The sequence below is a fragment of the Zingiber officinale genome, chromosome 7B (genome assembly GCF_018446385.1).
Source record: "Zingiber officinale cultivar Zhangliang chromosome 7B, Zo_v1.1, whole genome shotgun sequence".
Taxonomy (NCBI): domain Eukaryota; kingdom Viridiplantae; phylum Streptophyta; class Magnoliopsida; order Zingiberales; family Zingiberaceae; genus Zingiber; species Zingiber officinale.
The window spans coordinates 71,813,061-71,885,149 of NC_055999.1; the positions used below are offsets into that span (position 1 = coordinate 71,813,061).

The 72,089-nt window shown below is 39.3% G+C and overlaps 2 protein-coding genes across 2 annotated transcripts in view; both read left to right on the forward strand.

Moving 5' to 3' along the window:
• Positions 1-14,285: 14,285 nt before the first annotated feature.
• On the forward strand, positions 14,286-47,215 carry LOC122004428 (myosin-17-like). Its single transcript, XM_042559318.1, has 38 exons — positions 14,286-14,378; positions 14,470-14,615; positions 14,694-14,850; positions 14,978-15,036; positions 15,131-15,290; positions 15,405-15,554; positions 15,703-15,839; positions 15,929-16,075; positions 16,209-16,310; positions 16,402-16,459; positions 16,532-16,633; positions 17,855-17,892; positions 18,071-18,197; positions 18,279-18,449; positions 18,565-18,696; positions 18,799-18,908; positions 19,016-19,076; positions 20,911-21,088; positions 23,442-23,647; positions 23,813-23,932; positions 23,997-24,095; positions 38,717-38,938; positions 39,248-39,387; positions 39,823-39,940; positions 40,024-40,048; positions 40,905-40,933; positions 40,983-41,033; positions 41,155-41,325; positions 45,156-45,317; positions 45,431-45,637; positions 45,742-45,882; positions 45,966-46,036; positions 46,131-46,230; positions 46,290-46,346; positions 46,464-46,520; positions 46,606-46,686; positions 46,852-46,931; positions 47,031-47,215. Exons 1-38 carry the CDS (start codon positions 14,301-14,303, stop codon positions 47,152-47,154), a joined length of 4,374 nt encoding a protein of 1,457 aa, XP_042415252.1. The 5' UTR covers positions 14,286-14,300; the 3' UTR covers positions 47,155-47,215.
• Positions 47,216-67,700: 20,485 nt separating this feature from the next.
• LOC122005990 (eukaryotic translation initiation factor 5B-like) overlaps positions 67,701-72,089 on the forward strand; it is an 11,246-nt gene continuing 6,857 nt past the window's right edge. Inside the window, exons 1-6 of the mRNA XM_042561281.1 lie at positions 67,701-70,150; positions 70,264-70,371; positions 70,466-70,566; positions 70,677-70,767; positions 70,981-71,091; positions 71,179-71,244. Of these exons, the coding sequence (XP_042417215.1) occupies positions 67,826-70,150; positions 70,264-70,371; positions 70,466-70,566; positions 70,677-70,767; positions 70,981-71,091; positions 71,179-71,244 (2,802 nt within the window). The 5' untranslated portion in view covers positions 67,701-67,825. The remainder of the gene's footprint in view (positions 70,151-70,263; positions 70,372-70,465; positions 70,567-70,676; positions 70,768-70,980; positions 71,092-71,178; positions 71,245-72,089) is intronic.

A 72,089-nucleotide genomic window follows, 5' to 3' on the forward strand; every position in this document is an offset into this window, starting at 1 on the left:
AGTTTAATGATCATTTAATCACTACTGTATTATAATATTTTATAATTGTTTAATGATTATAATTTTTATAGATTTTTTAATATAAAAATAGTCTATATATAATATTTTTTCCAATTAAATTAGTTTATTTTAATATTAATTATTCCGAAGCTACTATAATAATTTTAGAATACTTTTTTTTTAAAACAAAAATTATGGAAAAAATGTAACTTTGACAAACCTTTCAAAATGTATCCCTAACTCTCAATTCCTAAGAATTAATCTTTGACTATTACATTAAAAATATTATACGTCCTCGGTCTACGCTAGGCCATGAACACCAAATTTTGCCCTCTGATAATTGTATGATACATGGTTCTATTCTATTTAAATGTGTAGATATATACAGTGGCCGAAGCAGAGGTTCAGAAAAAAGGGGTAAAATGATTTAGTCAAACTAAAAGGAGATTTTGAGAAAATAGCCAAGGAGGAAAAATAAATTGTCTAGATTATTTAGGACCTCGGTGAAGATCTCTGGAATGCCTCTGAAGTTTGCGTTTATAAATTGCTCGAGCATTTGATCTTGTTCTCTGGTTTTGCTTTCGCGGACGCCACGATCGAAGCCCGTCGCCTCCGTATCTGCGGCTTCTGTTCTTCCTGGTCCTATCCTTCGTCATCGACTTCTCCTCCTCGATCTGACGCATTCGCATCTCGCCTCGATTTACCCTCTTCTGGCTCGGCCACGGGTGCCGGCGATCCCGGGCGGATGATCCATGGTACCTCATTGTCGACCTTTTCCTACCCGCCTTACATTTCTGCATGTCCTTTTCTCGATTGTGGATAGCTCTGTTTTACTTGTTGCTTATTCCGATGTAGTTAGGGAAATTTATTCCCATTTTTTCTTCTCGTTTGTTTATCCTTTTTCTGCGATTCATCGTTCGTAAGAGGTAAAGAACAATGGCTTTTTCTTTTTTTTCCTTTACCGATGGTGATGGTAATGGTCCACGTTAGGGGATTTCATGTAAGTGAATGAGTCTATGGAAAATGATAAACGACAAAAGTGGACTTTTATGAGATATTTGAAGGTATGCTTTTACTCCACCGCTGGATAGTGACTGCAAATTGGAAGCATTTGCTGAAAACAATGCACTGAGCATTCTTTTTGCTCATTGGACATTCCAAACTCTTCTCTGCTGCCCGCTCATATGTATGCCCTTTTACTTGTTGGTGGTCAATGGATGAGATTACTTCAAGAATGCATGCAGTTATTTTTTGTATCCCCGGTCGCTTATCGTTTCCATTGGCTTATTGCCTGGTTGAAATTGCCAACTTCTTGATGGACCATGCAAAGCAATAGTTATCAAACCCATAATCCACATTGTTGTCTGTCAAGATTGATTATAACCTAACAGTAGTTGGAAAGGAGATTTCTACTGGAGTTTGTATAACTAGTGCTGGTAGCAATTTCTGCATTTGAGGTAATTGTCCTGAATGAACAGCAGGCGAGGATATTTCATTTTGTTTTTACAACAGTAAATGGGCAGTTAATTTCTCTTTAGTTTTACCAAGATAGCACTTTTTTAATGGAAGAAAGCATTATAGTTTTCATTGGAAATCAATTTGATAAGGGTCCCTAGTCTAGGCTATAAAAGGGGCATGGCTATCCTCAACATCATGACATGAAGTTTCATTTGGCAATAGACTAGCAGACACTTGCATAAATTGAGGCCGAGTTGTTGAGTGTCTTGTGAGTTCGCAACCTGCTTTTGGACAACTACAGTTGGAGGTGTGATTTAGGAGTCATTGTGAGTTCAAAACCATGCATGTGTTACTCTATTCTTGTAGGAGTCATTGTTTGTATAATGATCTCCAGGATTTCATCATTGGATAAAATTTAGATTTCCATATTTATATCTTAGAGTAATTCATTTAAATAAATAGCATTGGAGCTTGTATCTGCATGAGCTACCTTATTTTACGACCTGCAGTGGTACACGCCTATGCTCATGAATTACAGAAGGCCTTTTTGACCTTCATTCATAAACAGGAATGTGTATTATGCATGGTGACATTTGTGCCACAAAAGGACTTTGTATGTTGATTGTTGTGCTTCACATTTCCATTTCATTCAAACTAATCCTCATTTAAGTTATACCAGCATCAGGTTCTATTGAGCAACATGCTGATGTATGAATTCCTTTTATTTTCAACTCATAATCTTGATATTGGTTCACAGGAAAGTCCAGGTACCATTATTGTTGGTTCACATGTGTGGGTTGAAGATCCTTTTGTGTCATGGATTGATGGAGAGGTTTCACAAATCAGTGGCTATCAGGTCCACGTGCACACAACTAATGGGAAAGTGGTATCTTCACAAATAATTGACATATTATTACAATGTCGTCGATAGTATACTTTGTTTGCATCATTTATTTTAGGACTTGGCATATAGCAACTAGCAGATTGTGTGTATGTTTGAAACTTTGCATTCCATTACTGCTTGGAATTCTAGATTGTTCAATCTGTACAACCAAGTTGGTTCCTCCTTATTTGCTTTTCTGCACTCATGGTTGAATTTAACATAGTAGAAATATGACATTATTACTTATAAATTGGTTTATTTAACTGATCTTTTTTTTGATCTCAAATGAATGTAATGCATCTCATTAAATAACACCTTTGTGAATTGTGATAATCAGACAGTTATGCATATTCCATCTTGGTGTTTCATAATTATTACAATCACTTTATGTTCCTACTATTGTCACCTCCAATCATTGACCTGCTAATATCTCCACTATGTCATTGGGAGATCCTACAGTTCATTTTCTCTTCAATTCTTCAAAGGTTATTTGCAAGTGATATTCATGAACCTTGAAGGTGTAGGATCGAGACATGCTAGAGGGGGATGAATAATACTCATGGTTTTTTCACACTTTTCGGAAAACAGAGAATAACGCAACAAAAATGAAAGAAAGGAAAAAGCAAACAAATGTTGATACTTTTGGTTTACTTGGTTTGGAGCTTTTGACGACTCCTACTCCAAGGCTCGCGATCATCAATCGCATTTGTTGGGTAATCCACTATCAGTTCGAATATTACAAGTATATTGAATTACAACTTTGCATTAAGTAAAATATATCGACAACCTAAGGATCCAAAAAGTCGCGCTTTCGGTCGTCGGAGTCGCGTCGCAGAGTCATAAGATTGTCCTTGAAGCAGTGCACAAGTGAAGGATTGCGAAAATGAGTTGTTTTGAAGCTCTTGCCCGAAGCCTTCTTTTATGGGCTGTTGAAAGCGCCTTCAACACCCTTGAAGGCGCCTCTAACTCGGATCCTTATCCTCGAATCCGTGGAGACGATAACTCCCGCATTCTGCAAATTTTATCCCTTCGAAGGCGTCTTCAAGCTCATAGAAGGCGCCTTCCATCTGGTATCCAAGGCACCTTTAGGCGCTTTGAAGGCACCTCCGCGCCTCTTCCGTGCGGGCCTTCGACCAAGCCACCCGAGGCGCCTCCAACAGCCTCAGAGGTGCCTTGAATACTGTTTTTCCGAGCCTTTTGTGTGCTTTTCACTCCTTGCAAGATACATTAGTTCAAAATACCAAACATACCCTCAAAACAAAGTTAGCACAATAAAATATGAATAATAAATTATTTGACAATCTCTGGACTATCCGATTCTAATTTTCGGATTTCCCAGAAACCTTAAGTCAAACCGATGCCTACTGTCCCTCAACAGGGAATGCGTCCTCACCTACTCCTCTCAGGAGAGTTTACCTTTTGCCATGCCGGTCCTCCAGACCGTCTGGACTTTTACTCAGTGTTCGAGACGTCAGGATTTCATACTGAACATCTGATCCCTGATCCGTCCCGTTTTCCACCTGGTGTCTACGACCCTAGGATTTTCACCTAGAGTCCTCGACTCTAGGATTTCGCCCAACGTCCTCAACCTGCCAAGACTTCGCCCAGTCCCCCGGACTAGGACTTCGTTGCTTAATCGCAGCTAGGACTTTCCTTAACTTAGGGTTACCACCCCTAAGACCTAGGGTTACCTTCCCCTAGGGTTTTCCACATGCCTATAATCCACTAGGACTTTTGCCTAAGAACACTTAGGACTTTCCTGCAAGCTCAATCACACTTATTAGAACACAAGACATCTTAACTTTTGAACCCTTTGTCATAATCAAAACTCAGGTTCGATCATCTGGTGCTCCCTGCACCAACAATCTCCCCCTTTTTTATTATGACAAGTTGATTCAAAAGTTAAGTAAAACATATAGCAAAAAAATGCAACATATAGCAAAAGTTAAGAGATTCATTTATAACGAAAAGAATTAACTTGTTAGCTCTCCCTTAATCCCTTAACTTTCTCTCCCCCTTAACTTTTGAATATTCTCTCTCCTTTTGACATATATCAAAAACAATTTAGGGAGGAAAAAACACTTAATTTTCAAATCTAATATTTTAGCTTTTCAAGTACTTTAAAAAAATACTTTGTCTTTAAAAAATACTTTGGAACAAAACCCTTCTTTTGAGATAGTAGAATTTTTGTTTTGAAAAACTTTGAAAAGGAGAGTGAAAGAAAGAAAAAAAAATCAAATAGGAAGTTTAACATAGCTAAAAACTTGTGAAAAAGCTTTTGAACAATATTTAAGTTTTTAGAAGGAACTTGGCTAAAAAGATAGTTTTTGAAACTTAGGGTACGTTTGGTTTGTGTGTTTTTCATTTTCATTTTCTGAAAAACGCGCGTTTATGAAAAATGATGTTTGGTTTGCATTTTTCATGTCTATTTTCTAAAAAAATAGCTAGCATTTTCTAGAAAAATAGAGAATGACAAAAAGTCGTTTCTGTTTTCTAGAAAACGCACGTTTTCTAGAAAATGAAAATGAAAAACGTGCAAACCAAACGCACCCTTAGTTTTTTAAAAATTTACTGCTTTTAATTTAACAAAAACTTAGCCTTTTTTAAAGCCTTGAAAGAAAATTTTTAAAGGATACCTAAAGGTTTTGAGAAAAGAACTTAGCTTTTTCTTTAATAAAAAAACTTGGCTAAATTCTTAGATTTAAAAAACTTTGTCGAGTACTTAGCTTTTGAGAATTTTCATAAAAACTTAATTAAAAATACTTTTCAAAAACTTATTTTTCCAGATATAAAAATATTTAAACTGCTTTTTCAAAAATATTTAAGGTTATTATTTTTTAAAAATAGTTAAACTTTCAAAAATAGTTAAACCAAAAAAAACTTAACTTCCTTTTGAAAAATATTTTGACATTTGAAACTAACTTAATTCCCTTTTTCTCCCTCTTGATTAATGCCCAAAGAAAAATTACGTAACTCATTTAAGTTTGGGAATTCTAGGGTCTAACCATAAAAAATTAAGAACATATTAAAAATAATTATTTATTTTCCTGATTTTCCATCTCACCTTTCTAAGTTGTCAAACATGTTAAGCTTATGAGTTTGTGTGAGATGGAGTTAGGTTAATTTTAAAGTTGATTTTGAATTTTGAAAATTATTAAGTCTAAATTTTCAAAATATTTAAGTTTGAATTTGTATAAAGTATTTTAAGTTTGAGTTTGAAAATAATTAAGTTTGAATTTTTCAGAATATTTATGTTTGAATAATTAAATTTTAAAATTTGAAACTATTAATTAATATTTAAAAATAATTAATTTTGAAATTAATTGAAATTAATTAAAATTTTGAAATTAATTAAGGTTTTGAAATTAATTAACATTTGAAAGTCAATATGAACTTGAAATTAATTAACATTTGAAAGTCAATATGATCTTGAAATTTATTAACATTTCGAAATTAATTAAGATTTTAAAATTAATTTTGAATTTGAATTAGGTTAGACTAATTCTCAATTTAAACCTAAATCCATCTCACCCTTTTCTAAATTATCAATCAGAGAACTTGTTAGTACCCCAAGGTAGTTTTGATGTGATCAACAAAGTCAGGTTAGGTCCTGTTGGTTTTTAATCCCTATGTCTAAGTGTGCAGGAACTTAGGAGAACAGGAAGTCAAGCGAAGGACGTAGCTAGCAAGAAGGACGGCACGGGAGAGAACCGACGGGCTCGGTGCATCGGAGGGATGAGATGCTGCGGAAGAGTACGCTGGCTGATAAGAAGGAGGCGCGCGACATTTTTCGAGGAACGAGAAGTCGGAGCGGAAGACTGCTCGAAGGCCGGAAAATGGGTTCGGGTGAGCCTTATTCCAGATAGTCGAAATCACCCAAGCAAGCGGAGCCTGAGCGAAAGACCCGGACCCAAGCGAGCGAAGCCGAAGCAAGAACCCGGACCAAACAAGTTAACATAAGGTTAACTTTGGTCGGGGTGCTCGGACCTGGTCTGGGCGGCCGGACCATGAAAATTATCCAGATCGCGTCAAACGCGATCTGTCGCGACGGGAATAAAATTTTATCCCCCTCCAGGCACCTGGAACCCTTCCAGGCGCCCTGACCAGGGCTATAAATACAGCCCTAGTTCCAGAAGCTTAGACAAAACACTTATAAACAATTTCCTTTGTCTAGCTTTGCATTTTGAGTGCTTTAACTGCTGTAAGGCTTCTTCGCCTAAAAGAGACTTGATAGTAAGCTTTAACTTTCTTGGATTAACAACCTCCCCGGTTGTAACCAAGTAAACCTCGTTGTGCCTCTTCTCTCTAGTTTCTTATTTAATTTATGCAAGTGTTAGTTTAATTAAGCTATAACATTAGAGGAAGGTTCGTGTTATTTTTGCAGAGTTATTTACTCCCTTTAGCCGGCCGCCAAGGGTCCTACAATTGGTATCAAAGCGAGGTTCGCTTCAGGAGGACTAACTATCGGACGAAACACACGAGATGGCGGGACCGAGCATCAATCCACCGAAGTTTGAGGGGGAATTCGCGAGCTGGAAGAAAAAAATGGAGGTATTTTTTAAAATAGATTTTGAATTATTAATAATTATGAAATATGGTTTTGTAGTCGCGAAAGACAAAGAAGAATACCAGTGGACAAAGAAGGAGCAAGCCGACTTCGTGACAAACGACAGAGCAGAGTTTCATCTGCTTAGCATTTTACCACCTTAAGAAGTCAACTGTATCGAAGCCTATAAGTCAGCCAAGGAACTCTGAGAGAAATTCTTGGAACTACATGAAGGGACCTCGGAGGCAAAACTAGCAAGACGAGACTTGCTCCAGAACCTCATCAGCAACCCCCGATTAGAAGAAGGCGAAGCCATCGCACACCTCCACTCAAGAATCAAGGAACTCATCACCGGATTCACGAATCTCGGAGAAAAGGTAAGCAACTGAGATTCTTGAAATGAGCTATTAAGGTACGCGCTTAACGCATTTCCTAGAACTACTGAATGAGCATCATTAGTAGATGCTTATTATATATCTAAGGATCTAGAATCAAGTACTTACAAGAAATGTTTTCAACTTTTGAAGTCCATGAAACGAGATGTGCAGATTTGAAAAAGGAGCCAAAGCACAATATTGCCTTAAAGGCAAAGATGGACGAATGAGATTCTGAATCTTCTCTCGAGGACGATGAAATGACATTCATGGTAAGTAGATTTAAAAAATTATTTAAATCTTAAAGATTTAATCAAGTGCAGGGTACAAAAAGGAAAAGAAAGGTAAAGTGCTACCACTGCAATGAAGAAGGGCACGTGAAAGATAACAGCCCAAAATTGAATAACAAGGACAAGAACAAGGAAAAGAATAAGAAGGCAGCCAGAACGAGCATAAAACTCTAAAGGCGACATGGGACGAAATGTCGTCCAAATCAGAGATCGAAGTAATCATCGGACTTGCACTAGTGGCAAGTCACCAAGAAGACGAAGACGAAGACGAAGCAACCTCGTCTGAATGAGCATCGATGAAGGGGGAGTGACATCGGAAGAAAGCAACACTTCAGGGGGAGCTTCAGAATGTGGGATCGACAAGGTAAGTCAGGTATGGTCTCTTACTCTTGACAAGTTATTTCAGTTTATAAAACTATTATCGAAAAATTGTTGTAAATTAGAAAAAGAAAATAAAGAGTTAAAATCCAATCAACCTTAGCTATATCTTGTCGATTAGAAGATCTCGACAAGATTAAAACTGAAAATAAAAAATTGAAAATTGAGAATACAAATTTAAAGGATCAAATAGAAAACTTAAAAAATCTGCATGTATAAATTTGTCTGCTTCATTTTTTAAGAACTATAAAGGATTAAATTGGCAATTTAGATATTACAAAGGGAAAATTAGAAAATTATCTAGAAAATATATTCCTCGGAAATTTTTAATTAACTCAGTAGGAAAGAACCTATATTGGGTTCCAAAAACATGTTTAAGTTAATTATTTTTTTTTTGGGCTTTCAGAGATATAGTTAAATATTTAATTTCTTTAAAAGGCTTTGTCTAGAAAGTGGTTGTTGTTCCAATATCCAAGAAAACCTAATGTCTCACCACAGCTTGGAAGCCAATTACTGAAATAAAATATTTAATTGACTAACTGTGAAACATTTAATCAATTTAACTTATGCTTTAAATAGTTTGTCAAAATTTTTGTTAGAAAAATTCTGATCGTTAAAATTTATTTAACAAAAATCATATTTGTTAGAGTTATTTTAGCAAATTTATTTTTTTAGACTTTATCTAAACAATCCGTTAGAAAATTTTCTATGAATTAGTTATCCAAATACAAAACTTTTAAAAATTTGTTTAAAATTCAACTTTTTGTGAATTTTTTTTTGATTTTTTCCTTAGACTTTAAGATTAGATCTTCCAAAATCATTTTAAAAGTACCTTATTTAATGTGATCAAAGGGAGAAAAGGAAAGATTAAGTCTAAGGGAGGGTAAATTTAATTTTTTTCACATTATTGAGTTGAAAATTTATTACCTTGTTATTATTTCTTTATATTTCTTTACTCTAACTTAACTTGGGTTGTTCACATCAAAAAAGGGGAGATTGTTAGTACCCCAAGGTAGTTTTGATGTCTCAACCAAGTCAGGTTAGGTTCTATTGGTTTTTAACCCCTGTGTCTAAGTGTGTAGAAACTTAGGAGTATAGGAAGTCGAGCGAAAGACGCAGCTAGTGAGAAGGATGGCACGAGAGAGAGAGTTGACAGGCTCGGTGCATCCGAGGGACGAGATGCTGCGGAAGAGTATGCTGGCGGACGAGAAGGAGACGCATTGCGTTTTCCAAGGAAATAGAAGCCGGAGCGAAAGATTGCTCAAAGGCCAGAAAATGAGTTCGGGTGAGCCTTATTCCGAATGATCGAAATCACCCAAGCAAATGAGCCAGAGCCGGAGCGGAAGACTCGGACCAAAGCGAGCGCAGCCGGAGCAAGAACCTAGACTAAACAAGTTAACATAAGGTTAACTTTGGTCCGGGCGCTCGGACCATGAAAACTATCCAGATCGCGTCAAACACGATCCGTTGCGAAAGGAATAAAATTTTACCCCCCTCTAGGCACCTGAAACCCTTCCAGGTGACCCGACCAGGGCTATAAATATAGCCTTCGTCCCAGAAGTTTAGATAGAACACTTGTAAACAATTTCCTTTGTTTAGATTTGCATTTTGAGTGCTTTAACTGCTTCTCCACCTAAAAGAGACTTTGATAGTGAGCTTCAACTTCCTTAGATTAACAACCTCCCCGGTTTTTATAAAGTAAACCTCGTTATGCCTCTTCTTTCTAGTTTTTTATTTAATTTATGCAAGTGTTAGTTTAATTAGGTTATAATGTTCAAGGAAGGTTCGTGTTATTTTTGCAGGGCTATTCACCCCCTTTAGTCGGCCGCCAAGGGTTCTACAGAACCTTATGGGTTTTGTAAGATGGTTTAATTTTATCTTCAATTTTAATTAAAATCTAAGGATTGATTTACATTTGAGTTAGACTGTGGTTTAACAGTTAGTCAATTAAACATTCATTTCAATAATTGGCTTCCAGGCTATGGCGAGGCACTAAGCCTTCTTGGATATTGGAACAACAACCACTTCTAGACAAAGTCTTTTAAAGAAATTAAATATTTAATTTTCTTTTTGAAAATCCTTGGTCTAACTAAATAAGTGTCGATCAAGCCTAAGTCCTTATCTATTCTAATCTAAGCATGTATAAGAAAAAAAGTAGTAAATCAAGCATCGATCAAGTTTATTAATAAAGATGGTCTTTCTATTGGCTCCCTCGGATCATAACCTTGATAAGGTCTATCGAGGTAGTGGATTTAATCCTTGGGAATCCAATATTGACCAAGTCCAACTTGATTTGTCTGGTTAGACTTGGGGACCCATGCTTGGACTAGGTTCTTAGTTGATTGATTCACTAACGATAGGTATGATCTGAATTTTTTTTGGCCTTATATCTGAGTCTGGATTGATTGTATATTGCCCTTTGTTTTCCAAGAATTAGATCAAGGTTCTTGGAACCCAAAGTGAACCATTCCAATGAGTCCTTGAGTTCTTTGACTTGAGTTTTTAAATTAGAATTCTCTTCCTCAAGTTGTTGGACTTGAGTTGAGGTTCCATCTTGAACTTGTTTGGTCAAAGAGCTTAGGTTAATCTCCTCCTTAAGGGATTCAATCTCCTTTTGGAGTGACTTGACCCGGATATTAGACTTAGCTAATTTTCTTAATAAGTATTGAATTAAATTTTGTAATTCATCTACTTAAGTACCAGTGATCAAAGAACTTACAATGTTGTTTGGCCCTTCGGAAATAGATATGGATTCGTGGCTTCTTTTGGACTCATTTTCTGATTCAGCTCCGGTTTCGGACTCAGACTCGGTTTCGACAATGTACGCTTGTGCTGGTAGAACAACGAAGCTTGCTTGCTTGTGTTCTTCGTCCGAGACTTCCGAGGATTCAGACCACGTTGCTTTCAAGGCCTTCCTTCTTCTTTGCTTCTAGTTTGGACATTCAGGCTTGATATGTCCCTTCTTGTTGTAGTCGTAGCAGGTGACTTCGGACTTGGCCTTCGTATTCGATTAAGTCACCTTCTTCTTTTTTTACATTTTTCCTACCAGTTTCAAGAGCTCGACAGTATTTTCGTCATCATCTTCTGAGTCTGATTCGTCTTCGGGCTCGGGTTCGGTTCGGTGCTTGATTTTTGGTTCCTAGGTTCTACTTGTACCTGCAACCAAAGCAATACCTTTCTCTACCGGTAGTGCATTAGTCTGTTCATGAAGTTCAAATTTCGAAAATAGCTCGTCTAATTTAATTAATGAAAGATCTTTAGATACTTTGTAAGCATCTACCATGGATGCTCATAAAGTATTCCTTGGAAAAACATTAAGTGCGTACCTCATAATGTCACGGTTTCCCATTTTTTGCCTGATTGCATGGAGGCTGTTGAGTAGATCTTGGATTCGAGCATGTAGTTGACATGCTGATTTGCCATCCTGCATTTTGATGTTATACAATTTATTAAAAATTAAATCTCTCTCACTTACCTTAGTGTCGGAGGTGTCCTCGTGCAGTTTGATTAGTTTTTGTCATAACTCCTTGGTGCTGTTGAAGGGGCCGACCCGGTTCAGCTCTGCTTTAGTTAAGCCGCATTGAAGAGTCTGGGTTGCCTTTGCATCGGCTTCAATCTTTTTATAGGTTGGTGCGTCCCATTTGTCGAGGGAACGAGAGCTCCGTCTTCGGTGGGATATGTGAATCTCGTCTGGATAATTATCCACATTTCCACCTGCGTTTTGAGGTGATACTCTATTCGGTTCTTCCGGTAGCCAAAATCCTCACCGGAGAATAGTGGTGGTCTTGCAATGTTGTAGCCTTCTTGGTGGACCATTTAGAAACAGACTCTTGCAAAAATAAAAACGATGAAACTTGTTCCAAGACTTAGTCTTGGATTAGTAGTGTCGTAGGAAAATAAGGTAATAAATCGGCTTGAATGGTGTTGTACCAATTTCGAAAAAAAAATCGACGATTCAACAAATTTGTCAAGAGAGGTTATTAGACCAATCCTGACTTATAGTAAAAATTTGAAAACAGAAAAAAGGCATAAGAATTTTATTTTAAAAGAAAATGAATGAAAAAGCGACGAAAAAAATACTCGAACGATAGTTGTACCTATTCAGAGTGGCCCTCTCTAATACCAATTATAGGATCGAGACATGTTAGAGGGGGGAGTGAATAACACTCGTAACTTTTTCACACTTTTCGGAAAACAGAGACTAACGCAGCGAACATGAAAGAAAGGAAAAAGCAAACAAATGCTGATACTTTTGGTTTACTTGGTTCGGAGCCTTTAACGACTTCTACTCCAAGGCCCGCGATCGTTGATTGCTTTTGTTGGGTAATCCACTATCAGTTCGAATATTACAAGTATAAATTATAACTTTGCATTAAATAAAATATACCGACAACTTAAAGATCTGGAAAGTCGTGCTTTCGATCATCGGAGTTGCGTCGCGGGGTCGCGTCACAGAGTCGTAGAATCGTCCTTAAAGCAATGCACAAGTGAAGGATTGCGAGAATGAGTTGTTTTGAAGCTCTTACCCGAAGTCTTCTTTTATGGGCTGTTGAAGGCGCCTTCAACCCCCTTGAAGGCTCCTCCAGCTCGAATCCTTATCCCCGAATCCGTAGAGACGATAACTCTTGCATTCTACGAATTTTATCCCTTCGAAGACGCCTTCAAGCTCATGGAAGGTGCCTTCCATCCGGTATCCAAGGTGCCTTCAGGGGCTTCGAAGGCGCCTCCGCGCCTCTTCCGAGCGGGCCTTTGGCCAAGCCACCCGAGGCGCCTCCAACAACCTCGGAGGCGCCTTGAACACTGTTCATCTGAGCCTTTTGTGTGCTTTTCACTTCTTGTAAGATACATTGTCCAAAATACTAAACATACCCTGCAAAACAAAGTTAGCACAATAAAATATAAATAATAAATTATTTGACAGTCTCCGGACTATCCGTTTTTGACTTTCGGATTTCCCGGAAACCCTAGGTCGAATCGACGCCTACTGTTCCCTCAACGGGAACACGTCGCGTCCTCACCTACTCCTCTCAAGCGAGTTTACCTTTTGCTAGGTCGACCCTCCAGACCATCTGGACTTTTGCTTAGCGTTCGAGATGTCAGGATTTCGTGCTGAACGTCCGATCCTTGATCCGTCTAGTCTTCCACTTGGTGTCTGCGACCCCCAGGATTTTCACCTAGAGTTCTCAACTCTAGGATTTCATCCAACGTCCTCGACCCGCCAAGACTTTGCCCAGTCCCCGGACCAGGACTTCATTACCTAACCGCAGCTAGAACTTTCCTTAACCTAGGGTTATCACCCCTAGAACCTAGGGTTACCTCCCCCTAGGGTTTTTCACCTGCCTAGAATCCACTAGGACTTTTGCCTAAGAACGCTTAGGACTTTCTTGCAAGCTCAGTCACACTTGTTAGATCACAAGACATCTTATCTTTTGAACTCTTTGCCATAATAAAAAATCAGGTTCAATCATCTGGTGCTCCCTGCACCAACAGAAGGTGCAAGGAAGAGTTTAGATATCTCAGATCTACAGTTAAACAAGGAGATATTGATGAACATATCATGAGCATTTGAAACGAAGATCTTTTGAAGCCTTGTATAATAGGCCTTAGTATAAAATAGCTATGTTTTTTTACCCTAATATTAAGTTGGTGAAAACGTTAATATAAGGTGTGGCAATATAAAGACATAGTTACATCATTGTCAATTTAGTTAATGGTGAGAGAGTATCAATATAACCAACATAATTACTTGAGTTTATCTTTTTTCTACAAGTATTTAAGTCAATTTATATTCCCTCAACAATAATATTTAGAAGTGCATACTTACTGAAAGCCAACTATTTAACTTTCCAGCTGGTCAATGCTGCATCCAATATTCTAGACTCTAGTAGAAAAGTTAATGAGTTCTTTCATCTAGGTTGGTGATAACAAAAATTGTTGATGTCAAAAAGGACTCTTCCTATGACTACATTATCATCTATTGTATTGGTTTGCAGTCAAGCTACCTTGACCATCTCCCGTTGATCCAAATAATCTACCAATCAAAGGCTTCCTTGTGGACTAACCACATTGTAGAAGGTGAGGTCAGACAAAACCTTGCTAATGAGATGGTTCCCAGTAGGAGTGTGTGGAAGGACACAAAATGTTGTAACATTGACATTACTAAATATAGATGATAATGGACCAGTTCAACTATTTGCTCTCTGACTACATGCCTAGATACTATTTCATTTAACATATAATCTATAGGCCTCAATCATTGATATCTTTCTTAAATAATGTAATCCTTTGCTTTATTTTGGCAAAAGGTTGTGGCAAATCTGTTGAAGGTGTTTCCAAAAGATACAGAAGCTCCACCTGCAGGAGTAGATGACATGATAAAGTTATCATATTTGCATGAACCTGGTGTCTTGCAAAACCTTGCCACACGCTATGAGCTTAATGAAATATATGTAAGAAATGTCTCATATGTATTACAGTTGTCGCGCTATTGACTTAAAAAATGATCACAGGAATTCTTTGTAAATCTTCTGAAATTCCCAGACATACACTGGTAATATCCTGATTGCAGTAAACCCCTTCCAAAGGTTGCCACATCTTGAGGATATGCATATGATGGAACAATATAAAGGAGCAGCACTTGGCGAGCTAAGCCCACATGTTTTTGCAATTGCTGATGTTGCATTCAGGTGAACTTAATACTGGTAAATTATTGTACAAGTTGCTAGATTTTCTCCCTTAGCATGAGGTGTATCATAAGGAAACAGGGCAATGATTAATGAAGGAAGAAACAACTCCATATTGGTCAGTGGAGAAAGTGGAGCGGGTAAAACTGAAACGACAAAGTTGCTTATGCAATATCTGGCATACTTAGGTAGACGATCTGGAATTGAAGGGCGGACGGTTGAACAACAAGTTCTAGAAGTAAGACAAGATTGAGCCAGTTCTCACATTGAATTATTTAATACTTGAAGAATTTGCTTCCCTCTTCTTCTTAAATAAAAATAAATCTTAGCATTCAGTTTGTATTAATCTGTTATGTATTTACTAGTCTAATCCAGTTCTTGAAGCTTTTGGGAATGCCAAAACAGTACGAAACAACAACTCAAGGTACATGTTTCTTTGTTGTTATTTTAATCTTTGGAAAGCTAAGCTTAACCTAACTGTTACATATGTAATTCCTGTTCATGACGTCGCAAACAAGTCGATTTGGTAAATTTGTTGAGATTCAATTTGATGAAAATGGGAGGATCTCTGGAGCTGCTATTAGAACTTACTTGCTTGAAAAATCTCGTGTATGCCAAATCAATGATCCTGAGAGAAATTACCATTGCTTTTACCTTCTATGTGCTGCTCCTCATAAGGTGGCTTAATGTCTGATTCTTGACTGTTCCTTTCATGCAGGCATTAACCTTGTTAATGCTTTGTCAATTGATAATCAGACTGGATAAATCACATCTACTTGTATTGCATAGCAGGATATTGAGAAATATAAGTTGGAGAGTCCTAAGTCATTCAATTATTTAAACCAATCCAGTTGTTTTCAATTGGATGGCGTGGATGATGCTGAAGATTATCTAGCAACTAGAAAGGCCATGGATATAATTGGCATAAGTGTGGAGGAACAGGTGCAGTTATTTTGTTAGTTGTTTTATGCTCCTTTTTTATTATGATTATTTCTGTTTAGAAAACAACAATACAACTTTTCTTTCTTCGTTTCTTAGTGATATCATAATTTATCGTGAGAAGAGTTATTTTCTCTGAATGTTTCTTCAGGAGGCAATCTTCAGGGTTGTGGCTGCCATCCTTCATCTCGGGAACATTGATTTTGCAAAGGGAGCAGAAATAGATTCAGCAGTTATTAAGAATGATAAATCGAACTTTCACCTAAGCACGGCAGCTGAACTTCTCATGTATGGTTAAACTTTCTGCTTATGTAATACTCAAAAGACAAAACATTTCTAACCAACAGAATAATGAATATTCGTATTGTTTATGCAAGGTGTGATGCTCATCTTCTTGAGAATGCACTAATTAAGCATGTCATGGTAACCCCCGAAGAAGTTATTACACGAAGTCTTGACCCTGGTTCTGCAATTGTTAGCAGAGATGGTTTAGCAAAAATAATCTATTCCCGTTTATTTAATTGGTAATATATGTTATTGTAGTTTGTTTATTATGTACTGTTACAAACATATGTGGGCAAGCTTCTCAGTTAAGGGCCTTCTTTGCGTACATAAATGAGTGATCTTTGAGCTCAGTATCTATATTCTTTTCAACAGGTTGGTCGATAAAATTAATGCATCAATCGGTCAGGACAGGAGTTCAAAGCATTTCATTGGTATTCTTGATATTTATGGTTTTGAAAGTTTCACATCTAATAGGTAATTTAATTCATCAGTCAAATTCTGTAAAGCTTGATTGAATACTGATGATGAAGCTTGATAGGTGGTTATTATTATATTTCACTTACAGTTTCGAACAATTCTGCATCAATTATACCAATGAAAAATTGCAGCAACATTTTAATCAGGTCTGCTTGAAGATCTTGCATCATCCTCAGATACTTTAGTTAAAAGCTATTCACACATGATATATTCTACAGCATGTCTTCAGAATGGAGCAAGAGGAGTATACCAAGGAGGGAATTGATTGGAGCTACATAGAGTTTGTTGATAACCAAGATGTGCTTGACTTAATTGAGAAGGTATACTAATGGTTAAATTGTTTCAGGGGGAAATGTGTAAAGGAAATTGATTGATTTTGGTTTAATGATGGCTCAGTTGAGTGATTAAATGCATAAGATTGGTCTTCCTTATTGTGTTCATATTTGTTCTGGAAGAAATTATGTTTATGCTCTAATAAACAGAACTTATGTTCTTACGATCTCATTATATTTCCTCATTTATTCTTATTCCACTCAAACAATTTTCACATTGTCATCCTCATGAGAATGATATAGATTGAGACATGTGCTTTGAGGTCTCAAAATGGTCGTTATATTTGACACTTTGCAATAATTACTAACTGACTTGGATATGATTACTTACCTTTTCAATTAACCCTTTATTTTTTATTGTTAGCTTTGTTTTAGAGTATTGATTTTTTTTTAAAAAAAAAATCTTATAAGTTTAGGTCTGTGCCATCTCAAAAATCATGAAATTGCTTTCGTTCATTGGTCCACAAATTGTCCATAAGCGGTTGCTCAACATATGAGGATCTTGTAAGAACATCAATAGATAAAACGTGCAACTGAATTTTAGAGCACAGATAATTTTTCTTTAAAATAATAAAAAGTGTGTAGAGAACCTTGATCCTTTAATGGGCAACAACCATTGGAAATAGAAGAGAGCCTACGTATAAGATTATGCCTAAGTCAGCGATTTTACAATTAGGGCATTTACCTCAATCAATAATGTTGCAAAAACAAAGAGAGCTTTTATTAGTATCAACTAAAATTGTGAACTCTCTTCAACAATAACACTAAGCTCCCTTTGTTAACAACAACAACCAACCAACCAACCAACCAACCCTTTGTTAACTTCGGTGGGGCCGGGCCGGTCACCCAAAGATTAGTTGGTTCGAAGAACTAGATACCTGCCAACTAAAAAAAATGCTTTAACATTCCAAACTTTCATTCTTACTTTTATATTTACCATCCTGGAAGAAAGATGGGTATTTGCTGACCTAACCAAATGTCCGCTTGCATTCATTCATATGGGCTATTGTTGGCACAGTTGAAACCTGCACTTTCATTGTTTCTTATTATCATTTTAGTTTTTGGTAATCTTTTCTTCCTTGACATGGTCTCTTTAATTATAATAAAAGAAAACATGCAAGATGTTGATTTACCTTATTTCTTTGATGGGTTTCCCCTTGAATATTCAATGTCTAATGCTAGTGCCATGACATTTTCCTTTTACTCTAGAAACCTGGTGGCATCATTGCTCTCCTAGATGAAGCTTGGTAAGCACTTCTCTTGCATTGTTTCTCATAGCTTATGTTTTTTGCTTATACAATGAGATTCCTACAAAGAATCAACTTGATGCTGATCACTTTGCATGCATTCATTATATGTCCTTTATTACTCTCCTTATATCAGTCTTGTTAACAATACTTGATTTCTTTTACATGTATTAAACAGTATGTTCCCGAAGTCAACACATAGAACATTTGCTCAGAAGTTGTATCAGACTTTTAGAAATAACAAGAGGTTTGCTAAACCTAAGCTTTCTAGCACTGACTTTACCATTTACCATTATGCAGGCGAGGTTTGTACAAACTTTGTCAAAATTCCTACTTTACAGCTTTCTGATGGTAACTTGTTGAATTTTCTTTTATTACATCTATAGGTAATATATCAAGCCAATTATTTCTTGGACAAAAACAAAGACTATGTAGTGGCAGAGCATCTGGATTTACTCCATGCTTCTAAATGTCCCTTTGTTGCCAATTTATTTTCATCATTTCCTGAAGTCACATCAAAGGCATCCAAATTCTCTTCGATTGCGTCTCGCTTTAAAGTAATATTTCTTAGTTTCTTTCATCTATTGTGTGAATAGATGTAAGATTCCATTACTCACTTTTCATGATTGTATTGCATTATTGCTAACTTCCTTCTACAAAAATAAATTTCAGCTACAACTTCAAGCTCTGATGGATACCTTGAGTTGCACACAACCTCATTACATTAGATGCATAAAGCCAAACAATGTCCTCAAACCGTCTATCTTTGAGAACATTAATGTCACCAGCCAACTACGTTGTGGTGTAAGCTCCCAAATTTATGAAAACCATTCTAGACCACTTTGAATCTTATCTGATCTTGGCATCATTTTGTATGTTCGTTATGCTTGTTGGACATTACTATAGGGTGTTCTTGAAGCAATAAAGATAAGCTGTGCTGGATATCCAACTCGAAGAACATTTTATGAATTTCTCCTCCGGTTTGCTCTTCTTGAGCCAAATGCTTTAGAAGGACAGTAAGTCTGCTGTTAGCTTCCAGACAATTTTATTGGTGTGTTTTTAATTGTTTAATATTGCTGATATATTGTGCTGCTCGATACAACTTTTCTGGTTCTCATAATAGATATGATGAGAAGATTGCATGTAGAAAGATTCTAGATAAAATTGGAGCAAAAGATTACCAAGTAAGTCCTATGTCACTGAAATACATTATCTCTTGTTTCTGAATAGATATTTGAATCCTAAAAACTATAGGCAAATTATACAGAGAAGCTTCTGTAAGTGTTAATTTTTACACTCCAGCAAATTAAATCGATGGAGGGTGACAAAGCTAAAAAAATCTCGATTTAAATTAAAAGATATGTTTTAAATTGATTTTTATCTCTCCCTCTTTACTCAATCTCCTCTTTCCTCCCTCTCCTCTCCTCAAGCTTCCCTCTTGTTTCTCTTTGTTTTTGTTCTTAGGTTCCTCTTTCTTCCCTGAAAGCCTTCCTTGAGCTTGTGTTTGGTTTGAAGTATTTATGCATTTTCTTCTGCATCTCTCCCCCTCTTCTTAATCTTTTCTTACTCTCCCTCTCCTCAATCTTCTTCCTCGTGCCTGGCTGCCTCCCTCTTCATCCTGTCTCTATCACACTCATTCCTCACTCCCTAATCCTCCTTCCTATTCTTGAATCCTTCGTTGAGCTTTATATGTACTATCACAACAGTCACCCTCCTCTCAATCACTCCCTATTTTTTCCATCCTCCCTCACATCCTTGGCTTCATCCGTCTCCCAAGTTGACCTCCTTGCCAAATTGTAGAGGTGAGGATTTTTTATTGATGACCCATGGGAAAAGGCATGAATGTGTTGAAGAGGGAGAGAAGAAGAGAAAAGCATAGGACGAGGGAGGGAGGAAGAAGAAAATTGAGAGTAATAGGAAGGTGAGAGAGGAAGAAGAGATTCAGTAAATTAAAGGAAAATAAAAGAAAGTTAAGTACAATAACCATGTTGTTTATACTGATAAAGATGAGGTTCATGTTTGATCACCAAAGATTCAGATATAAAAAAGTTAGGATGAGTATTGATGATATATGTCGAATGAATTAAATTATATAAAAAATAATCAATTACTCATGAACTTTTTACTAATATCAATTATCAATGATGTTACTAGGATAAGCAAACTGTAAACGAAGTCTTGCAAAAAAGTGATTAGTCTTCTTTAATTTAATTAAATAACATGTTTTATTGTGCATGATTGCATATTCAAGTAAATCTAATAGTTTGAGATCCATTATGTTCTAGAAATTGGATATCAAGTGGAATTTTTCCCTATAGCTCTATGGGTAAGTTCAAATGCAATAATTTAGACATAAATATTCTAAATATATTAAATGGCCTTTTTTTTTTTTTACTCCAAGTGGGCACTCAAATGGATGTGAACAAATATCATCTATGATCTTATTTGAAGAGAAATAAAGAAACTCCTAGTGTGTTTATAGAAGACAGAATTTATATAAACCGAGTATGTATGTAGTAAATTTTAGTAAGATGTGGACTTAGTAAACACTAGAAAATAATGCAGTTAGTGTAGCACTCAAGCCAGAGCATTTGCATTAATCAGGTTTAGCTTGTTATATTAGAGCAGGCAAACCAGTAAAAACTCTAGTTCATCATCATCATCAAGCTGTAGTAGTCCCAATTATTTAGTAAGAGTCAACCTAGACGAACAAATGAGATAACAATACTATTTAATCCTGGTTTGTTCCTTTTTTTGCCAAAATTGAAAAATTACTAAAATAGACAAATGTACATTACAGTTTCTTCCAAATTGTTGATGTTCTTTCACTGCTTTAGAGTGCAGATGAAAGTTTAGAGTTGCTTAGAAGAATGTGTTTTGCTAGTTTATATATTTGTGTTCATCTTGTATCCATATACCTATCTTGCTAGTATACTGAAAAAGAACCATTAATGTAATTAAACTACCTTCTACTTCTAGTATTCTTCTGTTAAGGTTGCATCTTGTTTGCCTTGGCAGCTAGGCAAGACTAAGGTATTTCTAAGAGCTGGTCTGATGGCTCAATTGGACGCTCGAAGAGCAGCAATACTAGGAGGAGCTGCCACAACTATTCAGAGGAAAATTCGTACATACATCACCCGTAGAGCATTCATTGTACTAAGACATAGATCTATTTTTCTGCAATCACTCTGGAGAGGTGCAATCCCAACTTTTATTTAACTTGAATATAATTCACTATTCTCCCTCTCTGTTAGTTATGTCATGACCCATTTGGTAATCTAGAACAAATGTCCTGCTAGTATTGGCACGTATCCTCATTCCAAGCATGCTTCTATTTGGTAAATTAATGTCCTGTTATTTTCCCACCTAGTGGGATAAGACTTGGTTGTTATTGTATATATAAAATTCAGTCCCCTTTGTTATTTCTTGCAAAACTGTTTCTTTAATGATACCAGGGATTGTAGGTTTATATACTGCTTAGGATTGATCCTTAATTTGAGAAAAGTAGTGTCGAATTAAGAAGTAATATTTGAGACCAGTTCAGTTGGTAATGGAAGCATGCTTGGAAGTGTCATGTTAAGCCATGTTGTGTATACATCTGAACCCCTTTCAAATGTTTAGAACTGTGTCTTCAACTATGGGGAGAAGGTTCAAATTTTTTTTTAAGCATTGGTTTTAATCCTCAACCAGAGCAATATGGTGTTAATGCCATGTTGAGCATGCTTGTGCATGGGTAACTGAGGCAAAATGAGGAACGAATTGGGGAGGAGAAAGAGAACAAGAGGAAGAAGATCCAGAGGTGGAAAAGGGGAGAAGATGAAAGAATCACATTTGCATGGTATCTTGACACTTGCCTCGGACAGTCTCTAGAGGCAAAACAATAAAAGATGTTAGCGATGAAAATAGAATGCAATAATATGCCACATGCAATTGTAGGAAGATGAAAAATAATAAAAGATAAAGTTAGCAAAGTAAATGTATGTGGTATGATATTTTTAAGCTACATTGGGAAATTTTTGTATCACAGTTTTAATGCTTTATAGCAAGTTTGAGCATGTGGCTTTTTAGATTTTCCCTACTATCCCTAAAAGAGGTACTTTGTGTATGCTTAGCATAGGTACGACTACCTCGCCAAACCACTTGCATATTGGTAATTAGTTGAGTGTTATCAGTAAACATTAGTGGCCATAACTAAGTCTGGGCTAGCAAGAGGCTGATAAACAAGTGAGTAATATTTTTAATTCTAGTTAGCATTCAAGATGTGAATGTGGATAAAATGGCCATAACAATAGTAAAAACAATGGCACATCACGAGCATGATAATGAGTAAGCAATTTTCAGCATGTGGGGCATGATTATAGTATAATACTAGACAATAGGAAATTTTAAGCAAGTGATAAGTAAGAAATGAGTCATATCCAGTATGATGCATATGATAAAAGAAATAACATATGAGTCCATGGTTAATAAAATAATCAAGTAGATAAGAGTAAATAATAAATAAGGTGTAAAGGTATTTCCTTTGATTTACCCTTTAATGGTCTTTTTCAATAGCAAAATTAGGAACCTGGCCCGTTTAGTCGTAGTAGCTCATAATATCTTACTAAACACACAATATCTTCCATCAATATCTTCCATCAGCAAGGGAAGGCCTCTAACTTTGTTGTTCATTTATAGATAACATTTATTTAGAATAGAACATAGCAAGAATATCTTGAAATTTCACTTTTACATTCAAAAGTTTAGCCATATGGTTTCAATAACCAATTTCCCCATAAATTATTAAATGCCACCATTGAAGGGGAGTTATTTTTAAAAGAGCAAGGAACCCTTTTTTTTTCATTTACATAAAGATACCCAAGATCAAGAGAGGACTGGACTACTTTGGCCCTATGTGGATATTAGTCTCACTTTACATCCTCCCCATCTTTGCTTGATGGAGTGATCCTGATGGCTATGATTGAAGGTGCGGCCAAGTAGGCGAGTGAGTGACGAAGAACGATGACAGCGGGCCATGCCTTTCAATTGGATGGAGAGTTTGTGAAGATGTGAATCAAGAGGGAAAAGGAAGTAGGGAGGTGGCGTGGTTGCTGTCAATTGGACAGGCAGGATGTTAGATATTGAGACTCGGGTCGTGATTCCCTTTGCTTGCATGGAGGGTGGAGATGACACCCCCTTGGTGAAGGCATCTGTTGCTGCCACTTCAGGGGGGAGCACGAGGGGTCCCTTTGATGAGTGCAGGCAACTCCTATGTTTGCAGATCAGCTCCCTCCCTCCACCCAGTTCTCCAACAGAATGATAAGTCTCATCCATGGCGATCAACATTCTATAATGTGTTTTGCAATGCTAAGGAATAAGGGTTTATGCTAATTCATACCATCAATTAAGCTACTACTGGAATAGTATGATAGTATGATACTGTGATATATTAGCCTTAGGTTGTATAAATCTTTGGAAAATTTTCTGTTTGAATCCTTGGCTTGGTCTATGCAGATATTTTCAGTTACTACTTTTCATGTTATTGGTGAATGTTCTCTTTTCTGGAGCAGGAAGGTTGGCAGCTAAGTTGTTCGAGCATATGAGAAGAGTGGCAGCAGCAGTAAAAATTCAGAAACAATTTCACTGTTACTTTGCAAGAAAATCCTATGGCAGACTACAATCTTCAGCGGTTACATTGCAGGCAGGCATAAGAGCAATGATTGCTCGTAATGCATTTGCATTCCGCAAAATTACTAAAGCTGCAATTTGTATACAGGTAAGTTATATTCCAATACGGAAAGCAGTTTATTTAACTAGAGGGCATTATTATATTTTAGTTTGTTGTAATAACTACACCTGTAGTCAGCTAACAAATGATTGTTGTGTAATCACTGTTTCACGCATCTAGAGGTCTTATTTTGAATAATTTTGTTGTTTGTAGGCTCAGTGGCGTTGTTACAGTGGGCACTCATATTACATGAATTTGCAGAAGGCAGCACTTACTTTTCAATGTGCTTGGCGGAAAAGGCTTGCCAGGAGAGTGATCAGAACTTTGAAAATGGTTTGTTTCAATTTTCTCCATCTCTGAATCTTTTTGCAGGTTAGTCATTTTTGAATTTGTACAGGCTGCAAGAGAAACAGGGGCTTTGAAAGAGGCAAAGAACAAACTTGAGAAGCAAGTGGAGGAGTTAAGTTGGCGTTTGCAGTTGGAGAAACGAGTGAGGGTAACTTCTACTTCCATCTATCATATTTGAGTTTTTTGTGAAAAGATGATGCTGATAGATATTGTCACGCTCCGGAGGCATACTTGTCCAGCGATACGGACGGTATCCCTTGTGACAATGTTAGATAACTAGTCCACGCAACTTTATAAGCACCATCACGCAAGATAATAATATTAAACTAATAATTGAAAGACATACGAAAACCACCCAAATATAACTGAATAGACTGTGTGCCGGCACAGCTTAAACCTAACAAGTACTATAATTAGAATAAAGTACCCAACAGAAACAAAATCCACACACAAAACAGTTATTGCATGTACGTGCCCGAAAAACCAAAGTGCAAGCAAAATATAAAACGAATAACGTGGAAAACTCTCGATGTGACATTGGACTAGTGGATAGGATCTCCAAGCAACTCCATGTATCCTCTATCTATTACCTGAGGAAGAAAGAAAACAAATGGGGTAGTAAGTCTAAATGACATAGTGGATAATAAAAGATAGATAGTGCATGAACTAAGTGTAAGGAGATCAAAGGTATACAGTCTCATAGGTAATATCAATATAAACAACAATAAGAACATAATAAATGCTCATACCAAAATTGATCTACCAAGTATAATATAACGAATAGTAATAAATGAGGATCTGCAACGACACTACTTGTAACCACATGAGCAACATATAACAATATATAACATGTATGGCAATGTCAAACACATGTAACATCCATATCTCAAACATATGCAACAAATCACAAGCATATGCAATAAGTATCTCCATCATATGAAACATACATCACATGCATATGTATAGTCACTCCTACACATCACTCCAGCTACCACTACATTTATGTGATCGAATGGGCAAGACTATGACAACTGTACACAACTCTAGCTATCACTACATCTAAGTGGTTGGTGGGATAATATGCAAAGTAGCTATCTAGCTATATACCAAGGAGGTACCTGTCTGCATGCAACTCCGCTACCACTACCCCGAGTGGTCGAGTAGGCACGACATGACAAGCTGCATGCAATTCTAGCTACCATTATCCTGAGTGGCTGAGTGGCAGATAATATGATTGACGACTCTCTCAACTATAAGGGAGACACGGTCGACAGCATGCATATAATACAGTGATGAACAAAATGTAAATAATTATAACTACAGATATAATTATCACTATGCGACAGTTATATAGGTATATCTAGAAGTATAAACTATAAACAATGTATATATAGAAACTAATAAGTGTTTACTAAACAACATAAATAGACAAAGAGAAACCACCTAAGGTATACACTATACACGTGTGTACAACTACAAATTATGAATAGTAAGAGAATAACCACCTATAGTACATATCATACATGTGTGTATAACCAAGGTTTAAAATTTCGACCCGTGCCGAGGTTTCGGTCCCAGACCGGAACGATACGATTTCGGTATCGTATCGTGCCGTGCCGATACAGTTTTGGTATTTTTTTAAATTTATATATATATAGTAATTATTAGATAAATATATTTATTGTGTATAATTTAAAAATAAGTTATATATTAATTTTATATAAGTTCTCCATTATTAAACAACTTAATATTGTTATGAAAAATAATTAAATATAGTTTTGTAAAAAAAAACAATTAATGTATAAATAACTCTAATTAAAATTGATACATCATAATATAATATGTTAAATGGAAGCAATGATTCTTGTAATATTTTACTTAGATAACCTTTATAGTTCTCCAATGTCCAGATTAAATAATCATAATTATATAAATTAATACAAAATACTATTTTATATATAATAATCATATAAATTAACTATTTGTTTAAAATAGTAAAAAACAATTTCAAAATATTATTTAATAAAATTTATTATTATTTTTAAAAAAAATTAAATATATATTTTTATATTTTATTAGGATAATTTAATTAGGGTTTATAAAAGCCTCTTTAAAATATCACAATTAAGTGGGAATGGGAATTGTTTGATTTATTTAAATTGCAAAATTAATTTTGCACAGTAACCCCGAAATCGCGACTCACCCGCGATGCGCGACGCCGCGACCCATCCGACGCCCCGCGGACACCTCCGATGGCGCCGGAGGCATCCGACGACACCTTCGGCGGCACCGGAGGCGTCCGGCGACACTTCCGGCCGTGACGCTTTCGGCGCTTCCAGAAACGTAGCGTCGCGATGCCTCCGTCGCCCCCTACGCGTTTGGCGCCCCGTGATGCTTCCGGCGGCACGGGAAGATTTTAGCGACGCTGCCGCGCGACGACGAGCAACTCACAACGCGACGAAATCTTCCCTGGTTCGGTGTCGGTTTCGGTGCGCGGGCGGAACGGTAAGTTTCGCCCGTTCCGCCCAGCACGGAACGAAATTTTAAACTATGTGTATAACTACAAAATATGAATAGCTAAAGAATAACCACAAATAGTACACACCATACACGTGTGTACAACTACGAAATATGCATAGCCAAAGATGAGACTGTATGGATATCAAGTAGATCTTTCTAAGATCAAGTACATAACTATCAAACTCAAGCTAAATAAGAATAGAGTCAAGGAAATAAACTGCCTATCTAACTATACTCATGCACTAAGGTCAATATACTAATGAAGTCAAGGAAAGAAAATACCTGCCTTTATCTATAGATCGTTTTAACCATCTTCAAGTCAACCGTCTGCCTCGAGCTCAAAATCCTACAACATAGAACACAAATAATAACTAATTCTATCATAAGTCAAATAATCAACCCTAATCCTAAACCGATTAGGAAACCTTAATTGAATTATCCTAATCATTCCACAATTCCTTCACATCCTGAGCTAAATTTCTCATAAGGTATTTAATAAACAAAACTTAGGAAGTGTGGGAGTTTCGTTACCCTATGACTTCTCCAGTGGCGCAGTGGGACACGACAGGCAGCGGAGGGTCGGCGGCAATGACTCAACGGACGAAGCAATGACCGACGAGGTAGGGAGTTCCATCTACTGTCACGCGCACAACAGCGACTATGACAAAACGGGGCAGCAACAAGAGTCGTAGAGTCGCAGTTGTTGCACTAGGCTCATCGGCGTGAGATGGTGGCGGATCGACACTCCGATAGCTTCTCAGCCCTCCGGTGGCAACCCACAGCAGTCGACCGTGACTCTGACCTCATGCGAAGGGCGGCGTCGGCTTGGGGAGGAAAGGAGAGGGGCAATCGAGACAGCGGCTTGGGTCGGGGAGAAGAAGAGAAGGGATCGGGAGAATAGGGTTAGGAAACCTAGGTTTTGATATTTATATCTTAGGTTAATTAATTATATATAACCTTATGTTAATTAAATCAATCAACTCTCATTTAAGTGATATTCTAAGCAGACTTTCTCTAAGCCTAATAGATTTATCCCCTTAAACATGTCATACGAATTCAGTTTAAATCTTGAAAAATTCCTAAAAATTTCCAAAAAAAAATCTACAAGATAATTTCTTAATTAAAACTTATTATTTAATTGTCATATCTTACATTCTCTCTCACTAATAAAAATTTGATCTATAAATTTCCTACTTAAGTGTGATAAGTAACCAATAGCATGTTCAAGTACTGAAGAAACTACACGCACCTTAAGTAAACAGGTGTGGATAACGAGTTTGAATCTTTTCTTCAAGCTCTCAGGTTGCTTCCTCATCAGTATGATGTTGCCATCCAACTTTGATGAGTCGGATTGTTTTGTTTCACGATTGGTGCTCCTTGTGATCTAGGATTCACACGGGAACTTCTTCATAGGTTGCATTTGGCTGGAGTGAGATCAACACATCTTCCCGAATATGAGTAGGATACGGTACATACTTCCTCATCATGGACACATGGAACACATTATGCACACCAGTAAGGGTCGGTGGTAGCGCCAACCAATAAGTTACCTCACCAATCTTCTCCATTATTTGAAAGGGTCCAATGTAGCTAGGAGCCAACTTAGCTTTCAATCCAAATCTCTTAACCCCTTTAGTGGGAGAAACACACAAAAACACATGGTCTTCCATTGGAAATTCCAAGGTCTCCGTCTCCGATCTACATAACTCTTTTGTCGATCTTGGACTTTCGACATTCTTCGTATGATGGTGTGTACTAACTCTGCGTCATACTAAACTATGGTCCAAGAATCTGCTGTTCTCCAACTTCTTTCCATAAGGTAGGGGATCGACATGCTCTGCCATATAAAGCCTCATAAGGTGCCATTTGAATAGCAGAATGATAACCTGTTATTGTTATAGGCAAATTCCATCAAGTGTAAATGATCTTCCCAACTACCTTTAAAATCCATTACGCATGCTCTCAGCAGATCCTCCAGTGTCTATATAGTACGCTCTAATTGTCCATTTGTTTGCGGATGAGAAGTTGTATTCAAACGGAGCTTTGTACCGAAGGTTTAAAATCTCGACCCGGAACGATGCGGTTTCGGTATCGTATTGTGTCGTGCCAATACAGTTTTGGTATTTTTTTTATTTATATATAGAAATTATTAGATAAATATATTTATTGTTTATAATTTAAAAATAAATTGTATGTTGATTTTATATAAGTTCTCTATTATTAAATAACTTAATAGTGTTAGAAAAAATAATTAAATATAGTTTTTTTAAGAAAATTGATCTATCAATAATTCAAATTAAACAATCATAATTATATAAATTAATACAAAATACTATTTTATATATAATAATTATATAAATTGAATATTTATTTATTTATTTAATAATTTAAATAATATATTTAAAATAGTAAGAAAAAAATTAGAATATCAATTAAACATTAAAATAGTAAAAAAAATATAAAATAATTTTTTTAAAAATATCAGAATATAAATTTAATTTATTAGATTTTTTATAATTTTTTTTAAAAAAATTTTAGAATTTTTTTAATTTTTTAGAATTTTTAAATAAAATTTAAAACATTATAAACAATTTCATAATATTATTTAATAAAATTTAAATATTTTTTATATTTTATTAGGATAATTTAATTAGGGTTAATAAAAGATTCTTTCAAATATCACACTTCCTTAGGAATTGTTTAATTTATTTAAATTAGAATATGAATTTTGTACAGTAAACCCAGCAACGCTCGCTTTTGATGCCCGTGCCCGCCTCCGATGCGATGCCTGTGGACGCCGCTGACGGCGGCGGAGGAGTCCGGTGACTCCTCTAGCGGCACCAGAAGCATCTGGCGACGCTTCTGGCGGCGCCGGAGGCGTCCCGCGATGCTTTTGGCTCCGCTAGAAGTAACGCAGCGCGCTCGCGATGCCTCCGACAGCTCCGGAGGTGTCACGCGACGCTTTCGGCTCCGCCAAAAATGTCGAGACATGTGCGCGTGATGTGCCGGTTTCGCCTCCGCGACGGAACGGTAAAAACCGTCCTTGTCAGGCGTCACGAAATGACATTTCATTCGCGGTCTGTATCCATTGCCTCTTGGAGACTCTGCCAGAACCGTGAGGTAAATCGCGTATCTCTATCCGATATGATACTCAGAGGTATACCATGAAGTCTGGTAATCTCTCTGTAGTATAACTTTGCTAGGCAATCCAACAGGTCCATCCTACAGATCGATAAAAAGTGAGTAGATTTAGTTGATCAATGACTACCCAAATTGCATCATGCCCCTTCTGTGTTCTGGTAACCCCACAACAAAGTCCATCGTAATATGCTCCCATTTCCATTCTCGTATTTGAATCTTCTAAAGTAATCCTTCTGGTCTCTGATGTTCAGCCTTCACTTGCTGATATACTAGACATTGAGCTATGAAATCCGCAATATCTTTCTTCATGTCATTCCACAAATAGAAGTGTTTCAAGTTTTTATGCATCCGGGTACCATCTAGATGTATGGTAAATCTAGATCGATGCGCTTGCTGAAGTAGGTTCTCTTTGACGAGGTGTATTTCAAAAACACACAATCTTTCTTGAAAATATAGGATTCCGTTCTCATCACATGAAAATCCATGGATACTAAAATCCCCCGCTCTTTCTATCCCTATTCTACCAACCCCATCTGTATGAACCCCTGCACCAAATTTGTAATTGCTACTAAGTGACTAGCCAGAACCCTTTGAGATTTTCTACTCAAAGCATCTGTTATAGCATTGGCTTTTCCTAGATGGTAGTTAATAGTGCAGTCATAATCCTGTTAGAGTGTATACTAAAAGCCTAGCTTTTTGTAAACATTTATTTTGAAATAAAGAATCACATTGGTCTACATTCATATGCTAAGTGTAGTTGTTCAATTAATTTATATTATAGATAACATGGTGTGTGGTGTCACATACAGAAGATCACGTTATCAATTCCTTATAAATTATAAACAGAAGCTCACGACTAAGATGGAAAGGAACAAACCATTAGAATAGTCGTAGTGTAATTTGGTATTAGTTTATCTTAACTATAAAATTACACTAGTACACTCTGAGTGTATTGAGCAGGACCATTTAAGGTAAGTTCTTTTTATACTGCCTGCATAAAAGAACAAGATCTTTGTTATTATGGAAGTGTGTGCTCTTAATCATGATATAATAATAAGCATATATACTCAATATTCATTTCTTTAATTTATCAAAGGGTGTGATTTAGTTCGATAAATCAATAAGCCCGATAAGTTGGGAAATGATATTATTTATATGGTGTGTTGTTGATTATAGAATGAAACTGTGTCTTAGTAATCTAGGTTGATAATGTCTCCAAGAGGAGCTCATAAGGATTGTCATGTAAACCCTGCAGGTGGACTTAGTCCGACATGACGATAAGGTTGAGTGGTACTACTCTTGGAGCTAGATATTAATTAAGTGAGTTGTTAGTAACTCATTTAATTAGTGGACATTCGATATCTTAAACACAGGGAGATTAACACACTCATGATAAGAAGGAGCCCATATAGTAATATGGGATTGGTGCGGTAGTTCAATAATAACTCTTTAGTGGAATGAGATATTATTGATGAACTCGAGTTGGGTGTTCGGGGCGAACACGAGAAGCTCAAGTTCATCGGGAGACCAAAACCAATTCCTCCTCTCGGTCCCTATCGTAACCTCTTATTTATAAAGTGTCGTACCCACCCATACCCACCTTCTTACCCCCCTTAAGGTGGTCGGCCAAGCCTAGCTTGGAGCCCAAGCTAGGGCCGGCCAAACCAAGGTGAGATGGTTTAAAGAGGTGGCCAGCCCTAGCTTGAACCCAAGCTTAGTGTGGCCGACCACAATAAATTAAAAGGATTTTATTTTTTAAGATCTTTCTTATGTGGAAGCCATGGTTTTAAAAGAGAGTTTAAATTTAAATCTTTCCTTTTATAGTTTTCTACAAAAGATTAAGAGAAAGGTTTGATATCTTTCCTTATTTGTAGTTAAAAGGGAGATTTTAATTTTTGATAAAACTTTCCTTTTTTGTAACCATCCTCATGATTTTAAAAGAGAGTTTTAAAATTATAAATCTTTCCTTTTATAGTTTTCTACAAAAGATTAAGAGAAAGATTTGATATCTTTCCTTATTTGTAGTTAAAAGGAAGATTTTAATTTTAGAGAAAACTTTCCTTTTTGTAAATCATCCACATGTTTTAATAGAGAGATTTTAATTTATAAAAGTTTCCTTTTATAACCAACCATGAAGGGAATTTTTTAAAGAGAAATTTTTATTTTAAAAATTTCTGGAAACAAATTAGGAAGTTTTAATTTTTGTTTAAAACTTTCCTTGTATGGAGGATGTTGAGGTGGCCGACCAAATAGAAACAAGAAAGAAAATTTTAATTAAATTTTCCTTTCATTGGCAAAGAGGATAAGGAAGGTTTTATGTAAATTTTCCTTATTTGCCAAGGACCAAGGAATATAAAAGAGAGGGTAGAGGTGCCTCACCTTAGAATAATCTATCATCTATTCCTCTCTTTTTCTTCCTTGGTGTGGCCGACCCTCTCCCTTCCCTTCTCTTCTTCTTGTGGCCGAACCTCATCTTCTCTTGGAGTTCTTGTGGTGGCCGGATCTTGCTTGGAGAAGAAGGAGAGAAAGGAGGCTTTGTTTCTAGCATCTCTTAGAGCTTGGTGGTGGTGGCCGAACCTCATCTTCTCTTGGAGTTCTTGTGGTGGCCGAAACTTGCTTGGAGAAGAAGGAAGCTTGGGTGGATTCTCGTCTCGGTAGATCGTCGCCCACACGACATCCGAGATAGGAAGAGGAATACGGCAGAAGATCGTGAGGTCTATAAGCTATAAAAGGTATAACTAGTTATTAGTTTCCGCATCATAACTAGTTCATCCTTTTATTTAGATCTTGAAATACCAAACACAAGAGACTAATGAATCTAGGTAATCGAATTTATGTTTTCCAATTTTGTATTTCTTTTGTTTTTCGAACTTGTGATTCGATTGTTCTTTTTGGTTAAACTTAGGGTTATTATAAGGAAATTAAATATTAAATTTCGTTGAAAGACTTTGTCTAGGAAGTGGTAGATGCTCCCATACCCAAGAAAGCCTAGTGCCTCGTCATGTTTAACCTGGAAGCCAATATCTGAAATTAATATTTAATTGAATTTGTAACATAGGTGGATTTGGATTAATAATGTTAAGTATCATTTGCGATCCAAATCTAAACCACTAAGAACAGATAAGTTGAATTTGAAATCAATAATGTTAAGTTCTGTTTGTGATTCCAAATTTAATTTCTAAAGAACACAACAGGTTGTTAGGAATGATTCAGGACTCGTACAAAATTTTTGTACAGAGAAACCGGTACGATATTCCCAATAGCAACCAACAAATCCTTCAAAAATTTCATCCATCTTTTTTGCCTAAGGTTCAATTCCTTCTGAGTAAACAAATATTTAAGGCTCTTGTGGTATGTGAAAATCTTGAAAGTGATTTCATACAAATAGCGCCTCCATATTTTTAGAGCAAAAATGATGGATGCTAACTCTAAATCATGAACAGGATAATTGTTCTCATGATCCTTCAGTTGACGAGAAGCATATGATATTACCTGTTGCATCTAAACTGCACATAACCCCTAGAACGATGCATTTGTGTAGAGCACAGACCCATCTTTACTAGAGGGAAGCACTAAGACTGGTGCAGCTAATAGTTTTTGTTTAAGATCCTGAAAATTTACCTCGTAAGCCTATGTCCAGGTAAATTTCATTTCTTTTCTGGTCAGAGTCAACGACATAACAATGCCGGAAAACCTCTCTACAAATCTTCGGTAATATCCAGTCAATCCCAGGAAACTTCGAACTTCTTAACGGGTACCGCCTCTATTTTATGAGAATCCACAGATATACCTCTACTAGAAATAATATGTCTGAGAAATCCCACTGAGGACCACCAAAATGCGCATTTACCGAATTTCGCATAGAAATGTTCTCGTCGAAGAGTCTCCAGAACTATGTGAAGATGTTGTTCGTGTTCCTTCACAGACCAGGATATATCAAAATATCGTCAATGAAGATAATGAAATTGATCTCTAGGAATACTCGATTTATCAAGTCCATGGAAATAGTCGGAGCATTAGTAAACCCAAATGGCATTACCAAAAACTTATAATGTCCGTACCGAGTTCGAAAAGTTGTCTTCTGTACATCGACATCCCTTCTAAGTTGATGATAGCATGAGCGTAAATTAATCTTAGAGTATACACAGGTATTCCTTTATTCATGGCAGAGGGTATTTGTTTTTGGTGATTGTATTCAGTTGTCGATAGTCTATACATAATCTTAGTGATCCATCCTTCTTTTTGACAAAAAGTACTGGAGCTCCCTACGGGGAAACGCTAGGACAAATAAATCCTCTATCTAACAATTTTTGTAGTTGTATCTTTAGCTCTTCTAATTCCTTTGGTGTCATGTGGTCTGGGACCTTGATACCGGTGTTGTACTCGGAATCATCTCAATTGCAAATTCTACTTGCCTCTTTAGGGGCAAGCCAGGAGTTCTTCTGGAAACACGTTTGGATATTCTCAAACTATATGAATGTCCGAGAGTTGTGAAGCACCATCCTCACCGGTCTTCATCAACGATAATAAGTATCATAACCATGGGATAATAGTCTCAGAACTTGTGATAATAAGTATCCCTGACAACCATGGGATAATAGTGGTTGTGCTTGTAGTGATGAAATAAGAGAAATCTCATCATCCTTGGTCCTAGCAAATTCCCAAGAGGGTTGGTTCGAAGGTCGAAAGGTGACTACTCTCGCTCGGCAATTGACTGTAGCATGGTAAGTGGCCAACCAATCCATGCCTAGGATGATGTCAAATTCCACCATTTCAAGCACTTGAAGATCCACCATGAGTGTATGACTACCGAAGTCCAAAGGATATCCCATGACTTCTTGATTGATGGTCAGTGCTTCTCCATACGGTAGAGATACAGCTAATTCACGCCATCCGAGTATAGGAATTCTACGAATTTGATCCAAAAACACTTGAGATATAAATGAATGTGAACTACCAGTATCTATTACTAAATCTGCTAGAATAAATTGAAATAATACCCCGAAAGACCAATCCCTCGGCCCGTTGTGCCTCCTCTCGAGTAACTGCATAGACTCGTCCAACCTCTGAGTTCGACGGTGGCTTTTTTGGAACGGGTTAATGTTGGATCGGAGGAATAGTAATCGACTGTTGAGACTGATGCTGGGGCCAAGGTGGAGGTGGTAAGTACTGCTGTGCTCAATATGTCTGATAGAAAGAGGTTGTTGCGGGGTACTCTATAGTCGGAGGAGGTATCATTGTGTGCTCCTGACCCTGGATATAGTATACCTACACATGTGGAGGTAACAATTGCTGTTGTCATGAAGAGTTCTGAGTCCTCTGTGATCCTCTCTATGGTTGAGATGGTGTGGGTCGACCCCCTTGAGGGTAACATCAGTAGTCTCCAATTGTGCCTTCAAGGTACAATCTCAGCATATATGCCCTAGGAGTTTATAATAGAAGCATATAGCCTAGTCCAGAGGGCCATTTGGTTTGGCATGACTTCTAGAACCACATTGTAGACATTTGTTCATACCAATGTCATTTTTTCGATTTGCTGATGGAAACGAGAAGATCTTGCTGACGATCGTCCCGACTTCTGTGGTCGAGAAGACTCTCCAGTAATATCTCGTGAGCCTTGGTTCCTGTTTCTCTTTTTGTTGCGCAACCTGATGCTTCTGATTTAGAGGTCCATTTTGTGATGTCTGCTTATTATTTCCCTTCTCTTGAAACACCTATTGTTGAGTCATTTGTATAAATGAGGCTCGATCTAGCGCTTCACGAGTTGGCTAAATTTTGCATTGTACTCCATCACAATACGATCACCCTTTTTGAGTTTCAAGAATTCCCGAGGACGAGCCATACAAAATGAAGAAGGAAAGTATTGCCTCTCAAAGGCATCTCGAAATAAAGACCAAGTGATGTGTTGTTCCCCAAAAATTGTCTTCTACATTTTCCACCAAATAACAGCCTGATCCCGTAGCTGGTATGTAGCTAGTTCAACCTTTTCTGTGTCAGTACAAGTCATGTACTCAAATGTGCCTTCCAAGTTATCTAACTATACACGAGCAACCCAAGAGTCAGAATCTTCATGAAACAGTGTAAGTCGATCCTTCACTAACCGAGCCAACAATGGTATGCAGGCTTTATCCTTTACCCAGCTGGTAGTAGCAGGGGTTGGTATCGTTGATGGTATTCCCTAAGACTGTAACCCATGATCTCCAGTAGTGGTTTGATGGACCTGACCTCTACTTCCTAACTCAGCATCAGTCGGAACTCCAGAGAAGTTCACCTCTCTGGAAATAGGTTTAAGTCTCATCAACTCAACAGGTCGTTTCCATGGTCAACCCGAACCATGGTCGTGAACAGTGGCTGACCCACCACGTGGCATTCCTGTTATAGACAACTAGATAAGTACTAACAGAAGTATAGATAAACAATTATACGACCTTACTATAGCTCGTAGATGCCATGTCACTGCCTGATCTCAAAATTCAAAAAGTCATCTCGAGAAAACAAGCCACGAAATCTAAAACACAAAAATAGGCTTCGCAACCTATAACTGATACTATAAATTGTCATGTCTCATAAATATACTTGTCTGACGATATAGATGGTATCCCTTGTGACAATGTTCGATACGACATGATAACTAGTCCACAGCTTTATAAGCACAATCACGCAAGCTAATAATATTAAACTTACAACTGAAAAGACATATGAAAACCACCCAAACATAACTGAATAAACTGCGTGTCAGCACGGTTTAAACTAACAAGTACCATAATCATAATAAAGTACCCAACTGAAACAAAATCATTGCACAAGACAGTTATTACATGTACGTGTCCGGAAAACCAAAGTGTAAGCAAAATGTAAAACGAATAACGTGGAAAACTCTTGATGTGACATGGGACTAGCAGATATGATCTCCAACCAACTCCACATATCCTTTATCTACTACTTGAGGAAGAAAGAAAACAAATGGGGTAGTTAGTTCAAATGACTCAGCAAATAATAAAAGATAGATAGTGCATGAACTAAGTGTAAGGAGATCAAAGGTATACAGTTTCACAGGTAATATCAACATAAACAACAATAAGAACATAATAAATGCCCATACCAAAACTGATCTACCAAGTATAGTATAATGAACAGTAATAAATGAGGATTTGCAACGACACTGCTTGTAACCACATGAGCAACATATCACAGTATATAACATGTATGGTAATGTCAAACACATGTAACATCCATATCTCAAACATATGCAACAAATCACAAGCATATGCAATAAGTATCTCCATCATATGAAACATACATCACACGCATATGTATAGTCACTCCTACACATCACTCTAGCTACCACTACATTTATGTAATCGAATGGGTAGGACTATGACAACTATACACAACTCCAGTTATCACTACATCTAAGTAGTTGGTTGAACAATATAGCTATCTAGCTACATACTAAGGAGGTCATTGTCTGCATGCAACTCCTCTACCACTACCCCGAGTGGTCGAGTGGGCACGACATGATAAGCTGCATGCAACTCTAGCTGCCATTATCCCGAGTGGCCGAGTGAGCAGATAATATGACTGACAACTCTCTCAACTATAAGGGAGACACGGTCGACAACATGCATACAATGCAATGATGAATAAAATGTAAATAAACATAACTATAGATATAATTATCACTATGTGATAGTTATACAGGTATATCTAGAAGTATAAACGGTAAACAATGTATATACATAAACTAATAGGTGTCTACTAAACAACATGAATAGCCAAAGAGAAACCACCTAAGGTACACACCATATATGTATGTACAACTACAAATTATGAATAGTCAAAGAATAACCACCTATAGTACACATCATACACGTGTGTACAACTACTAAATATGAATAGCAAAAGAATAACCACCTATAGTACACACCATACACGTGTGTACAACTCCAAAATATGGATAGCCAAAGATGAGACTGTATGGATATCAAGTAGATCATCTCTAAGGTCAAGCACATAAGTATCAAACTCAAGCTAAATAAGAATAGAGTCTAGGTAATAAACTGCCTATCTAACTATACTCATGCACTAAGGTCAATATACTAATGAAGTCAAGGAAAGAAAATACCTGCCTTTATCTGTAGATCGTTTTAATCGTCTTCAAGTCAACAGTCTGCCTTGAGCTCAAAATCCTACAACATAGGACAAAAATAATAACCAATTCTATCATAAGTCGAATAACCAACCCTAATCCTAAACCGATTAGGAAACCTTAATTGAATTATCCTAATCATCCCACAATTCCTTCATATTCTGAGCTAAATGTCCCATAAGGTATTTAATGAACAAAACTTAGGAAGTGTGGGGGGTTTCGTTACCTTATGACTTCTCCTCCTCCGACGGCATAGTGGGACAGCACATGGTGGAGGGACAGTGGCAATGGCTCAATGAACGGAGCAACGGTCGGCGAGGCAGGAAGCTGCGCCAACGATCACACGCACAACAACAGTTATGGCAAAACGGGGCAGCAACAAGAGCCGTTGAGCCATAGCTGTTGCCCTAGGCCCCATCGGTGGTGGATCAATACTCCGACATTGTCTTAGCCCTCCGGTGACGACCCACAGTAGCAGGTCGTGATTTTGACCTCATGCGAAGGGTGGCGTCAACTTGGGGAGGAAGGGAGAGGGGCAATATGGACGGTGACTTGGGTTGGGGAGAAGAAGAGAAGGGATCGGGAGAATAGGGTTAGGAAACCTAGGTTTTGATTCATATCTTAGGTTAATTAATTATAACGTTATGTTAATTAAATCAATCAACTCCCATTTAATTGATATTTCAAGTAGGTTTTCTCTAAGCTTAATAGATTTATTCCCTTAAACATGTCATACGAGTTTGGTTTAAATCTCGGAAAATTCTTTAAAATGCTAAGAAATTCTACAAGATAATTTTCTTAATTAACATTTATTATTTAATTGTCATATCTCACACATATATTGTCGAATATGGATATAATTTGAACATGGACATGATAATTTTGATATGCTTTGGATTAATTACATTGCTGTGTGTTTTTTGGTATATATATGATATATGCTTACTGCATTATGCAAGGTTGAACTTGAAGAGAAAAAAGATACAGAAATTGTTACACTTAAGGATACGCTAAATATGATGCAACTACAAGTAGAAGAAGCAAAGTTGATGGTCATCAAGGAACGCAAGGTTGCACAAAAAGCTATGGAAGAAGCACCTCCAGTTATCAAGGAAACACATGTCTTTGTTGATGACAGACGAAATTTTGATTCATTGACATCTGAAATTGAGCTTTTGAAGGTATGATTGTCTATTTCCAACTTTATTTTGATCGCTTTTTACTGATAGTGTTACATGTATAGTTTTTATACCATTATATATCTAAGAGAGTGAAATTATTTGCAACTTACCAACTACTAATAATTGTCTGTACATGTTGACTAGTAGTTGAACGTTTTCTTGGTTGGGTTAAACATTGCAAGTCACAAGCTCAGGATAAATATAGCAGAAATGTTTATTTTATTGTATACTTGTTAAATTGGTTAATTAATCCAACAATCTGAAAATTAAATGACCTTATTTCTTCTCCTCTCTTTGCTATCATGACAGGTTTCCTTGGTAGAAAAAAAGCAGTTAACTGATGCAGCCAATAAAGAAAAGAGCGAAATACAAGCAAGATATAATCAACTTGTTAAGAAAGTTCAGGATTTTGAGATGAAAGTTGATCAACTTCAAGAAACTATTCGGAGGTGCTATGTCTAATCTATGTGTTTGTTAACTTAGAGAGATAAGTGACAACAGACATATAGAAAAGCTTAGGTTCTATAACACTAGGTGAATCTAAAATATCTAGAGTAATATAAGTTATTAGTAATTAGAAAACATCAGCACCCATCCTAAACCCGGATGTTGAAGATTGAGAACTCCATTGAGCCTATACGACCAGCATCAGTATTTGTCTAAATCTACGAACATGAAACTTAAAGAGATAAGATTCATGCCTTTTATATTATTGTGGTGATCTCAAACTGTTACATTCTTGTACCGACCCTAAATAATTGAAACAAATACAGCTTAATGATGATTATGATGTTGATATTATAAGTTATTAGTTATATCTATCACTCAAATCTTCTGTTATTTCGCTATGAGAGGCAGTAACTTATAATTGCCAATTAAAATAGACTTGAAGAGAAAGTATCAAATGTGGAATCAGAGAACCAAGTTCTTCGTCAACAAGCAGTTGCAATTTCACCAACTAGTCAATCAGTAACCACAAATTCAGAAGCAACCATTGTCCTGGTATGTATCTTTATCAGAATAGGTATGGGAATGCATCTCCCAGGTTCTTGCTGCCTATTTATTTAACTTTTTGCTACAAGAAGCCAAGAACACCAGAGAACAGTGCTGGCAAATGAGTTTTTTCCTAATAGATGCTAAAAAAATCTAAACTTTCACAATAGGGTTTTTTTGTGTGTGTGTGTGTATGAAGAATAGATAGAAAATAAAATATTCAACCCAATAAAATCACCCTTATTTTACATACCACATCCATGCACCACATCTGCATACCACAACTAGTTCTGTCTCATCTTGTTTGATATTGAGGACATTATAACATTAATCAGTGTGTACATTTATCTTTAAAAAATTGAGTTGTTCACTCCTTTGTGAGTTCCACAGCAGGAAATTGTATATTGTGTCAAAGAAAGTTTTTTACGTAAGCTACATTGAAATAGGAATCATTTGCTTGAGGATCCCACTTTTGTCCTCTCATACTATCCTCCCATACCTGCTACTCTCATGCTACCCTCTCATACCCACTATTTGATGTATCTTAGATGCACTTCCTCTAGCTTTAGAAAAGGGCAATAAATGAACTGAAGGATGGATCATATGAAAATTAGGATTCTTTTTTTTTTGTCAAATATTAGCAACCATACCTCAATGGATTGATGTAATTTTTCTATTGTGTGTACATTCCCATAATGGTAGTGTTTCTCTAAAATAAGGCTTTGTTGCTTTGTATCTTGGACTAACCATCCCTTCAAAGAGATTGTTAAAATTTGATCATCAGTTCATAAAGAAATAGATGTAGCAGTTGTTCATTGGAAACCTAAACATTTTTACTTAATCTAGCATGCCGGCTCCAATTATTCCACAACTTTATTATTTCTTTGTTCTTAAAGAATTTTTTGAACAAGCTAAAAAAGCCTCTATTGCAGCTAAATTTCTGTTGTTTCCAAATATCAATTTACTATTATAGAAATCAAGGAATTGACAATAGCTGGTTTTGTTTGGTGCACACTAGAGAAACTAAAGCGTTTGAGTTTGTCAACCCCAGGACCCTGAAACAGAGGATTTACAACAGAAGTCACTGAATGAGAAACAGCAAGTAAGGTTTTCGATGAATTGCCTATCTAATTTATTTATAGTCTTAACAATTTCATATTTAAATAATATTAATATCCTTTTCCTCCATCAGGAAATAACAGTTCCTGTTTATCTTCCCTCAGGGATACCAGGACTTGTTTATTGAATGTATTTGTCAAGATTTAGGATTCTCTAAAGATCGACCTGTAGCTGCTTGTATCACACACAAATGTCTCCTTCACTGGAGATCTTTTGAAGTTGAAACAACAAATATTTTTGACCGTATTATCCAAGCAATTGGCTGGGTTATTGAGGTAAAACCTTGTTTGTTACATGTGTTGCATGTTACATTTTTAACTTGGGGCTATTTGATTGCATGTAAATACATAGTTGCACATAGAATTTGCAGAATATTGCCTATTTGTAGGTGTTTTGCTTGCAAGTGGCTTGTAGACTGCAAACCTATTTGCAGCTTGGCCTTAAAAGCTACAAATGCAACCACAACTTAAACTGATTGAAATTTGTATTTGCAGCCTGCAAGTAATAATAATCACTTCAAAATATAGCACATAAGATGGAAAATAAATGAAGTGTGTAGCTAAATCAAGTGTTAGCAATATGGCTTAGGTATGTGTGTTTTTGATATTGCTATGTCAAGTGTGTAGGATAGCCATGCCAATTCAATTTGGAGATTTCACATGACAATCTTGGCGATGGTGAGATTTTAGACTCAAGGGCTAGAACAATGATCTAATGGAGTTCGATGGACACGAGGGCTAAAAACCTAGATCGAAGGGAGCTCGGAAAGAGTTTAGTGGACTAAGAGTTTAGGAGATGCTTGTTGGACTCGAGGGTGTAGGTGTGGATCAAGTGGAGCTCTGGAGGGGCTTGATGGACTTAAGAGTTGGAGGTTTGGATCAAGGTGTTGCTCAAAAGACTCAAGGCTAAGGATCCTAGATTGAGGAGGTGTTGAAGACCCAAAGAATGTGAACCTTGTAGTGATTGCACACTGTGCAATCTTGGAGTTATTTTTGACATTTAAATTGTATAATGTGATAGCTAATGGGTGAACTACCTATAGCTTAGTTTTTAAAACCTTTAACTTTGGTATGTTCCCAAAGTTGTATTTGTCAATTGCCTCAATTCTGAATTTTACAACTAACTCTCGAGGGTGTAACCAAAGTAAGGGAAACTTCTCAACCGATCAATTGGATTGAGAATAGAAGCATTTGTTCACATAGAAATTGATTAACCTCTTGATAATCTACCTGCTAATCAATTTCCCTTTTAGCAATCAACTGGCTTGTCGATTGGCGTTCTAGTAGTTGATTGTCCAATGTGTGTCTATTGGAGTCTTCATTTACAAGTTCTTGAAGAGCTTTTAGGCATTAAAGAATTCATTTTTGTGGATCATTTTTTGTAGTGCTCATCAAGATTATTCAAAAGGATCCAAGAACCAAGAACTAGGGCCATGCTTGAAGGCTCAATATGTGTAACTCTTGATAATTTTTACTCTTCCCTAGTTTTTTATTTTTATCTTTAGAAAGAGGTGAGATTAATTGTGTTTTGAGTGAAAATCTCGTGTAAGTCCAACTTGTTAAAGCTTGTGGAGATCCCATTGGCTAGGTGGGTGGGTCAAGGTGTAATGCTTGAGATTGCAGATCTCGATTTGTATAGGCTTACCTCATTCTTTCTTGTGAGGGTGACGTATCAAATGTATCATAGGCCATAGATTAGGAGTCTGATCTCTAAACCACATAAAATATATTGCTAGAATGTTTGATGTTTTAATACTTTTTTATTTCCACCACGCACCAAATGTATGATAGGCCATGGAGTAGGAGCTAAATCTCCAAACCAATTAAAATATATTGTTAGGATGTGTGTTGTTTTAATTATTTTTATTTCCACCACTTATTGAATACTCGAGATCATACACATGAACCCATACTACTAATTGTCTTGTTTGTATTTGAGTGAGGAATTTTGACAAATTTAGGTGCATTGTGAATGGATTAAAATCTCGTGTCGAGCCGGTTGAAACAGACATAACACTTCGTTTCGCCCATTGATTGACATCGTCATGACCCAAGCAACAGCCCACTAGAGGGGTCGTGCGACCTTAGCCGGAGGGGTCGCGCAACCCTATCGGGCTCTTCAAAGGGTTCGCACTATCCCATCGGCCCTACCGAAGGGTTCACACGTAGGGGGTGTAATCGAGCCAAGCAGAGTCGAACTCTTGAATGTTTGAGTTTGACTCGTTTATAATCGAGCCGAGCTCAAGCTTTATTTAACGAATATATTCATAGCTCACGAGCTTATTCGAGCTTTTATCGAGCCTAAATGAGCTTAATAAATATAAATTATAAATTTGAATATTCATTAAAAACTAAATTATATATTTAGAGAAAATTATAATATTCTTATTAAAATTTATAATTTTATTCTAATAAATAAATTTAATATATTTGTCTATATTTTTCATAAATAGAGTGTAAAATCTATAAATTCAATATAAAAATTATTATTTTTTTATTTAAAAGTTGATTCATTAGCTTACTAATGAACATGTTCACGAGCTAACGAGCCGAGTATTGTGAAGCTTGAGTTTGATTTGTTTATCTTAACAAGCTTCATTAAACGAGCTCAAACGAGCTTTTATTGAATCGAGCTTCAAATAGCTCATGAGCGGCTTGGTTCATTTACACCTAATCACACAACACGGCTGCACCAGAGGGCTTGCGTGAGGAGGGTGGGTTTTTTTTACTTAAAAGGAACTTATGTTTGATTATCTCAATCAACCCCTAGTTATGATAGAGATAATAAAAAAAAACTTAACTATAATAAAATTATCTAATTAATTATATATTTTATTTATTTTAATTTTAAAAATATATAATATTTTTTTTCTTTTTTAAAAATTGTTATATATATATATATTAATTATTTTATTTGTAGTTAATATATTTTATATTTAAAAAATGCCAAAATCATATAGCATAGTATGATACTAAAATCATATTTTTCACATCAAGACCGAAACTCGCTCGAGATTTTAAATCATGCCATTGTCTATTTATTGAAGGGAGAAGATATGATATTTGGGGATAGAAGAGGAGTAAAACAATTTAAAGATGGAATATAGCTAACGAAGAAATATAACTTTTTCTGTCAATATATTTTTTCATGTCGCAACTTGGCTTATATAGCCATGACAAAGGAAGTCCAAAGAATAATTTGGATCTACATTAAACACACCATTGCATTTTTATAATCAAATGCATGTACTTGACAATTTAACAAACCTAACTTGATGAAGACCAAAGCAATTTGGTAGATGCATCACATAAGACCTTTGTGTTGCTCATCTCTATTGCCCCTTTCCTAATGAGTCCCTTTTGCATGCTTAGTCACAATTTAAGCAGAGTGTATCGAGATGGAATGCATCACTAATTTGTATTTGGTAGGCATCAGACATTGTGTGAGATAGATGGAGACTTGAAGTTATGCAATGGATGATTGATATTGTTAACTTATATACAAACAGCATTCATCGTATGATATATGATATTATAATTAAGGTGAGAGTATTCTTGATTGTGTTTGTTAGCTTTTCAAATTAATTGGTGAATCAATTTCGTGATTAACAATTTTTTTAGTGTAACTAAATAGAATTGATTTAAATGATAAAGTACTGCATGGTCATCTTTTTTTTTTTAAATTTCTCTAAGTTTTTTCCCCTCAAATCATTATTTTATTATCAGGATCTCTCATGTAAATCCCCTAGGTTAGTGAATCACTTGGCATAAGACTAACGAAAACCGATGGATCATTTTTTTTTATTATTAACTATGAAAGTGAACTAGCCCTTTCTCTACAAAGTGTAGACAGGTAACTCACCTGGTTGAACTTCATAGGAAGAATAGTTGGGCATTATTTTTTTTCACTTGTAGTCCATAGTGAAGTTGGGTTGTCTCTGAGATAGCTCTAAACATGCCCACCACCTGAGATGGTGACTTGTGCTTGATATGGACCCATGAGCCTCCTTGGGTACAATCCAAGTGACACCTCTATTAGTCATACTAAGCGGTATATATTGATTACCATTTTTTACTTGTTACTTATTAACTAAATTTCACTGAAGACTCAGGATAACGCTGATGTATTGTCCTATTGGTTATCCAACACATCTACATTACTACTGTTCTTCCGACAAACAATGAAAGCAAATGGGACAGATGGTTACACCCCAATGACTCCACAAAGACGAAGAACTTCAGCTTCTTTATTTGGGAGAGTGTCTCAAGTAAACTATGATCCTTTGTGTTTCTGAAGTGATATCACCATAACTTTTTTTATTTTATTTTATCTTATTTCACTCTATATAGCTTATCCATTTCCATTCTCCACTGTTTCAAGGGGATTGGGAATTCGCCCAGGAGTGCTGTGCTTCCTTTTTTCAATGACCGTGTGGTCGGTTCATCAAGTGACTTCCAAATAGTTGAAGTTAAATATCCAGCTTTGCTTTTCAAGCAACAACTTATTGCATTTGTTGAGAAAATTTATGGAATGATAAGAGACAATTTAAAAAAAGAGATAGGGCCAATTCTTCGTTTGTGTATCCAGGTACAGTTAAACATTAAACACCTTATATTTCACATGAGCACATTCGTATAAGGCCTACAATTGTTTGAAATATGAAAATAATGTAATATATTTTGTACGTGCAGGCTCCAAGAACATCCCGTGCAAGCTTAGTCAAAGTTACTCGTTCTCAAGCAAATGCCATGGCCCTGAAAGTTTTGATTTCACACTGGCAGGGCATCGTTAAAAGCTTAACTAATTGCCTGCAAACGCTGAAAGAGAATTATGTATATATGGCATCATTGTTTGACATGTAGAAGTCTCTTTTGTGATAAATCTAAGTTCCATCCCTAAGTTTGCTTCTTTTTAGGTCCCTCCCTTCCTTGTCCGTAAGGTCTTCATGCAGATATTTTCATTTATTAATGTCCAACTATTTAATAGGTACATACTAAATTGCCTTAAGAATTTGTTGCCTCTGTCCTAATTCTTCTGACATGATTGTAAAAAGTCACAGATATTTTTTACTTATTTCTAGCCTTCTTCTGCGGCGTGAATGCTGTTCCTTTAGCAATGGGGAATATGTTAAAGCTGGATTGGCTGAACTAGAACAATGGTGCTATGAGGCAACTGAGAAGGTAGCCACTTCTTACACCAAGGCAATCTAGACTTGAGCTAAATGTTCATTTACTTGCAGTATGCAGGCTCAGCCTGGGATGAGTTGAAGCATGTCAGGCAAACTGTTGGATTCCTGGTATGTCCTTTTTTTTCTGTGTGTATGTTGGTTTATTTAATAGCACATCAAACATGTTTACTCAATGCTGCACTTACCTTTTTTCCGGCGAGACTATCTTACAAAAACCTGAAACAGATTTCACATCAGAAGCCAAAAAATACACTGGAGGAGTTAACTCAAGACCTATGTCCAGTTAGGAGTATCCCTGGCCCATAGCATCCAGTTTCATTCAATGAAATTTACTTGCATATCGACTATTCTCTTGTTGAATTTTCAGGCTCTCAGCGTACAGCAACTACATAGAATCAGCACGATGTATTGGGATGACAAATATGGCACTCACAGTGTTTCTTCAGAGGTCTGTTGGGTTCTACTTTCTTCAAAGTGTTTACATCAATATATGCATGGTAAACTAAACCACAAACAGAAAGATGTTTATCTTAATGAGTTACTATTGGGATTAGGAAAAACATTGTGAATCTTAGCGAAGAGCATGAATCCAAAGGCTTCACTTGTTTTACAGGCTATTGTAAGTATGAGAGCTATCATGAATGAGGATTCAAAAAGTTTCAGCAATACCTTCTTGTTGGATGATGACTCTAGGTAATTCTTTTCCTAGCAAATTGAAGCCACGGTTGTTCCCTTTCTTTCTGTATGTGTGCATAGCACGATTCAAAGAACAAGATGATATTCTTAATGCAGGATCCCCTTCACGGTTGACGAACTGTGCAAGTCAATGACAGGGATAGAGATAACTGATGTCGATCCTCCATCATTGATCCGACAGAGCTCAGGTTTTGCTTTCTTGACACAGAGGAAGGAGTAAATTCCCTCCCTACAATTGTCCATCGAAGTGTGCCAATTCATATCAGTCACTTCTTATAAGATCATCAGCTAATATAGGTTAGTTGCTAGCATTTGATATTAAATCACAAAATACAATTCACTGTATCTGATTATGTGTTTCTTTCGGTTGAAGATGCACTACAGGATCGTATGCTGTGTGAAAAATCCTCTCGAGAACAAGAATATGACCTTGTGCCAAATCCCATGCGTCGAACCTGAATCATCTCTCAGTAAACAACAGTTATATATCAAAGATCATCTACCACAGTAATATCTGGTTAAGTCAACATTCGAGGTTTGAGAACTGTGGTCATGCTTTGAGCTGTGACATATTTGTATGAATACCTTTTCTATGTTTACTTTCAGGGGCAGCTGAGGTTTTTATTCCCTTAAAACTCTACCTCTCTTGTATCCCTCGATAATGTGTTATTTTCAGCATGTAAAGGGCTGTTTCGGGACGTTCCTGGATATGAAATGAGCATGTAAAATATTCAAAATTTTGATAAATTGATTTCCATTATAGTGTTTCCAAAACCTTGAGGTTTCATTTGATTTAGGTTTTCTTTATGGATTTAACTGACAGGATTAAAATCTATGTATAGTGACAAGTATGGAATTCAACATTTTATAGACTAATCAATAGTGAGTTTTTAACTAAATTAAAATAATCACATATTTATCTTTGCATAATTCCTTTAAATAAGTATTATTAATAGTTGATGGATAAAAAAAACAAATTTTCGAATACCAAGTGATATAAGTTTTTGCAAAGTTCTTTAGTGAATGGACAGGCCAACATGAGTTTCCTTTCCTTCTTACTTTTCTTTTCCACAAAGTGATTCTCCCTCTAGGATAACTAAACGATAAATAACAAGAATTATACTCTTCCTTTATTTTTCATTCAAGTAAACACACTACATCTTTTGTTCTGTGCTCTTCCTTATCATTGTTGTTATCTTTTCATCTTCCTTTTCACCTTCATAGTTGCCCTCTAGGTCATCTTTTCCCCTCCGACATCTTCTCTTTTTCATCTCCATAATTATCATTATATTCTTTTTTTTAAAAAAAAAATCCCATGATTTGTGTGTGTGTGTGTGTGAGGTGGCCCATTTTGCATTTTGACTCTTTCGTATTGTCAAACTGTGCACATTAATCCTCATACCTTTCAATAATATTTTTATTATTATCTTTCGTTTAAATTTTTTTTTCTAGATTCTGAATTGATCAGATATATTTTAATAACTACAAATGATCATGTCGAATTCATATTATAATAATTATAAAATCGTAATGATTACGATACCGTAGTAATTATAATTCTGTATCTACTATAACGTGAATAGTAGATGAACCTATTGAATTTGTATTATAGTAGTTATGAAATTATAATTATTATAATATGAATATGTTTAAATAGATTAAATATATATTATAAATTTATAGCAATTATAACATCGTAGTTGATTGAACGGTTAAAAAAAAACACTTGTGATTAAAAAGCAGATAAAATGTACTTTTATGATTAAAACAAAGAGAGAAGTTGACTTTTGTTATTGTGTTTCGACAATTTATCAAAAGCCGTATTCAATTTTTGAATTGACAAAAAAATATATTATACTTTGATAATTACCAAAAGGTATACTAATTTATTTAATTTTTATATTCTATCCCTCCTGCCAAATGCATGCAACTACAATCTCCCTCTTCTTCTCTCTCCACTCCCTCTCTCTACTCGTGAAAATCTAATTTCTCTCACCTATCGATTTATACTACTCAAATTTTTTTTTTTTCAAAACACCTCTACTAGAAAAGACCAAAAATGATAATATATAACATATTTGAACTTCTTACCACCTCAAAAATCCACAGGATATGAAATAGGTGCAATCGAAACTTTCTAGGTCAATAAGTGGGTTTTAGTCAAAATCCACTAATTGACCTAGAGAATTCCGATTGTACCCATTTTAGATCCTGTGGATTTCTGAGGTTGCAAGGAGTTCAAATATACTATTCATTGTTTATTTCGTCTTCTCTGGATGTATTAAAATATTATTGAAAGAATCGGTTGATATCTTATAAACGCTGGGTCTGATATAAAATGTCACCTTCGGAGAAATCGAAATTATAAATAATGGAGAACATATTTGGATTTCTTGCAACCTTGGGAAATCCACAAGACCTGAAATAGGTGCAATCGGAGATCTCTATGTTGATTAATAGATTTTGATCGAAATCGACTGAAATCCCACGTTAGGCCTGATATGAGTTCATAACAAGCCCAACATGGGATTTCGACCGATTTCAATCAATTTCAGTCGAAATCCATTAATCGGTCTAAAGAGCTCTGATTGCATCCATTTCAGTTCCTATGGATTATGAGGTTGCACGGAATTTAAATATGTCCTCCATTATTTATTTCAACTTCTCCGAAGGTGATATTTTATATCAGGCCCAACGATTGTAAGATATCAATTGATTTTTTTAATAATATTTAAATATCTCTTGAGAAGTCGAAATAAATAATGAATAGTATATTTGAACTCCTTGCAACTTCAAAAATTCACAGGACCTAAAATGGTTGCAATCGGAGTTCTCTAAGTCGATTAATGAATTTCAGTCGAAATCCATTAATCGACCTATAAAACTCCGATTGTATCCATTTCAGGTTATGTGGATTAATGAGATTGCAAGGAGTCAAAATATGTCCTCCATTGTTTATTTCGGCTTCTCCGGAGGTGAGATTTTATATCATGCCCAACGTATGTGAGATATCAGTAGATTCTTTGAATAACATTTTAATACCTCTGGAGAAGCCAAAATAATTAATGAATAGCATATTTGAACTCATTGCGATCTCAGAAATCCACATGACCTAAAATGTGTGCAATTGGAGTTCTCTAGGTCAATCAGTGGATTTTGATCAAAATACACTGATTGACCTAGAGAATTCCGATTGTACCCATTTTAAGTCCTATGAATTTCTTAAGTTGTAAAGAGTTCAAATACGCTATCTATTATTTTTTTTCAGCTTCTCTGAATGTGTTAAAATATTATTTAAAAAATTAGCTTAAATCCAACATTTGGCCTAATATAAAATCTCACCTCTGGAGAAGCCAAAATAAATAATGGAGGATATATTTGGACTCCTTGCAACTTCAGGAATCCACAAAACCTGAAATGAATAAAATCGGATCTCTCTAAGTCGATTAATGGATTTTGACAAAAATCGGTTGAAAACCCATGTTAGGTTTGATATAAAATCCCACCTTTGGAAAAGTAAAAATAAATAATAGAGGGCATATTTGAACTACTTGCAACCTCAGAAATCCATCGAAACTTAAATTGGTGCAATCAGATCTCTCTAGGTCGATTAATGGATTTTGACCGAAATCAACCAAAATCGATCGAAATCCCATGTTGGGCCTGATATGATTTCATATCAGACCTAACATGACCCTGATATGAACTCATATCAGGCCCAATGTGGGATTTTGGCCGATTTCGGTCGGAATCTATTAATCGACATAGAGAGCTCTGATTGCACTCATTTCAGTTTCTATGGATTCCTGAGATTGCAAGAAGTCCAAATATGCCCTCCATTATTTATTTTGACTTTTCCAGAGGTGGGATTTTATATCAAACCCAACGTGGGATTTCGACCGATTTCGGTCGAAATCCATTAATTGATCTAGAGAGCTCTGATTGTATCCATTTCAGGTTCCGTGGATTCCTGAGACTGCAAGGAGTCAAAATATATCCTCCATTGTTTATTTTGGCTTCTCCGGAGGTGAAATTTTATATCATGCCCAATGTATATGAGATATCTGTCGATTCTTTCAATAATATTTTAATACCTCTGGAGAAATCGAAATAATTAATGAATAACATATTTGAACTCATTGTAATCTAAAAAATCCACAGGACCTGAAATGGGTGCAATCAGAGTTCTCTAGGTCAATCAGTGGATTTTGATCGAAACCCACTGATTGACCTAGAGAACTCCGATTGCACCCATTTTAGGTCCTATGAATTTCTTAGGTTGTAAAGAGTTTAAATATGATATCCATTATTTTTTCGGCTTCTCTAGATGTGTTAAAATGTTATTTGAAAAATTGGCTTAAATCCAACCTTTGGCCTGATATAAAATCTCATCTCCAGAGAAGCCAAAATAAATAATGAAGGACATATTCAGACTCCTTGCAACCTCAGGAATTCTCAGAAATCCATAGAACCTGAAATGAATACAATCGGATCTCTCTAAGTCGACTAATGAATTTTGACCGAAATCGGTCGAAATCCCACGTTGAGTTTGATATAAAATCACACCTTCAGAAAAGTTAAAATAAACAATGGAGGACATATTTGGACTCCTTGCAGCCTCAGGAATCCATAGGAACTGAAATAGGTGTAATCGGATCTCTCTACGTCGATTAATGAATTTCGACCAAAATTGACCAAAATCACCCGAAATCCCATGTTAGGCCTGATATGATTTCATATCAGGCCCAACATGGGCCTGATATGAACTCATATCAGGCCCAATGTAGGATTTTGGCCGATTTCGATCGAAATCTATTAATCGACCTAAAGAGCTCTGATTGCACCCATTTTAGTTCCTATGGATTCTTGAGGTTGCAAGGAGTCCAAATATGCCCTCCATTTTTTTATTTTGACTTTTCCAGAGGTGGGATTTTATATCAAACCCAACATGGGATTTCGTCCGATTTCATTCGAAATCCATTAATCGACCTAGAAAGCTTTGATTGTATCCATTTCAGGTTCTGTGAATTCCTGAGGTTACAAGGAGTCCAAATATGCCCTCCATTATTTATTTTTACTTCTCTGGAGGTGATATTTTATATTTGGGCAAATGTTGGATTTCAGCTAATTTTTCAAATAACATTTTAATGTATCCGGAGAAGCCGAAAAAAATAATGGATAACATATTTGAACTCTTTACAACTTAAGAAATTCACAGGATCTAAAATGGGTGCAATCAGAGTTCTTTAGGTCAATTAATGAGTTTCGATCAAAATCCACTGATTGACTAAGAGAACTATAATTGCACCCATTTTAGGTCCTGTGGATTTCTGATATTGTAATGAGTTCAAATATGCTATTCATTAATTATTTCGATTTCTCCAGGTATTAAAATGTTATTGAAAGAATCGGCTAATATCTCATATTCGATGGCCATGATATAAAATCTCACATCCAAAGAAGCCAAAATAAATAATGGAAGACATATTTGGACTCCTTACAACCTCAAGAATCCACAGAACCTAAAATGGATACAATCGGAGCTCTCTAAGTCGATTAGTGGATTTTGACCGAAATCCCATGTTAAGATTGATATAAAATCCCACCTCCGGAAGAGTTAAAATAAACAATAGAGGGCATATTTGGACTCTTTGTAATCTCAAAAATCCATAGGAACTTAAATGGATTCAATCAGAGCTCTCTAGGTCGATTAATATATTTTGATCGAAATCAACCGAAATCCCATGTGAGATTTTTGCCGATTTCGATCGAAATCCATTAATCGACCTAGAGAGTTCTGATTGCACCCATTTCGATTCCTATAGATTCCTGAGGTTGTAAGGAGTTCAAATATGCTCTCCATTATTTTTTTTGAATTTTCTGGAGGTGAGATTTTATATCAAACCTAACGTGAGATTTCGGCTGATTTCGGTCGAAATCCTTTAATCGATCTAGAGAGATCCGATTGTATCCATTTCAGGTTCTGTAAATTTTTGAGGTTGCAAGGAGTCCAAATATGTCCTCCATTATTTATTTTAGCTTCTTCGGAGGTGAGATTTTATATTAGGCCAAATGTTGGATTTAAGCTGATGTTTCAAATAACATTTTAATACATCCAAAGAAGTTGAAAAAATGATGGATAACATATTTGAACTCTTTATAATCTAAGAAATTTACAGGACCTGAAATGGGTGCAATCGTAATTCTCTAGGTTAATGAGTCGATTTTAGTCAAAACTCACTGATTGACCTAGAGAATTCGGATTGCACCAATTTTAGGTCCTGTGGATTTCTGAGATTGCAATGAGTTCAAATATACTACTCATTAATTATTTCGGCTTCTCCAAAGGTATTAAAATGTTATTGAAAGAATCAGCTAATATCTCTCAAACGTTGGACATGATATAAAATTTCATCTTCAAAGAAGCTAAAATAAATAATGGAGGACATGTTTGGACTCCTTACAATCTTAGGAATCCATAGCGTTGCGTTTGATATAAAATCCCACCTCCAGAAAAGTAAAAATAAATAATGGAGAGCATATTTGGACTATTTTCAACCTTAGGAACCCATAGGAACTGAAATAAGTGCAATCGGAGCTCTGCAAGTCGATTAATGGATTTCGACTGAAATCGACCGAAATCCATTAATCGACCTAGAGAGCTCCGATTGCTTCTATTTTCGTTCTTGTGAATTCCTGAGGTTGCAAGGAGTCTAAGTATGTCCTCCATTATTTATTTTGACTTTTTTGGAGGTGAGATTCTATATCAAACCCAACGTGAGATTTCGACCGATTTCGGTCGAAGTCGATTAATTGATTTAGAGAGCTTCGATTGTATCCATTTTATGTTATGTGGATTCCTGAGGTTGCAAGGAGTCCAAATATTCCTCTATTGTTTATTTCGGCTTCTCCGAAGATGAGATTTTATATCAGGCCAAATGTTGGATTTAAGTTAATTTTTTAAATAACATTTTAACACATCTAAAGAAGCTAAAAAAATAATGGATATTATATTTGAACTCATTACAACCTAAGAAATTCATAAGACCTAAAATGGGTGCAATTGGAGTTTTCTAGGTCAATCAGTGAATTTTGATCAAAACCCACTGATTGACCTAGAGAACTCTGATTGCACCCATTTCAGGTCATGTGGATTTATGAGATTGCAATGAGTTCAAATATACTATTCATTAATTATTTCGGCTTCTCCAGAGGTATTAAAATGTTATTGAAAGAATCGACTCATATCTCACAAATATTGGGAATGATATAAAATACCGTATCCGGAGAAGCCGAAATAAATAATGGAGGACATATTTGTACTCCTTGCAACCTCAGGAATCTACAGAACTTGAAATGGGTGCAATCAGAGCTCACTTGGTCGATCAATGGATTTCCACCGAAATCGCCTGGAATCACAACATCCTGATATGAGTTCATATCAGGCCCAACGTGGGCCTGATATGAACTCATATCAGGCCTAATGTGGGATTTCGGCCGATTTCGATCGAAATCTATTAATCTACCTAGAGAGCTCCGATTGCACTCATTTCAGGTCCTGTGGATTCCTGAGGTTGCAAGAAGTTTGAATATGTCCTCCATTGTTTAGTTCGGCTTCTCCGGAGGTAGGATTTTATTTCAAACCCAATGTATGTAAGATATCAGTCAATTCTTTCAATAACATTTTAATACCTCCAGAGAAACTGAAATAAAATTAACAATGGATAAGATATTTGAACTCCTTGCAACCTCAGAAATCTACAGGTTCTGAAATGGATACAAACAGAGTTCACTAGGTCAATCAGTGAGTTTTGACTGAAACCCACTAATTAACCTAGAGAACTCCGATTACGCCCATTTCAGGTCTTGTGTATTTTTAGGTTGTAAAGAGTTCAAATATACTATCTATTGTTAATTTCGGCTGCTCTGAAGGTATTAAAATGTTATTAAAAAATTAGGTGATATCCCGCATACGTTGGGCCTGATATAAATCCAGAGAAGTCAAAATAATCAATGGAGGATATATTTGAACTCCTTACAACCTCAGGAATCTAGTACTTGAAATGAGTGTAATCAAAACTCTCTAGATCGATGAATGAATTTCGATCGAAATCGGCTGAAATTCCACATTGGGACTGATATAAAATCCCACCTCTGGAGAAGCCGAAATAAATAATGGAGGGTATATTTGGATTCCTTGCAACCTCAAGAATTCACAAGAACTAAAATGCGTACAATCAGAGCTCTCTAGGTTAATTAATGGATTTCGACCGAAATCGATCAAAATCCCACGTTGGGCCGAAATAAATAATGAAAAGCACATTTAAACTCTTTATAACTTAAGAAATTCATAGGACATGAAATGAGTGCAAATACATTCAGAGCTTTTTAGGTCGATTAATAGATTTCGACTGAAATCGGCCGAAATTCCACATTAGGCCTAATATAAATTTCCACCCCGAAGAAGCCGAAATAAACAATGGAGGACATGTTTGGACTCCTTGCAACTTCTGGAATCCATAGAAACTGAAATAGATGCAATCGGAGCTTTCTAAGTCGATTAATGGATTTCGGTAGAAATTCATTAATAGACCTAGAGAGATCTGCTTGTGTCCATTTCAGTTCTTGTGAATTCTAGAAGTTGAAGGAGTCCAAATATGCCCTCCATTGTTTATTTCGTATTCTTCGAAGGCGAGATTTTATATCAGGCCCAACGTTTGTAAGATATCAACTGATTCTTTCAATAACATTTTAATACATTCGAAGAAAATGAAATAAACAATAGATAGTATATTTGAACTTCTTGCAAGCTCAGAAATCCACAAACTTGAAATGGGTGCAATCGGAGCTCTCTAGGTCAATCATTGGGTTTCGGTCAAAACCCACTGATTAACCTAGAGAGCTCCGATTGCACCCATTTCATATCTTGTAGATTTCTGAGGTGGTAAGGAGTTTAAATATGCTATTCATTATTATTTTTGGTCTTCCCTGGTGGAGGTGTTTGAAAAAAATGAATTTAAGTAGAATAAATCGATAGGTGAGAGGGAGATTAGCTTTACACGATGATGGCAAAAGGTGAATACGCTCGTCCCCAGCGCCCCCGCCAACCCGTCTCAGGGCTAACATGGAGGAGATAAATCACGGGCAAATGGCGGCAACACTTCATGCGATAGCCACTAGACCGTCCCAAGGGAACATTAAACTAAAACTAAGGTAGGACAAACTTTTTATAGTGACTAAGTCCACCGCTTGACGGCCCCATACCCCAGAAACCCCCGAAGGGATTTTTGGGGGAGTCTCAGTACCACTCCGGTTGATAAGAGCGTGCGCAAGGTATCTCAGTCAACTATATTCGACGGATAAAGGATTGATAAGAGGACCCGAATCCGATACCTCAATCCACAAATAATAACGTCATATTCAGAACACTTCTATTTTTACACTGAGTAGAGTGAGGGAGTGGAGAGACAATGAGAGAACTCTGGTTGCATGTTGATCCGGTGGTAAAAGCCCGGGACCCCCTAACGAGAAGTCAACGCCACGTGGTGGTCAAAAGGCAGGTGGTCCGTCGAAGAAGGGTGAGCCAACCGGACTCATGAGAAAAGGGCAAGCCGATCGGTTTTCCAGTAAACATCTGATAGTAAAAGGCGCCCCGACAGGGATCGGGGTTCCGACGCTCAATGAAATAGTAAATAATGGCCGAGCGGAAGGCTAAGAGAAGACAGGATGTAATGGGCGCGCTGCCCGGTCGGCGCAGGGATTTAGGTCCGTCCGAACGGCGCTCTTCGTCTAGCCGGCCGGACGGACGTCCTGGCCAACGGTGGGTAAATAGGGACGAGACATCTGCTGACAGCCGTCAAGTCGTATGGCTAGGCCATACTCCTAGTCTGACAACGGGATGTCCTGTTGTCCCATCGAAGGCGCGATGGGACTGTTGCAGTATGGCGTCAGGTAAGCTTTCTGACAAACTCATACCGAGGTAGGGGCTGCGGACACGTACGCGCCTCGGTGAGCGTGTAGAAGCTCTCTCACTGCTCTATATAAAGAGCCGCAGACTTCGCCGGAGGTACGTGTTCTACAAGCTTAGAGCCACTTTCTTTACCACTTGCTTACCTGACTTGAGCGTCGGAGGGTCGCCGCCGGGAACCCCTTCCCGGCCCGACTTCTTTGCAGGATTCTCCGGAACGCCGTCCGACTGGCCGAAGATCCACGTCAGCGACACCACGTGCCCAGCGTCCGTTGATTCAACGTTCGGACAGGATCAATTTGGCGTTGTCTGTGGGAACGCTCCTGCATCCGATCGGAAGCAATGGACGAGGCTGGACGACAACACACGGTGACGCTTTCGAACGAGGAACTCGACGCTCTGATCGAGATAAGGGCCGCCAAACTCGTGGAGCAAAAACAGAAAGCCACAGCCGAGCGGCCGGAGCAGCAAGCAACATCAGCGTCTGGTGGTCGAGCGGAAGCACCACCGGCCACCGTTGCATTTCACCGAGCCCTATTCCGCACCCCTGAAGCCGCAGTAGCTCGCAGAGAGCGGGGATCTTCTTCGGATGAAATGCCTAGACGAGACGACAGAAAGGGGAAAGCCCCCCGAGCGGACGCATCACCCGAGAGGATTAATCGCCAATTTTCAGAGGCTATTCTACGAGATCCTCTGCCGAAGCACTATGTGCCTCCGACGATCGGCGAGTATAATGGGACAACCGACCCAGATGATCATCTGGGTAAGTTCGATAACACAGCTACTCTCCATCAATACACAGATGGAGTAAAGTGCCGAGTTTTTCTTACTACTCTCTCGGGATCGGCTCAACGATGGTTTCGGAGGTTGCCGGACGGATCCATCACAAGCTTCAAGGACTTCCGACCGGCCTTCCTCCACCATTTTGCAAGCAGCCGACGCTACCAGAAAACGAGCGTGAGCCTGTTTGCCATCAAGCAAGAAGCTCGTGAATCGCTTCGAGCTTACATCCAGCGATTCAACAAAGTGGCTATGGATATTCCCATGGCCACCTCGGAAACCATGATGAATGCCTTCACACAAGGCCTAGTGGATGGGGATTTCTTCCGATCGCTCATCCGAAAGCCGCCCCGGGACTATGATCACATGCTACACCGGGCGAATGAATATATCAACGTGGAAGAAGCGCAAGCGGCCAGGAAAAAAGAAACTCCAACCGAGCGGGCTCCTCCTGCCGAGCGGAAACAGCACGCCGCTCATCAGCCGCCTAGAGGACCAAGGGCCGAAGCAATCTGATCCCCCCATGCCAGGTCCCATGTGCAAGAGGTTGCTGCCGCCCGGCCCAAGCCAAAGAAGAGATGGACCCCGATGTTCTGCTCCTTCCACCGGACGGATACGCACAACACAAGGGATTGTCGAAGTCTTCCCTTCGTGGCTCATCCTGTGCCCCGGAATGCTGGACGACGGTCTCCCTCAGTCGACAGGCGACAGAGAACTCATGAAGCCGATCGGACGCGGTTGATAGGCCACGACAACAGACTCCCGATCGGCATCGTTCTCCAAGGCAGGAGAATCGCCGAGCATCCAGAGAACGGTCTCGACCGTCCGCTCGGGAAGAAGAAAATAGAAGCAATACTTCCCGAGGCGAGATCAACGTTATTGCTGGCGGGCCGACCGGAGGAGACTCCAACCGAGCTAGAAAGGCGAGCGTCCGGCAGCTCCAGATTCATGCGGTCGGCTGTAGCCGAGAACGAGCGGAAGGACCCGAAATTAGTTTCGGGCCGGGGGACTTGGAAGGAGTTGAAGTACCCCACGACGATGCTCTGCTCATCAAAGCGGTAATAGCCAATTACACCATTCACCGCGTATTTGTTGACACAGGGAGCTCAGTCAACATCATATTCAAGAAGGCGTTCGATCAGCTACAAATTGATCGAGCCGAGCTGTTGCCCATGACAACTCCGCTCTACGGGTTTACGGGTAATGAAGTTCAGCCGGTCGGGCTACCTCGCTGGGAGAAGAGCCGCTCAGGAGGACAAGGACAACAAACTTCGTGGTAGTCGACTCTCCCTCGTCCTACAACGTCATTTTGGGACGACCGGCGCTCAGCGAATTCCGAGCGGTCGTCTCAACTTTCCATCAGAAGATTAAGTTCCCTGCGGAGAACAAAGTGGGAGAAGTACGGGGAGATCAGCTAGCAGCTCGGCGATGCTACATCGAGATGGTCCGAGCGGAAGCCAATTCCGCTCGGAAGGCGCCCCGGATCGAGGTAAACGCCATCACCGAAAAGCCACCCTCTTTAATTTATGAAGAAAAAGAGGAAGTGCAGATACACCCGACCCGATCGGAGTCCACGACCTTCATCGCGTCCGATCTGGAGGCGAAGCAGAAAGAGGAGCTGATCCAATGCCTCAAAAGAATTCATGATGTCTTCGTCTGGTCGACACATGAGCTGCCCGGAATTTCACCAAGTATTGCGCAACATGAGCTCCACGTCCGACCGGACGCACGGCCAGTCAAGCAAAGAAAAAGGGATTTCAGCGCCGAGCAGAATTCCATCATCCGAGCGGAGGTGGAAAAACTTCTGAAGGCCGGCCATATACGCGAGGTGCAGTTCCCGAGCTGGTTGGCTAACGCAGTATTAGTCTCCAAGCCGGGCAACAAGTGGAGGGTATGCATAGATTTTCGGGATCTCAACAAAGCTTGCCCGAAAGATTTTTATCCTCTGCCCCGGATAGATCAGCTGGTGGACTCTACGGCCGGCTGTGAATTAATCTGTATGCTCGACGCCTACCAGGGCTATCACCAAGTGCCGCTCTCCCGCGAAGATCAAGAAAAAGTCAGCTTCGTGACGGCCGACGGCACTTATTGCTATAATGTGATGCCGTTCAGATTGAAGAATGCGGGGACCACATATCAGCGCTTGATGAATAAAGTATTCAGAGAGCAGATCGGACGGAATCTAGAGGTTTATGTGGACGACATTCTCATTAAGTCCGTCCGAGCGGCCGATCTCTTCAAGGACATGGAAGAAACCTTCCGAACGCTACGCAAATATGGAGTCAAGCTAAATCCCCAGAAGTGCCTGTTCGGAGCAAAAGGAGGGCATTTTTTAGGATACATAGTGACCGAGCGGGGAATCGAAGCAAATCCCAGCAAGGTGAAAGCCTTACAAGATATGCCGCCTCCAAGAAATACAAAGGAAGTGCAGCGTCTGACCGGTCGGATAACTGCTTTGTCCAGATTCATCTCTAAAACTGCCGACCGGAGCCTCCCTTTCTTCAAAATCTTGCGCAAGGCCACTAAGTTTCACTGGGATGAAGAATGCGATCGAGCGTTCGAAGACTTGAAGGCATATCTGAACTCTCTCCCGGTATTGACCAAGCCGACTAGTGGTGAGCCACTTTGTATTTATCTATCCTCGACCGAACAGGCAATCGGCTCAGCACTGGTAAGGGCGAGCGGAGAGGAGCCTGTGTATTTTCTTAGTCACATTTTAAAAAATGCTGAATCTCGCTACACTGGGCTCGAAAAGTTGGCTTTTGCTCTGGTCCTCGCCGCTCGGCGCCTTCGCCCATACTTCCTGGCGCATACCATTATTGTCAAAACCAATAGCCCGCTCGGGCGTGTGTTGCTGAATCCAGAAGCATCCGGGCGGCTCATCAAGTGGACGACGGAGTTAAGCGAATTTGACATCCAATACCAGCCCCGCTCGGCGATCAAAGCGCAATCCTTAGCCGATTTTATGACCGAGGTGCAAAGGCCAGAGCCGGAAGTTATGTGGAGAATATATGTGGATGGGTCGTCCACTCGGCTCGGAAGCGGGATTGGAATATTGTTGCTCTCCCCTCAAGAAGAAAAGATGCACTTATCCGTCCGGCTGGATTATAAAGCTACCAATAATGAAGCAGAGTATGAGGCCCTCATAGCCGGCGTGCCGGTCGGGTAACGCTTCACTCGGATTCGCAGTTGGCCGCTCAGCAGCTCTCTGGTACCTTCGAAATCAATAACGCTCGGCTCAGGCTCTACGCTGAAGCCTTCGAGAGGCTCAAAGCCGATTTTAGAGAAGTTGTTATCCAGAAAATACCCAGAGCAGAAAATCAAGCAGTCGATAAGTTAGCCAAACTGGCGAGCTCAATAACGTCGGTCTCCATTCAGCAACCAATTGAAAAAGTACTGTTGGTGGCACACGTCGACCGGATGGAAGGCCTCACGTTTCCAAGCGACTGGAGGACACCCATCATAGAGTTCCTCCACTCGGGCGCCGCACCATCCAATGAGAATGAAGCCCAGCTGCTAAGGAGGAGAGCCGGTCGGTTCACACTCATCGGCGATCAGCTTTACAAAAAGGCTTTCTCACGCCCGCTGTTGAAATGTGTGAGCTCGGAGGACTCGGCCTACATCCTCCAAGAAGTACATCAAGGATCATGCGGAGGGCATCCGGGCGGACGATCGTTGGCCAAGAAGATCCGCTTGGTCGGGTACTTTTGGCCGACTTTACAAGCAGACGCCGCTCGGACCGTGTCGACGTGTCTCTCATGCCAGAAGTATCACAACTTCTACCACCGACCGGCGGAGGAGATGAAGGCATCAACAGTTTCATGTCCATTCGATCAATGGGGAATGGATATTGTTGGTCCATTTTCGATGGCGACCGGGCAGCGGAAATTTTTGCTAGTGGCGGTTGATTATTTTTCCAAGTGGGTGGAGGCTGAGCCACTAGCGAAGATCACCGAACAGATGGTCAAAAAATTTATCTGGCAACACATCATCTGTCGGTTCGGCATCCCTCGTCGATTGGTTTCCGACAATGGGCGACAATTCACAGGGAAGATGCTAGAGGAGTGGTGCCAAAGCTTCGGCATTGAACAGTACTTCACATCTGTAGCCTATCCCCAAAGCAACGGTCAAGCCGAAGTAGCCAATCGGGAAATTCTTCGCATTCTGCGCGCTCGGCTCGATCACTTGGGAGGAAGTTGGGTAGATGAAGTGCCGGACGTCTTATGGGCCATCCGAATGACTCCTAAGGAAGGAACGGGCGCCACGCCTTTCCACTTGGTGTATGGCGGCGAAGCGGTCATCCCTGTCGAAGTCGGCGTCGAATCCGCTCGGATCCAAAATTACGATGAGGACAACGCCGAGCGGAGGAACATGGAGCTGGATCTGGTTGAAGAAGAAAGAGCCAAGGCGTCCGTTCGGCTGATGGCGTACCGGCAGCGGATGAAGCAAAACTACAATCGCCGCGTAATCCCCAGATCATTCCAGGTCGGCGATCTTGTCTGGAAGAAAGTCAAACCGGTCGGCGACGTTGGCAAGCTAGAGGCACCGTGGGCGGGCCCCTTCAAGGTTATTGAAAAGCTCCGCTCGGGCGCTTATTATTTGGAGGATGAAGACGGGCGTCAACTGGACCGGCCGTGGAGCGCGAATCATCTCCAGCCTTATCGGGCCGTGTGAAAGGTGCAATAATGTAACTTACTTTTGCATATATGTTGGTCGCCCGTACCCTTGTAATGCAGGAACCAAAATTAATTCAATGGAGGGCCAAGGGTTCCGCCGATCGGTAGTATCGAAGTTAGCCGTAAAGACCGTCGAGCTCCGACGTTAAATATCGAGAGACGAGCCGGCGTCTATAAACCCTCCGAGCGGAAGACCGTAGAGCTCCGACGTTAAATATCGAGAGACAAGCCGGCGTCTATAAACGTCCGAGCGGAAGGCCGTCGAGCTCCGACGTTAAATATCGAGAGACGAGTCGGCGTCTATAAACCCTCCGAGCGGAAGACCGTCGAGCTCCGACGTTAAATATCGAGAGACGAGCCGGCGTCTATAAACCCTCCGAGCGGAAGACCGTCGAGCTCCGACGTTAAATATCGAGAGACGAACCGGCGTCTATAAACGTCCAAGCGGAAGATTGTCGAGCTCCGACATTAAATATCGAGAGACGAGCCGGCGTCTATAAACCCTCCGAGCGGAAGACCGTCGAGCTCCGACGTTAAATATCGAGAGACGAGCCGACGTCTATAAATCATCCGAGCGAAAGGCCGTCGAGCTCCGACGTTAAATATCGAGAGACGAGCCGGCGTCTATAAACCCTCCGAGCGGAAGACCGTCGAGCTCCGACGTTAAATATCGAGAGACGAGCCGGCGTCTATAAATCCTCCGAGCGGAAGACCGTCGAGCTCCGACGTTAAATATCGAGAGACGAGCCGGCGTCTATAAACGTCCGAGCGGAAGGCCGTCGAGCTCCGACGTTAAATATCGAGAGACGAGCCGGCGTCTATAAACCCTCCGAGCGAAAGACCGTCGAGCTCCGACGTAAAATATCGAGAGACGAGCCGGCGTCTATAAACGTCCGAGCGGAAGGCCGTCGAGCTCCGACGTTAAATATCGAGAGACGAGCCGGCGTCTATAAACGTCCGAGCGGAAGGCCGTCGAGCTCCGACGTTAAATATCGAGAGACAATCAACGATACAATCAACGATATTTAACGTCGTTAAGACGTTATTTAACATACGTCCGAGCGGATAGCTATTCACATGATACAATCAACGATAGCCTGGTCGTTAAGACCAACATACGGCTGAGCGGCTCGCTTATCAAAAATATACGGAAAATCCCTTTGGGGGTAAAGCACAGAGCAAAAATTGGTCAATGAGAACTAAAGATAATTACCATACCAACAAAGGGCGTTCTCAGGCCGAGCGGCTACTCAGTCGCATGATGAAAGGCGTTATTAAAGACAATCGACTTTAGGCTGACAGAGCGTGGTGCCGAGCGGAGGAGTTTTAAAGAACACTTTAGTTATGACGAGAGAAAAATTTCTTGCCAAAACAAAAGTTGAAGAAAAGGAAAAGATTATTTATTAAGCACAGGGCTAACCAAAAAAGTTACAGCAAAAATAAGTTTAGTCGAGCGGCAGGGATATAAAAAAGTTCATAAGAAACATTCCTCATGCGCCGAAATCAAAAAGAGCATCAGGGATGGCGCCCATCACGGTCGCGAGGTCCTCGGGAGGGATGGTCAGCTCGGCGGGCAGGTGGCCTTTGGCCTTTAAGTGGTCCACAGCCGCTTTGATCGCCTCTTCAAAGGTGAGGGAGATCTTGTCAGTAAATTTCTCCCCAAAGGCATCCGAGCGGACGAATGCCTTCCTCACCTCGTCGGAGCGAGCCGACTCCCCCTCTTGATACTCTTTGAGCTCGCGGGCAGGGCGGGGAGATCCTTGCAATACTCCATCAAATCTTTGAGGCGCAGCGCTTTGCGGGCCGGCAAGAGCTCCAGATCCTTGATGCTCCAGCCCTCTGATCTCCACCTTCATTCGGTCCATGTCATCGATGGCCTGGCGTTTCCGGGTGGTCGCCGTCTTGATATCCTTATCTCGTTGTTTGACCATCGCTTCGAGCCGAACGACCTTACTCGCTAGATCGGAAGCTCGTCTCCGTTCGGCTTCCAGTAATTTTTTGGCCTTTTCCAGAGCGGCCGTCGACTGTTGGCTGTCTCCCACGGCCTTGAGTTTTTTCAATTCATCCTCCAGCTCGGCCAACCGATTGCTAACGGCAATCTGCTCCACCCAGTTCTACGAGCAAAAGTGAACAGGTTAAAAAACTTAATTCAAATGCACGAACAAAGAAAAAGAGCATACTCCGGTGGCCTGTTGAAGGTTGCTGTCGCCGAGCTGCCCGGGAGTCATCGCTGTTATTCGGCGCCGAGCGTCCTCCCAAACTTTTGCAAGAGCGCCCGTCAAAGTGATCTGCTGCTCGGGGACCACTGGCCGATCGGCAGCAGCCATGTATTCCTCTGAGGGGAGGCGCAGGACGGTTTTAATTAAATTCGGGCCGCTCGGCTCGCCCTGAGAAGCATCGGCCTTACCGGATGGCTCACCGGTGGACGAGGAAGGAAGTTCGCCCAAACGCCTGATACGACGCAAAGTTCTTGAAGGGCTGGACGGCGGCACCTCAGAGCCTGCCCTCGGAGAGCCATGTGGGGTCGGGGTACTCTCTAAGGAAACCCTCCCGGACAACACCGAAGCATCCGCGCCCCGCTCGGCATGTGGCTCATCAAGTGGATTTGAGACAGACGCGGATTCCGGTCGTCGGCGCTTCCGAGTGACTAGTGGAACATCATCGGCCGAACGACCCTCCACCTCGTCTTGGGTAGAAGGTCCTGTGCCGCCCGCTGCCTCGTCATGGGAGGTAGTAGCTGCTAAGGCTTCAGGGGCATCCTGAGTCCCCTCGCCCGATTCGCCGGTCGAATCGACTGGATCAAGGCCCCGCTCGGCGACTTCCTTGTTCTTCACCCCCTCAATCTGAGCGGCTTTCAATTTGAGCTTCTCGGTCGCCTTTGCACGCCACATAACTTCAGTTGCAGAAACAAAAAATAAATCAGTTAGAACAAAAAGAAAAGGGGAGATAAGAATCGCTTACTCATGCTACAAGGCAGATCGGCTCGGATGGGGGACAAGCCAAATATATACATTACTCCAGGGAGGAGCAACTTGTCAATATTGTAACGTTGGCCGACCAGCTGGTTGGCCGCATGGAGATACGCCGGATGACTCTTGAATTTGCCAAGACCCGGCTGATTCGGCACTGCCGTTTGCCACTTCGTTCGGAAGGCCGGCCGTTCGGGGAGACGCATGAAAAAGAAATGCTCCTTCCAATGCTTATTGGAGCTCGGCATGTTGGTAAATAGTACGAAGCCCGACCTAGATTGAAATATGAAGGTCCCCCATTCGGATTGTTTTGGGTAGAAGAAATAGTGGAAAATTTGGGGGTCCAAGGGGATATCATTCAACTTGAAGAGGACTATCACTCCGCTCAGCAACCTAATGGAGTTCGGGACTAATTGTCCGAGCGGGAGGCGAAAGTGGTTGCATATTTGGATGATGAACGGATGTGGAGGAAAGCGCAGTCCGGCCAAAAATTGATCACGGAACAAGCAAATAGTGCCGGCCGGCGGATCATTAGGCCGATCGGAAGGGGTGGCAACAACTATTTCGTGGTCGGCCGGAATTTCATAAGTTCGAATAAGACGTATTGCGTCTTCTTCATCGAGCCGGCTCTCCATAGTCGTATACCAGAGACCAGGAGCGCCGGCTATAGGCGTAGAAGTACTCGCCATGGTCGGAACAGAAGAGATATGGACAGAAAAACTAGAGGAAAATGCCGACAGAATGAAAAAGAAAGCAATACAGGAGGCGGGGAGTTGAAAAGGAAGGCTTACTGGTGTTAGAAAAATCGAGGAAAGAAGGAAGATGGTAAGCGCACCAAACAGGCAGGGAAGGAAGATCGCCGGAGCAGAGGAAGCAGCGTGAAGGCGGAGTCGATGAAACAAGAAGGCGGCTGGGAAAATTGGCCGCGGGATTTATATCGATAGCGTCGAACGGCTGTGACCGTCCGATTCAGGTCACGAAGAACGAGGTCATCATCTAGCCATCCATTTCAAACGGCGGATGTCCCATCGGAGGTGACGCCACCGTCATACGCTGACAAGAGCAGGATTGCCACGCGTCAGCCTAGCAGAGGTTGCAGTTAATGAGCACACCTTACTGTACGTAGAGCACGTGACTGGCAGTAGGGGAAAGGATTTGATATGAATTTCAAAGGAATACAAGGCGCGAGCAAGACATGGCCGACCGGATGTGAATCTATACGCCCAGCCGAGCGGACTAGTATAACGGCCGTCATTCAGGCGGATCGGCAGTCCAGTCAGTCGGACTTCGCCTCCCTCGACTAGACTCGAGGGGAAGGCAAGTGATCCGGTGGTAAAAGCCCGGGACCCCCTAACGAGAAGTCAACGCCACGTGGTGGTCAAAAGGCCAGGTGGTCCGTCGAAGAAGGGTGAGCTGACCGGACTCATGAGAAAAGGGCAAGCCGATCGGTTTTCCAGTAAACATCTGATAGTAAAAGGCGCCCCGACAGGGATCGGGGTTCCGACGCTCAATGAAACAGTAAATAATGGCCGAGCGGAAGTCTAAGAGAAGACAGGATGTAATGGGCGCGCTGCCCGGCCGGCGCAGGGATTTAGGTCCGTCCGAACGGCGCTCTTCGTCTAGCCGGCCGGCCGGACGTCCTGGCCAGCGGTGGGTAAATAGGGACGAGACATCTGCTGACAGCCGTCAAGTCGTATGGCTAGGCCATACTCCTAGTCTGACAACGGGATGTCCTGTTGTCCCATCGAAGGCGCGATGAGACTGTTGCAGTATGGCGCCAGGTAAGCTTTCTGACAAACCCATACCGAGGTAGGGGCTGCGGACACGTACGCCCCTCGGTGGGCGTGTAGAAGCTCTCTCACTGCTCTATATAAAGAGCCGCAGACTTCGCCGGAGGTACGCGTTCTACAAGCTTGGAGCCACTTTCTTTACCACTTGCTTACCTGACTTGAGCATCGGAGGGTCGCCGCCGGGAATCCCTTCCCGGCCCGACTTCTTTGCAAGATTCTCCGGAACGCCGTCCGACTGCCCGAAGATCCACATCAGCGACACCACGTACCCAGCATCTGTTGATTCAACATTCGGACAGGATCATATGTATTTGGCAAAGTATAATGGAAAAATCAATTAAATTAGTATAGTTTTTTTTGATAATTAACAAAGTATAATACGTTTTTGATAAATTCAACAAGCTGAATGCATCTTTTGATAAATTATCGATTGTATTTTTAATTCTTTCATTTCCTTTTCTTTACCAACTCTTCCCTTTTTTTCCTTTCTTTCTGGTGGAGTAAACACTGAACAAAGACTTCGAGAGGGATTGTTTTGAAAAACTATATCGACTACGGGGATCGATAAAAGCTACGCGTGTTGATTTGTATACTGAATACTATTTTTAGCGTTAGGGTTCCCGAACCGAAGCCGATCTCGCTCTCGAAACTCTACCTCGCTGTCTTTGTTCGCCGTGTATGAATTGGAAGAATTCCATTGAGGAGAGTGATGGGTCGGAAGAAGAACTTTAACATCAACGACGACGAGTACTCCTTGCCGGAGGAACCGGAGCAGTCACTGCCAGCGAGTCATGGAGCAGAGGTAGAAAGCCGCCCCGCTGCGGGATCGAAGAAGAGTAAGAAGGGAGGAAAGAACCAGGGAAACGCCGCCGTCGCTGATGATCCCCCGGATGTGCTTGCTGCTGCGGCTGACGTCGTTCCTCATCAAGAGGACGAAGGTGATGTGGCCCCCCTAGTCTTCTCCGGTAAGAAGAAATCCTCTAAATCTAAGAAGGGTAATATCGCTGGGAGTGGGTTTGCATCCCTTAACTCATTTGGGGATGAGGCGGATGATGAGGAGCCAGAAGAGAACGCGAGATCGAAGACCGAACCTGAGGTTGATCGCTATGCGGAGGATGAGGTGGATGAAAGCAGGGATTTTGACGTGGAACCGAGTCGTCAGGGAAATTTGCAGGATGTAGGTTCAAGGAAGCAACAGAAGAAGAAAAAGAAAAAGGGTGGACGGACTGCCCAAGAGGAGGAGGACTTAGAAAAACTCCTGCTTGAGCTGGGTGAAGCCCCTGCGTCTGCTCCGACCCAAGCATTACCTCCTGCATTAGTTGAAGATGGTGGTGAGGAAATCAATGATCCTGAATTCGAATCAAACAATCCAGGGAATGAAGTTGAGGAAGTTGCCTCAAAGAAGCAGCAGAAGAAAAAGAAAAAGAAGAGTGGAAGAACTGCCCAGGAGGAGGAAGACTTAGATAAGATTCTCGCTGAACTTGGGGATGGCCCGCCACCAGCGCAACCAAGTGTGGCAGCTCCGGCACCATCTCCTGAGGTGGTGGAGGAATCAACTCCAGCTCCTGTAGAGCAGCCAGAGGCTGCGGATAAAGACGGGGAGGTTGAAGGCGAGTCAGCGGCTGCTAAGAAGAAGAAGAAGAAGAAAGAGAAGGAGAAAGAGAAGAAAGCTGCAGCTGCTGCTGCTGCTGCGACACCATCTGTTGTTACTGTTAAGGACGAGAAGAAGGATGAAGCAAAGGGAAAGGTTCCTGACAAGAAGTTGCCCAAACATGTGAGGGAGATGCAGGAAGCACTGGTGAGGAGGAAGGAGGCAGAAGAGAGGAAGAAAAGGGAAGAGGAGGAGAGGCTTAGGAAGGAGGAGGAAGAGAGGAAGCGGCTAGAGGAATTGGAGAGACAAGCGGAGGAGGCAAAAAGGAGAAAGAAGGAAAGGGAAAAGGAGAAGTTGCTGAAGAAGAAACAGGAGGGCAAACTTTTGACGGCTAAACAAAAGGATGAGCAGAGAAGGCTAGAGGCAATGAGGAAACAATTCCTTTCTCAGAATGAGATTCCAAGTGGTGATGCTGTTCCAGAGATAAAAAAGAGACCCAGGTATGATACAAAGAAGGCGAAGCAGGCTCAACATAAGGTTTCTGAAACAGACAAGATGATGGAGAATGAGAATGAAGCAGATGAACCTGGCATACTGCAAGTTGTGGAAGATGCTATAGTTGAAGAGGACTCAAAATCTCAAGCTGGGGATGCTGAAGACAAAGATGAAGGAGATCAGGGAACAGAAGATGTTAAAGCTTTGGATGAGGATGAAGATGACGAAGAATGGGATGCAAAGAGTTGGGATGATCTTGATGTGACATTGCCTTCTGCAAGCCCTTTTGCTGAAGAGGATCAGGAAGCCACAACAAAATCTGTAGTTAAGGGAACTTCTGAACGGGTGGTAACCTCGTCTTTGGAACTTCAAGCAGATTTAGAGGCACCTTCAAAGCTTACTGTAAAAAAGGTGGTGGCTCCCCAGAAAACTACAAAGACTATTGAGGCTAACAAAGGGGTTGAAGGTGAAAGGGAATCGGTTAAGAATATTAAAGGGGGAAAAGAATCTTTTAAGAAGCCAGAGTCAACTGATGTGGAGGATAAATCCAAAACAAGTGGTCCTGATCTCCGCTCACCGATTTGTTGCATTCTTGGGCATGTAGATACTGGGAAGACCAAGCTCTTAGATTGCATCCGACGCACCAATGTACAAGAGGGAGAAGCTGGTGGTATCACCCAGCAGATTGGGGCTACATATTTTCCAACAGAAAATATAAGGGAAAGGACAAAAGAGTTAAAGGCTGATGCAACACTAAAGGTTCCAGGTTTGCTTGTCATTGATACCCCAGGGCATGAGTCCTTCTCCAATCTGCGGTCTAGAGGTTCAAGCCTGTGTGATATTGCTATAGTGGTTGTGGATATTATGCATGGGCTTGAGCAGCAAACTATTGAATCACTTAACCTTTTAAAAAGTCGGGACACAGAGTTTATTGTTGCACTAAATAAGGTGAATATTTATGGTTTTACTAACACTGATAATTGTAGTTTTTACGTACTAAATTTATTTCTTGTAAATTACTTACAATTTACAAATATATATGTATTTTTCTAATCTCCAAGGTGGATCGACTGTATGGTTGGAAATCATTCCCAAATGCACCCATTATTAAGGCAATCAAACAACAGTCTAACGATGTGAAGAATGAATTTGATATGAGGCTTACTCAGGTGAATACTGTGTGTGCTACCATGAATGCTTTGCTCTGCTATCTTTTTGTTATAATTTATTTTGTCTCAATATTTTATTTCCTCTTTTTGCTAGATCATTACCCAATTCAAAGAGCAGGGCTTGAACACAGCTCTGTACTACAAGAATAGAGAAATGGGTGAAACATTCAACATAGTTCCAACAAGTGCAATCAGGTAACATCTACATTGCACGAGAAAGTTCTTCGTAAATACCTTGTTTGATTTTTTATGAAAGAATTTTATGATGCATAATTAATGTTAAATATTTATGTATATATTGCCAGTGGTGAAGGCATACCAGATCTACTCTTATTGTTGGTGCAATGGGCACAAAAAACAATGGAAGATAAACTTACTTTTGTTGATGAAGTTCAGGTTTGTTAGGAGTACTTATTCTGCATTGGACTGTTTATGCACTCTATCCTATATTATTTCTTTCTTCGTCATGTCAGATACACACTTTTGATGTTACTCTTGTAATGCCATTTGAATAATATAAAGCCATGAATTTCTGAACGAATACATATTCATTGTATTTTGTTTGTAAATGTTAGATTGACATGGCCTTGTTCTTGATATATATTTCAGTGTACGGTGTTGGAGGTTAAAGTGATTGAAGGTTTAGGGACAACCATAGATGTTGTACTAGTGAATGGTGTTCTTCATGAGGGTGATCAGATAGTTGTTTGTGGAATGCAGGTATTCATTTTTTTTTTCGCCTCTAGTTGGCTCATTTCCTTCTGTTTTCTCTTCTGAAAATCTGATTGCAACTAATTTTACACTCAGGGCCCCATTGTGACCAGCATTAGAGCTTTGCTGACTCCCCACCCCATGAAGGAGCTCCGAGTGAAGGTGAGTTGATGACTTGGTTGTGATATTTTTGCTGGTTTAGTGTATGTGATCCAGAGGATATGGCTTGATAAGTAAAACTCAATAGATACCATATTTTTGCTGGTTTAGTGTATGAGACCCCAAGTGAATAAAGATAGGTTGGCCATGCTTACAATATCTAACATCATAGAATAAACAAGAAATTGTAGAATTACTTATATGTCTTGTCTCTAGTGTCCGACATCCAAAAAAGTTATTAAACATGTAATTTGGTAGCTTTCGTGTGACTTGAACTATTTTCTGCTCATTCCAGCTCTTCTTAGAAACATCACGAGTAGATTCAAAAGTAATGCCGAATCACTGTGTATGATTCTTCTGTAGCAACTAAGGTAAAGTATAAATAGAATGTATGCAAGGTTAGTCACATAATCTGAACTGTTCCAATTCTGTAAGATACAAAATTTTGGATTAGATAACTACAAGTAGATTGATCACAATCAATATGCATAAAGGTAAATGTCTGCTTAAACTGTTAAATGTAGTCTACTAGCAACAAAATGGCAAACTACCTTATAGAAGAAATATAAAATTGGTGTTTTTATCCATGATTTCTGGTTCATGTTGATGAATAATAAACCAGCGAATGAAATGTCGTTCTGTGCCGCCCGGCACGAACAGTTTTTACTATTCCGCCGGGCAGGCGAAATCAGCACCGGAGGCATCCCCATCTCGGATGCATCACAGGTGGCGCTAGAGGAGTTGCGAGACGTCTCCGACGGCGCCAGAAGCATACCGCAACGCCTTCGGAGCCAAAAGCGTCGCAGGACGCTTCCTGCCGCATCGAAGGCGTTGTGGGGCGTCTCTTG

Coding starts and splice junctions, on each gene's coding strand:
- LOC122004428 (XM_042559318.1), top strand. CDS start 14,301: ATGATAAAGTTATCATATTTGCATGAACCTGGTGTCTTGCAAAACCTT. Junction 40,934..40,982: donor AATTGACAATAGCTGGTTTT/GTTTGGTGCACA, acceptor TGTCAACCCCAG/GACCCTGAAACAGAGGATTT. Junction 46,687..46,851: donor CTCACAGTGTTTCTTCAGAG/GTCTGTTGGGTT, acceptor CTTGTTTTACAG/GCTATTGTAAGTATGAGAGC.